Source organism: the organism of the source record quoted next, unplaced genomic scaffold, assembly GCF_019419815.1.
Source record: "Pyrus x bretschneideri cultivar Hongxiangsu unplaced genomic scaffold, Pyrus_bretschneideri_v1 Contig14, whole genome shotgun sequence".
NCBI lineage: Eukaryota > Viridiplantae > Streptophyta > Magnoliopsida > Rosales > Rosaceae > Pyrus > Pyrus x bretschneideri.
This window is the reverse complement of record NW_025999435.1, coordinates 2,621,478-2,671,974: the sequence shown is the minus strand read 5'-3', so window position 1 is coordinate 2,671,974 and position 50,497 is coordinate 2,621,478. Positions and strand designations below refer to the sequence as shown.

The 50,497-nt window shown below is 36.1% G+C and overlaps 2 protein-coding genes and 2 pseudogenes across 2 annotated transcripts; 1 reads left to right on the top strand and 3 right to left on the bottom strand.

Moving 5' to 3' along the window:
* Positions 1-849: 849 nt before the first annotated feature.
* Positions 850-3,097, bottom strand: LOC103942355 (annotated as a pseudogene).
* A 12,962-nt stretch (positions 3,098-16,059) lies between these two features.
* On the top strand, positions 16,060-19,805 carry LOC103942353 (pirin-like protein). The gene is made up of 6 exons (XM_009352543.3): positions 16,060-16,333; positions 16,497-16,546; positions 16,640-16,707; positions 16,824-16,886; positions 17,105-17,208; positions 18,905-19,805. Exons 1-6 carry the CDS (start codon positions 16,116-16,118, stop codon positions 19,377-19,379), a joined length of 978 nt encoding a protein of 325 aa, XP_009350818.2. The 5' UTR covers positions 16,060-16,115; the 3' UTR covers positions 19,380-19,805.
* A 6,227-nt stretch (positions 19,806-26,032) lies between these two features.
* LOC103942354 (UDP-glycosyltransferase 92A1) lies at positions 26,033-27,732 on the bottom strand. Its single transcript, XM_018646273.2, has one exon. It carries the CDS (start codon positions 27,639-27,641, stop codon positions 26,118-26,120), a length of 1,524 nt encoding a protein of 507 aa, XP_018501789.2. The 5' UTR covers positions 27,642-27,732; the 3' UTR covers positions 26,033-26,117.
* A 4,039-nt stretch (positions 27,733-31,771) lies between these two features.
* Positions 31,772-38,934, bottom strand: LOC108866901 (annotated as a pseudogene).
* Between the last annotated feature and the right edge of the window lie 11,563 nt (positions 38,935-50,497).

The window sequence follows — 50,497 nt, the reverse complement described above, 5'->3', positions numbered from 1 at the left end:
ATTCTCAATGCGCCACTTGTCGTAAAATCCGAAAAGAGAATTATTGGGGATGGATTTCCGATAAGATTTTTAATCGTTCTCGTTGTGTCATGTGTCACTATCCAAAGTATTATTAAATAATACAAAATAATTTTATTAGTAATTTCAGATAAGATTTTTAATCATTCTCAATGCGCCACTTGTCGTAAAATCCGAAAAAAGAATTATTGGGGATGGATTTCCGATAAGATTTTTAATCGTACTCGTTGCGCCACGTGTTATTATCCGAAAATACAATTATTGGTGATGGATTTCTGATAAGATTATTAACCAATCACGTCACGCCACGTATCATAATCTGTTTACAATCTTTGAGGATAGATTTTCATAAGATTTTTAACGAATTACGGCATGCCACATGGCATTATCTACAACCTAATCCTTTTTTAATCCTCCATATAATCCATCATCCATCCTCACAAATCTCACACCAATTTTCTCAAGATCTCTATCATTATTAATAGTTTCTGCTTCATTCTTCACAAAAATCTCTATCATTATTCAGAGTTTCTGCTTCTTTCTTATAATGTCTTCTTCTTCTTCAAGGATGATGTGGGAACTCGATCAGGAAGAGGAAGAATTGTTTAACCAATCATTTGAATAAATATTCAATAAATTGGAAACAACATAAAGTACTATATTCAATAAATAATAAATTACAACCCAAAGTGATTGGAAAATTATGGGCTCCGATTACAAAAACTACTCTATTCATCATCACTTAACCAATTTGTGGTGCTAGGATGATATTCTCTTGTGGTGCAAGGACATTTTAGGGGTATTTCGACTAAGAGGCTTTCACATTTTATGTATAGTTCTTTTTCAAGTTTTCATAGATAACAAAAGCAAAATAACTTTTTAGAGTGGCAAACATTGATTAACGTCTTTTGAATCAAAACCTATCCATTTGCTAACAATAGGAATTTCGCAATTGACTTGAAATTACCGGTAACCTAATCACCTCTAAGTAACTTTTGACTAATCTTGTTTCTTTGATAAAAGAGCAGCCACAAAATCCTCCATGGCCTTGACAGAAGACCCCTTGTCCTTTCCTTGATCACCATCATTACCTCTAATTGATTTTCTTAATTTCTCCTTAATCTCACCGGCATTTTTCCTCATCTCCCCTCCCTTCCCACTCTCATCCATCACCAAATCAATCACCTCCTTCACCACCTTCCATCCAATATTACTCTGCACACCCCTTGTCAGTTCCACACTCACACCCATCTCCTCGACCAACATCTTCGAATTATAAGCTTGCTCCACCGCCAACGGCCACCCCACAATCGGCACGCCCTGGCTCAAGCTCTCCATCACTGAATTCCACCCGCAATGGCTCACAAAAAACCCTGTGGATTTGTGTGACAAAATCTCCAACTGGGGTGCCCAGTTGTGCACTAGCAACCCCTGTTTTCGTTTACTCATTCTTTCCTCAAACCCGTTAGGCAGCCACTGTGCTTTGAACTCTCCCTCCAGATCAAAGCCCACCGGAGGCCTTATCACCCAAACAAAAGGCTTTCTGCTTTCTTCCAACCCAACAGCCAATTCCATCATTTGGGTTGCACTGATTGTGTTCTGAGAACCAAATGAGATGTAAATTACAGAATTCGAACCTTGCGAGTCAAGCCACTTGAGGCATTTCTCGGCGGAAAAAGCACAGTTCTTTTCCAGCGCGCTGCCTCGAGACCTTTAAGTCCAATGTGGATGAAGTTTTGAGTGCCTCAGTAGGAATTAGAGGACCAATGCACCAAACAGGAAGCTTCAAGTTATCCCTCAAGATATCCAATCCCAACGGCTCAATTTGCTCCACAGTATTACACAGCCATCCAAAAGATTTTGTAGAACCCGAAATCTGGGGCTGGAAAAATTTTGACCAAGAATCTGTACCGTCTGCAGCTCTTATAAACGGATGCAGCTGAGAGATGTGGAACCTGCAGCGTTCCGGCAAGCCGGGGACGGTGAAGTATTCGTTGCTTGTGGAGCGGTGAGGGAGGTTGAGCCAGACTGATGTGTAGGCTATAGTGCCGTAAGCCCCCGCCCGTGGTGAAAGTCACATTGACAGTGCCTAGGCTGTTTGAAAGATCAGTAGCCCATCCGAAGAACACGTCAGAGATCAAACATAGCGGCGGGCAGCCTTCTTTTTCGATGATGTAGGAGATAAGGCAGCGAGAAGGAGGTTCGAGGGCGAGTGAGGCGGCGGAAAGGTTGATCATTTTGGCGAATGGGAGGTTCTCGGTGGTTTCTGTGTTGGGGGGAAGGTCGTGGTCTGAGCTGCAAAAGGGAAGATCGGCCAAATGGATGTTGTTGTGATTGGATGAGGCGGAGGAAATGGTGGATTGGAGGGATTTGATGATGAGAGGGGCGGTGGCGATGGTGACTGAAGTTTGTGGACTGTTGGGTTTGCTTTGCAAGTGCTAGGAATGGGATGATATGGCCTTGAGCCATGAACGGCAGCATCACTATATGCTCATTCTCAAATCCCTTTTTTTTTTTTTTTTCTGAGGGTTTTCTGAATTATCTGTAAGGAGGAGGAGGAGGAGGAGGAGGAGGAGGAGGAGAAGAATATATTGCTATTTTTATGAGGATGGGTGCGAGAATATATTGCTATTTTTATGAGGATGGGTGCGAGAGAGTTCAAGGAATAGAACTAAGGAAATACGAGTTTAGAATTCGTCTTTGGCTACTTGACCATCTCAGTTAGCAAAATGATTGAATGTGAGACAATGTATTAAAAAAAATGGTACTAACCTCCTAAATAATCTACCATTTTCTACACTAAGTTAATTTAAATAACAAAACAAATGCTATAAATATATGAAATAAAACTAAAAAATTGATTTTTTTTTTTTTAATGATTACGATAGTTTTATTTCATAAACTCAAAGAGAGTACATGTCATGGTCAAGATCACCCTTCATGACCTTGATCATACGTGAACACCGTTACAAGTACAACGGACATACACGAACGTACACCCACTAAATTCAGAAGCAAACTCAACAATATTGGCAACGATGAAACCGAGACTACAGATATTTTCAGTACTATTTTCCATTTTTAGTAGTCTGAATTATCAGATAATTTAATTTTCATCAATTAAATTGTTTCTTCAATCATTCTTGTTCATTTTTCGTATTATTTATTGTGTAAGGGAAACTCAAAAATCATCATTCTGTGTTAGGGAATTAAGAGAAATGATAGAAAGATTAATTTTTAAACAATATTTACAAATTAAAAAATGTGTTGCCAATAAAAAATTAACATGTTTATCAATAGGGAATTGTTATTAGCACTCCAAAAATCTCATTCTACACTCCAAACTTTCTATATTGGGAAAGAAAAATACACTTGTGAGAAGTGTAGAATGAGATTTTTGAAGTGCTAATAACACTTCCATTATCAATATTTAAATAATAATTTAATCACCAACTTCTATGTCATATTAATTAGTTTACAAATTTATACAAAAATTTAACTTGCTTAGCATTACTCGAATTAAAACGTAAATTTGGTTATGCAAGCAATAGCAATAGGACTTGGATTGTCTGCCCTCCCCATCTCATACACTTCCCATCCCCTCCTATTTCTGTGGTCATGGTTAAGCCACGTTAACATTTTATATTCCCATTGCATTTTGTCTTATTATTTCTATAAAAAAAAAATCAATGTAAAATGTTGACGTGACTTAATTGTGACCACATAATATAGGAGGGGATGAGAAGGGTATGGGATGGAGAGGGCAAACAATCTAGGTCCATAGCAATACAGACTTGGATTTGATTGGTTTCTAGTTTGCGACGTGGAGGAAATGCCGCCATAGATGCCAACTCCGTATCAAATGAGGATTCTTTCCAGATCCTTTTGTGAGGATTTCGGAGATCCTCAAATCATGTTTCAGAAATCATTTTAAATATTTTTATTTAAAACTAAATATGAATAGTGTTTGATGAAAACTGACAGCAAAATGTACAATGAACAAACACGATTTGAGAATTCCTAAAATCTTCACACAAAAAAAATCAGGAGAGGGTCATCATTCCTCTGTATCCTGACATATATTTGGTTTCTTCCTCTTGCTTTTTTCCTTATGCTATGTAGTTCAGTTCTGCATCAATGTGATGCATGCTTTTCCATTTCTAAGGTTGCGTTGCGTACGTTGCAGATATTGTCGAATTATAAGTAGTAACTTTTAAAAATCACCACTTCATCATCTACTTTTAACGTCACTTGGAATTAGTTCTTTAATGACATGTTTACCAATTAAGATAAGAGTAGAAAGAAACAGAATTGCATGCTTTCTAAAGCATTTTAACGTTTATTAACATGTGCACGCCTTCTAAGAGCAAGTCCAGCAGGGGTGATTACCTGATGGGCCGGGGACCATTTAATTGCAATTGCCTCCCTCCCTTCCCCTAGCTCATGCGGGCAATTGGGCTCGAGGGAGGCCTGAGTAAGAGGGGAGGCAAGAATCAACAGCCCGATTGCTTGAGGGTGCTGATGTAAGGCTAACATCAGTCATGTTAAAAAACTAATAAAAAATGTAAAACATTAGTAAAAAATCTGAAAAAAAAAATTAAAAATTAACAAATTTGATTTAATTTGACTATAAATTTCTTATTATTATCTTCCACTTTACACCACAATTTTATATTTTCTCAAATGCTTTGGATTGTAGTTTCTTATTTAATAAGACGTGGCGCAACGAGACCGATTAAAAATCATATCTGAAATTACAAATAAAATTATTTTTTATTATTTTATAAAATAAAAAATACTAATATTTTATTACCTATTGTCATGGCTATTTAGTTTATGGATGGAGATGCAAAAGATAATTATTGTTCATTAAAGACAGTTATTGTTCACTAGAGGGGATTTAATAGTAAGTTGCTCTAGGAGACCTTTGATATGCTGAGGTTGCTCTAAAGCATTTTAACATTTACTAACACTTGAGGAATTAAAAAATGAGAACTTTAACGAAAATGTTCCGGTATTATTTACTTTAACTAGAAACTATATTTTTACACAAAAAGTCAATCTCAGTACTATTTATTTTACTATTTATTTTATTCTTATCGTTAAAACTCAAAATTTTCAAGTCATTTTCATTATTTAAAAAAAAAAAAAAATTGGTGAGGCCCGCCTAATGTTCAGAATCGAATTCCAAAATTACATGAAATTGGATTATTTAGATGGAAGTGGTATTTGAATTCTAGATAGCTATGTACCTTTACAATAATCCTAAAGCATCCTTCCACCTTCTTTTCTCCATCCTCCGCACGACTTTACTAGCAAACACCAACAAGGCACCACCCACCTTCATGAAAGCATGAAGACACCAAAATCACTTCGACTCATCCACCGACTCGATCTCGTCGGTTGGCGATGAGCAAATTAAATATTAATAAAATAAAAGAGAGAAATTTATAGGGCTCTTTGTGTGACAGAGAGAGAGAGAGAGAAAAGTAAAGGCGCCTGGGGGTGATGGGTGAGGCTGTGGCTATGTGTAAGCGGTGGGGGAAAGCTAGATAAGGGGCCAGGAAAGCAGTGGTCACGGAGTGGATTTTGTATTTTTATTTTTTTGTCAAATGTTAAGTTTGTTCGATTAGGAAGTCGACGGAGTGTGAACTATCATCGTAGTACAAAATCAATACTTCTCTTTATCATTGTAATAAAGAGCCACTTGCGAGTAAATTAGTACAACTGATTTTATTCTCTTTACAAATAAAAAATAAAAAGAACTTGAAGCCTTCTCACAAATTTTTGAAAGTTAAAAAGAACAAAAAATTTACTAAGGATAAAAAAAAAAAAGCACATAAAATATAATACTTAGAATATGAGCATTCTAACAATAACATTCATTTTCATTCCGATTCATATGAGTTAGTAAGCAATTTATATAGATTGATACTATTATACTCCGGTTCCAAACAGTTTTAGTAAACATTTTCAACAGAAATATAATTCTAACTCTATTTCCTTCCAATTTCTTCTCGATTTAATTCATATCAATTTGATTACGAATTAGTAAACGAGCCATAAATGTTTTGAATCTAGTAAGTTTTCCCCTCAAAAAGCTAGGGTGGTGCTATCCAACACCCATTTTTACCTCCATACTCCCTCTCAATTTCTTGCCACTAGATCAAATAACTTGAAGTAGATAAAATAGATAAAATTTAGTAAGAATGTGACAAAGGTAAAAAGTGGTGTATGAATAGCCAATGGAGGATCCAGGATTTGAACCTTGGGAGTCTCAATGTTAAATGTCCAAATTTTAGTCACTGAGGCATTTCGTTGAACATTTGGTGTGTTGTCATCAGTTAAACCATGTTGTGCACATGTCAGTCAAATCATGATGCGCACATGTCAACAGATATCAACATATGCCGAAGCAATCTGATGAGTGATATCAAGAGAATTTGTCGAGTCTTGTTAATGAAACCTATCAAGATATGTCTAAAAGGTATTATATCAAACAGTTGGTCGATACAAAATGGAACAGTACCAAATATTCGAATGGTCTTCAAAAGAACTTCACATGTATATTTCCCAAACTCCAAGTAATTCAAAGACTAGCTCTGTTCCAATGTGCATCCCCACCTATGAATAGCATCACCTTAAAACTAATATCTCTACCTCTACCGAAGAAAGAAATGAACTTTCAAACTGTTAGTTGACAAAACGAGTGACGCTCCATGTAAAATAATGAGTCCATTGGAAGCTGGGGGTGTTGAATGATATCCGCCATGTCCGGAACGAGGTTTTGTCCAAGCACCCCGAGTTGCATCATTTGAAATGTAATCGGCTGAGCCTCGAATTGAGGATTGTCCGTCAACAAATTGAGTAGATTTAACCCAACATAAAGTACAATGGGCCATGGGATTTCAATAAAGGTGATTGTTTAGACGAGTGTACAAACCCATATGGTAACACATTTTTTATTTTTTCCAAGCCACACCGTCTGATTGTTTAGAATTGATGGGTATTACCATGAATGTCGGACCATCGGATTGAGTTGGTTTGAATGAGTGTGATATCACATAAGCTTCAGAGCGAACCTCACGGTCCAGAGTGAATTAACGGCAATGGACTATCGGAACAATCATTTTGATACGTCTAAGATTGTGCCAAGGGATGAGCATAAAAACCAACAGGATCCTCTTCGGATCCTTTTGGTGAGGATCATGGAGATCCGTGAATCGTGTCTGTTCATTGTACATCGTGTGCGGTCAGTTTTTATCAGACACTGTTTCTGTTTAATTTTAAATAAAAATATTTAAAATGATTTCTGACCGCACGATGTACGATGAACGGACACGATTCACGGATCCCTAGGATCCTCACAAAGAGGATCCGGATTCTTTTATCACCAGCTAGAAAATAGGTGCTTATTAAAGAGGTAGCATTGTCATTGCCAAACTATGTCATGTTTTGCTTTAAGCTGCTATTAAATTTATACAAAGAGTTGAACAATTGCTCTCGTAATTTTGGTAGATAAATACAAAAAACTCAGTAAAAATTACACTGGGCATTTTGGAAAAATAAAAAGGGCAATTAGTTGGAATAGGCACATTTTGACATATTGTTGCACTTTTGATCACTCTTTAAAAGGGCAAATAGTCTGAATGACCAATTTTTGACATTTGGTAGTAGAAATGATCAATGTTTATTATCATCATTTTATCAGCATTGCATGGTTGTTAGGTCATCGTTGCGTCATCAATATATGATCAATATTTCTTCGTTACATTGATCATTCCTAAAATCAAATGTCAAAAACAGATCATTGCTACTAATTACCTGTTAAAATTTCTATTTATGTGAGGTTGGCAAGACTTAAGAGTGAGAGTTTGAGGAATGAGCATATACATAAATGGAATGGAATTGAATGGCAGAATCGTATGAATTATATGCTCTCAAATCCCATTTTAATTTGGTTTTCCTTTCGGGATTTTTGTTGTTTGGATGTATCATTGATAATTTAATTTTGAACATTGACAATATACATCTTGTGTTATTTTAATTTGGTAACGTTTTACAATAAATTAATTAATTTTTTTAATACAGATGATATTATAATATTACTACGTTAGTAATATAGAGTTTGAGTTTAAAACGTAATGAACTAAAAAAAAAAATAACTTAATTAATATGACAATCCACTACTTAAGTTTGAAAGAAAATGACACATATTAGCGTTGCAAATGCAATGGGAACACATTTTTAGAAGATATTTTCCCATTAAATACGTTAAAACTTTCTTAAAAGAATAGGATGAAAATCATGAAGTGAGACATTTGCGGTGTGTATATTGGAAAGTTTTGAAGAAAATTGATGACCAAATGATTGTGCGTAACGAATGGATGAAATGAATCCCTTTGATTCTACATACTATATGAGATGAGAAAATTGTAGCAATAGTCTCTCAACTTTAATCTAATTGGACCAATTGTTCTTTAACTAAAAGTTTGTGACTTTTAATTTCTTAGCTTATCAAAATGTTCGCTATGGTCATTTTCATCAACGTCCCAAAACTTTAGTCAAAATGAGTCATGTTGGAAAAACAACTTACAATTGGTGACTATTGCTTTAATTGGGTAAAAGTTGAGGAACCATTTCTCCAATTAGGTTAAAATTGAATGAAGATTGCTACAATTTTTCTCGTTTGGTTTTCCGTATTTATTATTTTATTCACCCCCACATGACTCATTTTGACAAAAGTTCTAACGAAATATGGAAAACCAAACGAGAAAAATTGTGACTATTTTTTCAATTGAATTAAAGTTGAACCTTTTGCTACAATTTCTTCATTGAGATTGAGTAGATCAAGGTCAAACCAAATCCATACTCACAATCACATTCGCACACATCTCTCCCTCCCTCCCTCCCTCATGGTGACAAGGGGTTGACTAATATCTTTACCTCTACTGAATACTAAAGATCAATGAACAAAATTTAACAAAATATATAAAAAGCAAAAACAAACGTGTGAATAGTACTACCAAAAAATAATATCTCAATCTCTACAGAAGCAAGAAATTAACTTTTTACCTGTCAGTTGACAAACAATGAGTGACACTTCATGTAAAATACTAATTTACAACGGGCCATGGGGTTTCGATAAAGATGACTGTTTAGCTGAGCCAACAAACTCATATGGTGACACCTTTTTTAGGATTTGGATCCTCGCCATATCCCTTCCCTGAGGATCATAAGGATCAACGAACATGGACCGATGATAAAAAATTGTGCGGTCTTAATTAAATGTTTTTTATATTGTTAAAAGTAAAGCACCATCGTTTTGCGTGAAAAATATAAAAAAGGAAAAAATTGTGGCCGCACGATTTTTGATCAACGGTCTATGTTCGTTGATCCCTAGGATTCTTAAGGAGGGGATTCGACGAGGATCCAAATCCCCTTTTTTATTTTTTATTTTTTTCAAGCTATAGAGACTCATTATTTAGCATTGAAGGGTATTATGGGACCATGAATTTCGGACCACTGGGTCGAGCTAGTCGGAATGACTATGATATTGCATAAGCTCCGGAATGAATCTCACGGTCTAGAACGAGTTAACGGCAATGGAATGTCATAGCAAGTCATTTTGATATGTTCAAGATTGTGTCAATGGATGGGCATAGTAATTTTTATTGGCGACTAAAAAAGAGGTAGCATCGTCAATGCCAAACTATGTTATGTTTTACTTTAAGATGCTAGTAAATTTATCTAAAGAGTTAGAATGATTGCTTTCGCAATTTTGGTGAACTAAAAAAAAAATGACTAAATTTGAGTAAAAAAAACTACACTGGGCATCTTGAGAAAAAATAAGGGCAACTAGCTGGAATAGACACGTTTTGTCATATTGTTACATTTTTTTTATTACACTCTTTAAAAGGGCAAATAGCCTGAATGATCAATTTTTGACATTTGATTGCAGAAATGATCAGTATTTATAATGTCGTTGTTATATCATTGTTGTGTGGTTGTTATGTCATCATTGGGTCATCTGTGACAACCCGTCCCAATTTTCATTATAATTTTCTCCCCGAGTATGTAAGATGACGATTATGCCCTCGATGGCTTAGTGACATGGATGTACATATGCAGTTTTAAATAATCTTCCTCGCTATCATAATTAAATCATATTTGACGTCACGAACGCGTCAATGCGAGTTAGGGTTGAATCGGGTTCCTAATGAAAATGTTACGACGATGAAAGAACGAGTTAGGGTAGAAATATATTGTTGGGTTGACTATATTTTATTCACCAATCAATTAGTTCCTGTCATGTCTAGGCCGATCGGATTTTAGGTTGAATTGTTATTTTCCTTGGGCTAATTGGACCTTAAACTCTCTCTCTCTTTCCCTTTCTCATGGCAGCCCAATCAGGGCCTTACTTCTTTTCTTTCTGGCCAATCCGTGACCACACACACACATGTACACACACACACACGTATCCCTTACCCTCTCATTCTTTCTCGATTCTTTTTCCCGTTCGTACAACCGTGAGACCACCACACTCAAACCATACCAAAACATTAAGGATCGAGTCCTTGGACACTACCATCATCTTCCTCACAACCTCACGAACTCATCCATACCTTTGGTTCATCGAATGGTTGTCGAAAACATAAGAAACCAAAAGCTTTGACATGGTGGGTTTTTAGGATGTCGTGATTGTGGGTGATTTATACGATTTTAAGGCTCAGGATAGACTCTAAACAACTCCATTAACATCTTGGAGTGAAATTGGAGTGGTTTGGACATCGGAACACACATGTTCGAAGTTGTAGAGTTGACTGGAGGTATCAAAGGAAATTCCGATCATTTTCCGTTGGTTTTAGGACCTCTAATAGGTATGGATGTGTTCTACTCTTCAAGACCTTCAAATCCATATAAATTTCATGGATTTTGGTTGAGAATTGAAGAACATATTGCACTTTAAAAAAATTTCCAGAAACCGGCGGACTTCTATGAGTCATCGGAGAAAAAGGAGCACATTCCGTTAACTTTAATGGAATATTCTAACGGCGTTAGGTAATTTAACGAAATATTCCCTACCGGTGTTTGGGTTTCCGTCAGCGTGTCAGGCACTTGCCTGCGCGTGTGGTCGTGCCTTGGCTGGTGCGTGGCGACGCGTCTGACCTGACGTCCAAAATTTTTCTAAAAATATGGGGATGTTCGTGTTGTCGAGTAGATCACTTTGGTATATTCAAACACCCCATTTGAGCAACATATAAGAAGTTATTCCTAGGGTTTGTGTATGTGCTTTAAAATTTACGTAAAATTAGTTATTTCGCATATAGGTGAGTGGGCATTTACTTTCTATATATATCGTGGTTTCCATAACATTTTTAAAATGATTTATGCTTTAAATGCCATGTCAAAAATGAGTTATATTTTAAGTATTGCATTATTATAAATCGTGAATTATATCGTTTGATGCTGCAGAGGCCCATGTAAGCTTCATGTGAGTATATTGTGATGGTATTGGTTACATTGCACATTGTTATGCATAGATGCATTTAGAACACATCATTGCTGCACCCCTGGTGTTAGTGCTCCCGCCCGAGGCTAGGGTACAGTCCGTCAAGTGATGTTCACCTCCTGCATCACACGCTCACCTTGGATCCAAGTTTGGTGTCAGCCTTGTCATATAAACCACAATACGTGGTTCTGACTTGTAGGTGACTCGCAATTATTCGCACAACCTTCATGTGATCGTAGCACTTGAGACTACATATTACACCCAGCCCTGTTGTACGTACATGTCATATTAGGTGACTCTGGCTGACATATTATTTTATGTTGATTTCACATGGCTTACATCTTTTAGTGCGGAAACGTTATGACATGGCATACATCAGTTTTTATTGGCCTTGTGCATTGGTATTTGTATGTATATACTTAGTATTATTTTCTGGAGACTATACGAGTTTTACAGTGAGGGGTTATTATGTTCAGAAAAGATAAATGTGTTTTCAAACATTTTGTTTTTGCCCACTTCACCTTCTGTTTTGCGCCCCTGCAGGTCCTAGGTATTGTATATCTTGGTGGCTCACGAGGACTTCTCGGCGGTTCTGGCAATCTACTAAATAACTGTAGGGATCTTCTCCCCATTTGTATAATTAGTACTTTGTTTGTCTGATTGCACTATTGATACCTATACTTTGAATACTTGTGTTTGGTTATGTTCACTTTCACACACTTATTTCTAGTCTAATCAAGTTTAAGTTTCGTTCTTTTTATTATTACCCATGTTTTCGCATAATTATCACTTTTGCTGCGCACTTGGCTACGTCATCTTTATGTGACGGCCAACACGTCTAAATTCCTATCGGGACGTGTCATCATCAATCTCTGATCAATATGTCGTCATTACTAAAAACTGATCAGTAAAACCACTTTTAAATAAAATGTTTTTAGGTTCTAAAAGCACTTCAAGTGTTTTTTTCAAAATTCACTTGCATTTTTACTAAAAATTGGTTTCGAAAATATTTTCATAAAAAACGCTTCCAACCGTTTAGGTAAATTACACTTTACCACCTCAGGTTTGAGTTCGATTTCAATTCCTTACAACATCTTTAAAACATTTCACTTTCATACCTCAAGTACTGTTTTATTTCAATATAATATCTCCGTTACATTTTTTATCTATTGATCCGTTAAGTGTTGATTTGGCTGCTAAATGTATGTCACGTGGCCAAATTTTTTATTTTTTTTTTATAAAAAAAAAAAACCTTAATCTTCTAAATTAAAAAATAAAAAAAAAGGTTAGAAAATTCAAATCCCATCCCCATACTTGAACCTTGACAGAAAAGAAGAAGCAACAGAAAACCTGGAACCCGATGAAGAAGAACCAGACAACCCGGAACCCGATCCCATTACCCCCCCCCCCCCCTCCCCGGGGGCCCCCGCGAACCCAGATCCCACCCCCGGCGGCGAAGTACTCTCCTCGTCTTCTTCTTCTGGGTTGCAAGTTGGGTGGGTGAGGAAAACAAGCTTCTGTTTCGCTCTCTTTGTCCCTCTCTTGCAGCGCTCTCTGGCCACTCTCTCACATCGCTAGCTCTCTCGTTTGAATCCCAGGTTGTTGTTCTTCTTCTTTACTCTCTTCCGCCCCTTTCCTTCCATTCTTCTTGCAATTTTTCTTATTCTTCTTTCTCTATTCCATCTTCATCCTCCTATTTTTCATGCAACTTTATTTCAATTGATTGATTCTAATTATTTTCTTATCTCCAATTTTGCAATTGATGATATAATTTTGTCTTTCATTTAAACTTTTAGGGTTTGTCAATTCCCAAGCTCTCCTACCCCCCTCAAACTATCAAATCTGTTCTCAACTCAAGTCCTTTTCTTTTTCCCCAGTTTTTCTCTCCAACCCTAGCTGTAAATCTCTCAAGGCAGTAGGAAGCCAACCTCATCGCTTTCTAAAAATGAGGAAGAAATCACTGAAATTTCGACCAAGCTCGAAGACTTGTCCTCGGGGCTTGGGGTTTTTTTTTCGTCTCCTCTTCTTCTGAGTTGCAGGTTGGGTAGGGGGGGTTTGGGGGGATCCGGGTCTTTTTGTTCAAGTTCTGGGGGTGGGGTGATGGGATCTGGATTTTCTAACTTTTTTTTTTTTTTTTTTTTTAATTTAGAAGATTAAGGTTTTTTTAGAAAAAAAAAAGTTTAATTTTTTTTTGCCACTGTACATTTGGCAGTCACGTAATATAAATGTGGTAGCCACGTCAGCACTTAACAAATCAATGGATGAAAAATGTAACAGAAGTATTAATAAAATAATACTTGAGGTATGAAAGTGAAATATTTTAAAGATGTTGTAAGGAACTGAAATTGATTCCAATCATGAAGTGGTAAAATGTAATTTACCCAAAACACTTTCAAACGTCCTAACATTGCTATTTTTGAGAGGTTGGTAATAGTGAGAGTTTAAGGAATGAGCATATATATGAATGGAATCGAATGGAATTGAGTGGCATATTCATATTATATGCTCCCATTTATTATGAAACCATGTTAATTTGTTTTCCTTCTGGGATTTATTTAGTTTAGATGTATCATTGGTACTTTAATTATGAATGTTGATTATAAACATCTTGTATTATTTTAATTTGGCAATGTTTGACACTAAATTATTTATTTTGTAGTACAGACGATATTACTACGGTAATCCAAACTATAGAAAATGACATCGTTTGAATACAGAACACAATGAGTTAAAAAAATGACACATAATAGCAGATGTGAGGGAGTGACGAGTGCGAAACGCATGCATCATCACACAAACACATCCATAAACCATTGTACAGAAAGGGACCCGGTCCATAAACCATTGGACAGAAAGGGATCCGGTCCCTAAATTATTGGACAGAAATCGATTCTCTCTGGATTTCTTTTCACATAATCCACCTAGATCAAGATCTGGACTGTTGAAATATTATCAAATGACTACAAATAAGAGATCTCTTTAAAAGTGATAATAACTGTAACCGTAGATCAAATTTCAACCGTTCGAATTCCGAATTAAGTGGATTAGGTGGAAAAGGGATCCAGCCCCATTGGACAATGGGATAGCAAATGCAATGGGAACACATAACAGAATTTATTGATAGTAGTGATACGTTCCCATTAAATACGTTAAAACTTTCTTAAAAGGTATGATGAAAATCAAGAATTCATACAGATTTGCGGTGAGGTCATTGGAAGGTTTTGAAGAAAATTGATGACCAAACGATTGTGCGGTGATGACGACCTGGATGAATGCCTTTGAATTCTACAAATTATATAAGATCAAAAAACTATATCAGAGGTCTTTTAATTATAATTTAATTCGAACAATAAATCTTCAATTAAAAATCTGTAACCATTTATGCCTCAATTCATTAAAATTAGCAATTATGATCATTTTCGTCAATTCCACTAAAACTTTTGGCTAAATGAATGATATTGGAATGATCATTGTTACAATTGGATTAGAATTAAATGACCTATTGCTCAAATTAGATTAAAGTCGAGCAGCTATTGCTACAAAGTTTTTGCATTTGGTTTTTCATATTTGCTTTTTTGTTCAGCCTCACGTACGTGGCACGTAATTTATTTTGATGAAAGTTTTAATGAAGTTGACTAAAAGAAATATAACTATACTTTTTCACGAATTAAGAGATAAATGATTACAAATCTTTAGTTTCGAGAATACTACTCAGTTAAAGTTCAGAGATGTTAAAGTCCAAAGATATTTTACTGCAATTTCATCATCGAGATTCACTAGGTCAAGGTCAAACCAAAACCATAATCATATTCACACACCCCCACCCTCCAAACCTCATGGTGACAAGGGCTTGACATCACCAATCATCAGCGGTCCAAGGAGGCTGAGTGGGTCCCACTCTATGTTTCCCCACACCTCCTCCAATTTCCGAATGTACGCTAGACCCAGTCTGTCACCCACGGCCAACCCAAAACTAGAACCCCATTCTTATCCACAGAAAAGTTAAAAAAAGTCCCAGAAACTCAATATCCTAATATACGCAGTCGGCGTTCAAAAAAAAAATATATATATATATACGCAGTCTTATATAGCTACATATTGTTATTAATTTACGTGTTAAAATAAAATATATTTTTATATCTTATATAGTTCCATACTGTTATTAATTCAACTATTAAAGTAAAATTGATTGCATAGTTAATATTCTTATAAACTTTAAAACTTAAGAATTATTTATAACAACCTCTTTTGGTAACAAGGAAAAATCATTACGATAACAAAGAAACGTAACATATGAAATATCTCATATAAAATGTGCGCGTAGCACAAGCAGCATAACCAACACGGTCGACAACATTTAATTCATTTTCATCATCTAGTTACAAATTCTGACCTGTCGTGCTGGTGTTTCCTAATAAAATTGTCCATTTTTTAATATTTGACTTTTTGCATTCGAAATCGGCGGTTTGTCCGGCCTCCCACGATCCTCAATGCCGTTATATATTAAATCAATCATATCACGGAAGTTATAAAGACACGCATCCAGCATCCAGCTCTCAACTTCTCTGTATAAAAGGCATTGCTCATGAAAGCTATTTGCGCAGCACCAAACACCACCTCATTATTCCGCAGAGCAACCAACCGCTTCAAAATCCCAGTCCCTTCCTTCATCCGAAACACCATGTCTGATTCCGATCACCAATCCCTTCCTCCTTTTTCCTCCCCAAGAATGGTCGTCAAGAAGGTCCTCGCCAAGAGCCAGCACGAAGGCGATGGCGCTGTTGTCAAGAGAGCCATTGGAAGGTAACCATCTCAAATTCTACCCGTTGTTCAAATTTTTTGCATCCTTTTTTGCTTTTGAATCTTTTACTGTTACACTTTTTTTGGGATTTCATTACATGAGTTCTTGTGTTCTTGAGTTTTTGAAAACTGGGTTCTTATTTGTTCGTGGATTTTGATTTTTCAGCCGCGAGTTGAGGAACCTGGATCCTTTTCTGATGCTGGATCATTTTTCAGGTACTGTTTTTTCATTATTTTAATTCCTTTTTTTTTTTTTATGGATGATATGAATTCTGTGCTGACATTGTTGTTTGCCTTGTGATGTTGCAGTGTCCCCTCCTGCTGGATTTCCTGACCACCCACACAGAGGTTTCGAGACTGTCACATATATGATACAGGTCCAATCTTCTTTCCTTTAATTTTTTTTTTTTTAATTTTTAAATGTTTTTGGATTCTGGATTTCAGATTGCAGTAAGAAATTGAAGTTACAAGTTTTGGTTTGTTTGGATTTCAGGGAGCAATCACTCACCAAGACTTTGCAGGGCACAGGGGTACAATCGGACCTGGGGATGTGCAGGTATCTATCGATTTGTTAATAATATTAGAGTCGTCAAATTTGTTCACATATATATTCACCAAATTATGTGTCAATATCGTTATTGCTGTTACCCGATCAAAATAAATTGTCAAGTGTGGAGGTGTTATTTGATGAATAAATTGGACAACGGTAGCAGAAATGTTTGTGATTGGACATGTATTAAGCATTTTGTTGGATGTGTGATTTTTTGGGGGCAGTGGATGACGGCAGGCAGGGGAATAGTTCATTCAGAAATGCCTGAAGGAGAAGGACCCAGCACTGGTTTGCAGCTTTGGATCAATTTAGCCCGGAAGGACAAAATGTACGTATTTTTTCTCATTCCACTGCATAATTTGGGATAGGGTTACTTACACGCCTCTTTTATCTCCCACACGTTCTTGATAATTTATATTTATTGATATTTTTCAATCTATTCAATCACGATTGGAAATTAAAACATGTGTGTGAGAAGTAAAAATAGGTTTGTGGATAGCACCGCCTCATAATTTATTTTTGTGCATCAATCAATTGTCAATACTTAGTATTTATATCTATGCACTTTGTTGTGAGTTGAATCCTCACCGATCTTTACCCCATAACAACTAACAATTTAACACGATAGTATGTCAAAAAAATAAAATAATTTTCAATACTTACATTTTAATCCCTTTTTGCTGACCCATAATAGTTTATATAATCATCCAACTACTAGCACTTTTTTAAAATAATTGAAAACGCTTTTAATGAAATTAAATGTTTTGTAGAAGAAACACCAGATATTTTCTTATTGCAGAAAATACTTAAAATGCTTTTCGAGTTTCACTTAAATTTGTTCTAAGGATTGATTTTAAAAATATTTTTCACAAAAAACGATTTTAATTAATTTAAAAAAACACTTTTATTATAGATTAAAAACACAAAAAGTTGATTGACTCAACGTGAATGTTGTAATTTTATTTTATTTTATTTTATTTTTTTGTGTGTAAACGAGATCTATTTGGATTTTTTGTAGTCTGACAAATTATTCATAGAATATTGGTGTCGAAAGTTCCTAAAATTGTTTTGTAAATTATTTCACACCGGCATGAGTTGACCATTACTTTAAAGTTATCGTGCCGAGTATGTGTGGCTGACTCACCAAAGCCTTTTTTAAATTATCTTTTTGCAAAATCGGTTGACCCTAGAATGCTTAATTATTGAAGAAGATTCTCTTCAGATCTATTTTACGAGGATCTTAAGGATTTCTACATTTTAAACGTTTATCGTGTATTATATGATTAATTTTTATTAGATGTTATTTGTATTTAATTTTAAATAAAAAAATTAAATGATTTCTGACCGCACGATGTAAAATAAATGACCAATATGTGAGTATCTTTAAAATCTCCACAATTTAAATGATCCAAATCCCTCGAATACATACATGTGGTCTCGTTGGAACCCCACTAACGATTAAATAAAAAAAAACTAAATATTTAGCAAAGGAATTAGGATTTTTTTAATTTCATGCCATGGGGAACTGGTACGAGAATTTAATTTTTTACACATTTCTATTTTTTAACTGTTATTTTTGTTTTAATCTTTTACACATTCTTGTTTATATTATATTTTTAATTTTATAGATTTGTGATATATCTATTTGCATGTCATTCTAACAAAAGTTAGGCCAATTTATACCACCTATTAATAGAACACTCTTTGTCAACAAAAATAAGTTTAGTTTTTTTTTTCTTCTTCTCTCGTTCACATGTCATCAAACCGTATCTCCAATTTAAAAATTAAAAATTAAAAAAAAACCCACATTCTCTCTCTCTCTTTCTCTCTCTAACATTTCTTCGCACTTCTCTCTTCCATATTATAGTTTTTTTTTTTTTGAAATTTTTATATTTACGCATGCATAATATATGAGCTCCATCCAGTAATTATAATTATTTTGATTTACTGCGAGTAATTACAAAATTATTTTTCAAAAATTTTATAGTTCTCTATATTCACTATGAAAATATTATTGCTTGCAGGATTGAGCCAAGATATCAAGAACTCCTAAGCAAGGACATAACTAGGGCAGAGAAAGACGGGGTCGACGTCCGAGTTGTCGCCGGAGAAGCATTGGGAGTCAGCTCCCCAGTTTACACTAGAACACCAGCAATGTTTCTAGATTTCGTCTTAAAACCAAGAGCTCAACTTCATCACTGCATACCGGAAGCTTGGACTTCATTTGTGTACGTAATCGAAGGAGAAGGGATGTTTGGATCAACTCATTCGTCAGCTCATCACATCTTGGTTTTGGGTCCAGGAGACGGTCTAAGCGTGTGCAACAAGTCATCGGAGTCGTTGCGATTTCTATTGGCGGCGGGGCAACCCTTAAATGAACCAGTGGTTTCACATGGCCCTTTTGTGATGAACACACAGGAGGAAATCTACCAAACTATTCAGGACTATCACTATGGCAGGAATGGCTTTGAAATGGCCAAGAATTGGACATCTCAATGAGTGGGAAATGACTGATTTTTGCACTCGTCTTTCTCCTCCTGTACTCCTCTTTTCTTCTTTTCGTCAGTTGAATTGGATAAATCGACAGAGAAAAGTAAAAAGAGAAGTGTAGAAGGAGAAACGAGTGTGAAAAACAAAACAAAAATAGAAGAATAAGATAAAGGATTTGTCTTTATCATCAGTCAATTCTCTCCATATGTATTCCATCCATATTAGCAAATCTAGTAGGAAGTGAAAAGAAAATAAAAGATTCTACAGAAATTGGGCAAAAGCTTCTAGAAGAATCTTGAGTTTATATTGGTTTACCCACTTCATGTATGATGCGTCAACTTGTCTTTTCATTTACTTTTCTTTCTGTAAGATTTTTCTTTTCCTTTTTCTCTTTTGTAATGAGTTTTTATGGTAATTATGTTTTGAATTTGATTATTGTGGTCGGTAGTGCTATCCACACACCTCTTTTAATTTCTCACAGATCTTCTATTAATTTATGTCGTTTAATTTTCTTCAATTCATATTCCACCTGACGGCTAGAACTGAAAAGTGTGTGTGCAAGGTAAAAAGAAATGCATGGATAACACTGCCTTGTATTTTTTCTATTGGGGTTTGATGGTGGTGGGAAACAGTTGTGTGGTAGGGTTGGCTCTTACCTTGTGAGTTGGGTTCTCAATCATATCTCTAACACCCCAAATTGAACCTCCACCAACGTGATTGCTAGAATAACCACTCTCACCCACAATTGAGTTGAATATTTTGTGGCAAAGGTTGATTTTGTTCTAGAACTAATATCTTTGGGGTGATGCCACCATTGGGATATCAACTTAGTGGCATAGTTGGGAGTTGAGGTTAGGCAAGCACCCAACTCCCATCCCATTACTCTATCTAAGGTGTGAATTTGCGGCCATTGATTCCTCAAATAGATAGAAAATTCTTCTTTTGCACAATTTAGTCTACCATTAGTGTTCGTAAATAGTAACATAAAAATAAAGTAACAAACATTGTTTGCATGCTTAAAGATAAGGAGTTTCACCTGATTTTTGAACTAGTCGTATCAGAATCAAAGAGCTCTAATGCCAACAACAGTTGCCTTCCAACTCAACTTGTACCTCTAGTCGATGAAGTCAATCACATATATTGAATTGACTAAGAACTTGTTTGGAACACGTAGAGGTGAAGTTTGAGTTTTATAGGATCATCTCCAATCGAAAGGATTAAATATAGCCCTATTTAGATTTATAGTCTTGAAAAAAATTGTTTTAAATAAACAATGTCAAGTCATACTCATATATCATCTCCAACCGAAGGGGCTAAACATAGTCCCCTCAATAATTTATTAGTTTTAAGTTTATATTTCATAATTATTGGTTAATTTAATTAAACTACCGTTAGTTATTTTCAAATTTAATCATTGAATTTAAATCAATTATTACACCTGAAGAACTGAGCCCAAAAAAAGGGTAAGAGGGGAACTATATTTGGCAGCCTGGTGTCCTTTCAACCAAATAATGGCCTTGTGAACTTCATATAATTATAATTCAACCATTGGTTGATGATGGGACTTTAAAAAAATAAAACCCTTTTTTTCACTTTTGGTCCTTTAGTCATCTCCATTGGAGATGACCTAAGCCACCGGATTAGCCCGGTGGTTAAAGTGGTGGGTAGATTAACGGGCAAGAGTGCTAAATTCACGATTCGAAATCCTCCAATGTAGCCAAACAAAAGAAACAAGGTTCGAGTTTCCTTTTCTTCAGATGACCACACATTCACATACAACTGCTGGAAAACATATAACTTGAACACCAAATATTCAGGTACCTAGAGACAAACTCACAAAAGAAAGTCTGCTCAATTTTTTTTTCTTTGATAAATGCACACGTCGCGATTCAAAAAAACATCGTTCGATGTTTTTCTCCACCGCACTGTAAAATCACATAAAATTCATCGAGTTGCTGAACATAATATGCGTACCAGAACAAATAACATCACACAAAAGAAATGGGGTGCCTGTCTTCATTTTATAGAAGTTACATGGTTTCCATCCAGTGTACAATTCAACTTGTTTACATGAATTACAAAGATAGGAATTTACTTGTATAATATCGACTTGTTTGGAAACCTTTGAGAAGGTACCGAATACAGAGGATGAAGAGGCTCGAGTCTTGCGCTTCTGAACAGAAATCTCCTTACTGAGTAGAAGTCCATGGAGTTCATCACCATTAACAGACTCAGTCCTTGTTTCAATTGAATCAACAAAGGATTCATACTCATCCGGTAGACCAGCAAGAATATAAGCCACAAGATCAGAATCGGAAATCAGTTCTCCGGCAGCAGCAAGTTTATCAGAGATATCCTTAATAGTGTTGAGATAATCAGTCACGGAAGCATCACCTTTCTGGAATAGTCTGGATTTTGGATCGGAGACGGTGAACATGAGTGCGCGAAGCTCCTGCGAAACGTCGTTCAAGAGACTGCCACAGAGAACGAGAGTCTTCCATTCCAATAGTCAGAGGAAGAAGATCTTCAGCCAGAGTGGAGTTGATCCAGATCGTCAAGATTTGATCACGTTCACACCACAATTCGTATGCAGAATTAGGAATTTGAGATCCAGTCGAATCACGAACAAACTGAGGAGGACAAGGATCATGGCTTCAAAACAGGAAGGAACAAGCTGCGCCAGGTGATGTAGTTTTGCCGATTTGAGTTTCGTCGGAACCATTCCAGCAATATTTTGGACTGTAATTGTCGCAATCGATGGAGGTACATTGGTAGAAATCTCACCAAGAGGAGTAGGACCAAAAGATGTAGTAGGAGAGGGAGAATCAGAAGTATTCAGAGTAGGCGCCGTAATTGTTGCAGACGAATTGCATGAGAGAGAAGAAAAAGAAATAAGGTAAGATCTGTTTGGGAGGTGAGAAAATTCAAGAAATCAAGAAATGAAGGGAAGCGAGGTGAGAAAATTCAAGAAATCAAGAAACGAAGGGAAGCGGAGGATCGACGTCGGTGGACTCCGGCGATGATACCATGTAGAAGTTATGTATCTGTGCAGTTGATATTAAGAGAGAGAGAGAGAGAGAGAGAGAGAGAGAGATAAAGGGATTGACTCAGATTGTAAGAAGAATGCCAACTCCGGATCGCGGTCCGTGGAGGAAATGCCTTCACAATGCCCACTATGTATCCTGTGAAATTCTTGTAGTGACTGACATTGCCACATTTTGAAGTTGAAGTTCGGAGAATGGTAAAAGTCAATGCACCAGAGCCGATACACTTCATTGTCTCATTAGGTTTGATGTATAAGCAGAAGAGGAAGGTTGCAACGTTGAAACAATATCATGCATGCTTTTGCATTTCTAAGGCTGCGTTGCGTACGTTGAGACTGAGAGGAAGTCCCTCTCTCTGAGAAATACTAAGGGGACTCTCAAAAGTGGGACTCTACATGTACTCTCTGTCACTTCATAACTTTGGCACAATTCTCGTACTAACATTATAAAACATTGTGCAAAAAACATAAGGTGGCGGAGAGTCATACTTTGAGAGAGTCTCTTTAGCATTTCTCTCTCTCTGAAAACATTGTAGAATTAGAGGTGATAACTTTTCCGAATAAATACTACATCTTCTACCTTCAACGTCACAATTTGAAAATAGTTCTCTAAATATCTTCAATCTAGTAAGTTTTTCCCTCAAAAAAATTAATATATCTACCTCTGCAAATGCAAAAGATGAACTTTCTACACCGTCATATTGTTTAGCATTGAAGGGTATATGGGATCATGAATTTTGGACCATCGGATCAAGCTGATCGGAATGACGGCGATATCACAGAAGCTCTGGAATGAACCTCACGGAAAATGGCAGCAACGAACTACCACAGCAAGTCATTTCGATAAGTCCCAGATCATGTTAACGGACAGGCATGGTAGTTTTTGTGGTCGGCTAGAGAAGAGGTGCTTATTAAAGAGGTAGCATCGTCACTACCAAACAATTTTGCTGCTAATAAATTTATATAAAGAGTTAGAACATTTGCTCCCGCAATTCTTGTGGATAAACTAAAAAAAACCTCACTAAAAACTACACTGGGCATATTCATTCAAAACCAAAAATAGACACAGTTAATGCCAAAATTTGGAGGTTAACAAAGGTCACTATGGTTTGGTGGGCTCAGGGTAAAAGCAATAGAAATCTAACAAGGATTAAGTGGGTCACCCTAAAAACCTAGGTTACGTCCGCTGAGGTGCCATATATATTGAATAAAGGTTACAAAAAAAAGTTTAGAAATAGTCTTTTTTTCCTCTTTCATGTCCGACCATTTATAAAAAGTACTCATCCCTCTTAAATAAGCCCTTGGTGAACCCCAAAAGCCCTGGGCTCAAGTGTTTAATCGCCTCAGCATATTCACTCACGTATACCAAACGAGGCCCAAAGATTGCCAGCTTTACAGTTGCATGGAGTGGACATGAATCAAGTAATGCCCTCTTTTATTAAATTAAAGAGAGTGAGTGAAGGGAAGAGGGAGAGAGTGCCCAGTTGGTTTGGGATAACACCTTTTTGAGAAAACTATTCATGTTAATTAGCTGCAAAACAAAATAGTTCAGCATTTTATGTATTGGAAAGAAATTCTCTCTGGATCCCTTTCCACCTAATCTACCTAGTTTGGGATCCGGACCGTTGAAATTTGATCAAATGGTTGCAGTTATTATCATATTTAGGGTTTCTCTGTTGTTGTTTGTTTTTGTTGCCTCAGGGCCTAAGTTTGTGTGGATCTCTCATTGTATCTTTAGTTGTAATTCTCCTATTGCTTGGGCCTTTTTTACTCTTTTATTGTATCTGTCGTTGCTTTTTAAGGGTTTTGTATTTTGTTTGGGCTTAGTCCATCTGTCACATTTGTAATTCGCCCTTTATCTTAATTAAGTTTCTTTTCTTACCCAAAAAAAAAAAAAGGATCCACTTTAATTCATATAGCTTCAATTGTCACAAGTTTTTTTTTTCTTTTTTTTTTTTTTTTTTTGTGAATCTCCCATTGTATCTTGAGTTGTAATTCTCCTGTTGTTTGGGCCTTGTACTCTTTTATTGTATTTGTCTTTGCTTTTTAAGGGTTTTGTATTTTGTTTGGACTCAGTCCATCTGTCACATTTGTAATTCTCCCTTTATCTTAATTAAGTTTGTTTTCTTACCAAAAATAATATAAAAAAAAAAGAAAAGAAAAAAGAATCCACTTTAATTCATATAGCTTCAATTGTCACAGGTGTTTTTTCTTTTCTTTTCTTTTCTTTTTTTTGTGTTAAAAGTACTTTTTATTACAAAAAAAAAAAAAAAATTACAGAACAGACAAGACCCAAAGCTAACATATTAACATAAAAAAAAGGCCAAAACATAACAACACACTACAAGAGGTAAGATACAATTAGGCCCAAAAAGCAAATCACGAACCACAGCCAAGTAACACTTCACCAAATGTCACATCCAACTCCAATTTGCTTCATAGCCATAAAGTAAGGATAGTCGGCAACCAAACGAGAGAAGCCAACTATCAAGATAAGTCTGTGGAGATCCACGAACGACACTGCGGATAAAGGTAGATAACAAAGAGAAAGTGGTGATGTTCGAAACACTCGAGCCAATGAAATAACCAGAGCTATACACACAATCTCAGTAGGTTGTATGGCTGAAAATCGGAATATGGATGAACTAAAAGGATAGATACTGTCTAGAAAAGAAAAACAAGACATATCAGTATAACAACTAAGGTGAAAAAACAGTAAAAGTAAGGAAAAAAGACAAGAAGGAAAGAAAGGGAAGGACGGCAACTGATCCCGACCGAAGTTAGGATTTGCGCCACTGGTTTTGCTCAATTTGAGGCCTCACATGAAGAGGTGACAAAAAATCTCAAAAACAGAGAGTCTCTCACTAGAGAGAGAAAAGTATTCCAATCAATTTTCACAAGTTCAGACATGTAGCTTACACACGCGAGCAAACTGAGCGCAATTGTTCCAAGTTTCAACCCTGCTCTCTTTAGCTATGTGCAGGCTTTTCGTTGGACTTTGGATGCCATCCACACAGGCTAAGTGGGTCGTTTCTCGTTTATTGCATCCACATATTTTTACAGAATCATCAAACTTGAGATATTACACTAATAACAAAAGGAAAATGTTAAAAAAATTAAATTTTTGGATTATGTTTTTGTAGATTTCATAATATGACAGATGGTTGAACTCTTTTTTTTTTAATTTTTTTTTTCAATTCTCTCCAGCATTGCTATCATGGGAAGTAACTTTGATGAGAATTTATTGATAAACAAGAAAGAGTTCAACCATTAATTGCCACATCATGTTTTTTACAAAAGATAATCTAAAAAGTTAGTCTAGCTAGTATCACACATAAAGAAAAGAAGATGTTATTAACAAACAACGACAACAACAAAACTTTATCCTATTAAATAGTGCCAACCGCATGAATCCTAGAATGTTCGTTTTTTCACCAAGTCTTCCATTAGCTTTTTTTATTTTATTTTTATGAGTCCTAGATGCTATTAACGCTTTAAAAATATCATTGGCATTTTATGTACAGTTCTTGTCCATATTTTCCCAGATATAACAAAAGCATGGTAACTTTTCAAAGTGACAAACATTGACTTAACATGTTTCGAAACAAAACCTATCCCCTTGCCAACAATAGTAAAGTCACAATGTTATTATTTCAATTTCAATACAAAAACTAGTTAATAAATTACTAGTAACATAATCACCACTAATTAATTTTTGACAAATCTTGTCTCTTTGATAAAAGAGCAGCCACGAAATCCTCCATTGCCTTGACAGAAGACCCCTTCTCCTTTCCTTGATCACCATCATCATCTCTAATTGATCTTCTTATCTTCACCTTAATCTCACCAGCATTTTTCCTCATCTCCCCTCCCTTCCCACTCTCCTCCATCACCAAATCAATCACCTCCTTCACCTCCTTCCATCCAATATTACTCTGCACGCCCCTTGTCAGCTCCACGCTCACACCCATTTCCTCCACCAACATCTTCGAATTATAGGCCTGCTCCGCCGCCAACGGCCATCCCACAATCGGCACGCCCTGGCTCAAGCTCTCCATCACCGAATTCCACCCACAATGGCTCACAAAAAGCCCTATGGATTTGTGTGACAAAATCTCCAACTGGGGTGCCCAGTTGTGCACTAGCAACCCCTGTTTTCGTTTACTCATTCTCTCCTCAAATCCATGAGGCAGCCACTCTGCTCTGAACTCTCCCTTCAGATCATACCCCACCGGAGGCCTTATCACCCAAACGAAAGGCTTTCCGCTTTCTTCCAACCCAACAGCCAATTCCATCATTTGGGTTGCACTGATTGTGTTCTGAGAACCAAATGAGATGTAAATTACAGAATTCGGACCTTGCGAGTCAAGCCACTCGAGGCATTTCTCCCCAGAAAAGCCCATTTCTTTTCCGGCGCGCTGCCTCGAGACCTTGAAGTCCAATGTGGATGAGTTTTTTAGTGCATCAGTAGGAATTAGAGGACCAATGCACCAAACAGGAAGCTTCAAGTAATCCCTCAAGATATCCAATCCCAACGGCTCAATTTCCTCCACAGTATTACACAGCCAACCAAAAGATTTTGTAGAACCCGAAATCTGGGGCTGGAAAAATCTTGACCAAGAATCTGTACCGTCTGCAGCTCTTAGAAACGGATGCAGCTGAGAGATGTGGAACCTGCAGCGCCCCGGGAAGCCGGGGAGGGTGAAGTATTCGTTGCTTGCGGAGCGGTGAGGCAGGTTGAGCCATATTGATGTGTAGGCTGCAGAGCCGTAAGCCCCGCCTGTGGTGAAACTCACATTGACAGTGCCTAAGCTGTTTGCAAGATCAGTAGCCCATCCGAAGAAGACATCGGAGATCAAACAGAGCGGCGGGCGGCCTTCTTTTTCGATGATATCGGAGATAAGGCGGCGGGATGGAGGTTCGAGGGCGACTGAGGCGGCGAAAAGGTTGATGATTTTGGCAAGGGGGAGGTTCTCGGTGGTTTCTGTGTTGGGGGGCAGGTCGTGGTCTGAGCTGCAGAAGGGAAGTTCGGCCAAGTGGATGTTGTTGTGATTCGATGAGGCGGTGGAAATGGTGGATTGGAGGGATTTGATGTTGAGAGGGGTGGTGGCGATGGTGATTGTGAAGTTTGTTGACTCCTGGATTTGCTTTGCAAGTGCTAGGAATGGTATGATATGGCCTTGCGCCATGAACGGCAGCATCACAATATGCTCTCTCTCAAACCCCATTTTTTTTTTCCTGAGGATTTTGTGAGTTATCTGTAATGGTGAGGAGGAGGAGGAAGAAGAAGAAGAATGTATGCTATTTTTCAGAGGTCGGTAAGGGTGAGATGATTAGCAATGAGCATATATATGTAGAACCGAATGAATTATATGCTCTCAACAAAAATCCCATTTTAATTTGGATGTATCATTAGAAATATTTTTCAATATGATCGGAACACAGATGTTACATTACGTGTGGTAAGATATGTGTGTTAAAAGGTTAATAACTTAAAAAATAATATTATCCACCACTTATATAAAAATACGTGGTGTACTACTTGTATTCCGATCACAATAAAAAAGTTCTCGTATCATTGATAATTTAACTATTTATGTTGATAATATACATTTTTGTTATATTTTAATCTAATGATGTTTTACGTTAGAATAATACTAGAAATATCGTCTATTTTAAGTAAATTTGGAATTTATATGACATGGTTGTTAATTTGATTATTACACTAATGTTGATTTATGTGTTTATTTTTTAGTGATGACAAATCACATGATTTACATATTTAGTCTAAAAGTTAATCTATCTAATATTACTGTTTACACTAAATTAATTATATTTTAGTACGAGTGATATTACTATCTTAGAAGAGGAATTTGATTCCGAAACTTGATGTTGAACAACTAAAATAATCTACTTCTTGATGCACTAAATTAATTTGAATAACAAAACAAATGCCAAAAATATCATGAATAAAAAATAAAAACATTATACTTCTTCCATCATGGAACAGATATTCTTATTACATTATTAGTTATTTTCTGTTTTTAGTATTCTTGATTATTAGGTAATTTAATACTTTTATCAAGTAAAATGTTAAGGAGGCTCGTCCGAAAAATGACTCTCTAGGAACTATTTGTTAACTCATATTTCGATACAATATGTTATAATGTTGACATGAAAAGTAACGTTAAACTGTGAGGTGATAGATAATTTATTAAGGCGTATTTACCAATCGGGGTTGGAATGTGGAGAAACGGAATTGCACTCCTCGCAAAGAATTCTAGCGTTTACCAGCAAGTAGGGAATCAAAAATTATGTAAGGCCACTCAATATCAAGAGTTCAATTCCTTAATATCCCATAATTGGATTACCTCTACGGGGGTAGTAATTGGACTCTGAGTAGAAGGTTACATCAGGAATCAAAATTTTCTACCCAAAATACCCATTTGCACTCCCTCCTCTCAGTGTGTTACTCTCACAGCAAATACACCCCACCGTTGCGATCTAGAACGATGCCTCAACGACAACCGTGATTTGGAACAACGAACGCCAAAATTGTCATTTCACAAATTCAATTGAGAGGAAAATGTGATTTGCAGTTGGCCAAAACTTCTCATATTCTCTTGAAACTGAATGGAAGGAACGATCTCCTTATCACTTTAGCTCTATGAAAACTGATTTTGTGGTTTTTTATTTTATTTTTTTTTCTGTTGATGTGATGGGTTATGGTGTCCTCCTGAGATTGGATGGGGGTTTTGGATAAATACCCCAGCTGCGGGGTGGGGGTTCTGAATACTATGGACTGAGGGTTTTGTAATTAGAGATAGAAAATGGAGGAAGCGGAGGAGAAAGAAGAAAGAGAAAATTCAGGTGTGAAGATTTGGGGAAGATGATTATGGGTTTAAGGATTTTATTTCCTCTCCTATTTATTTTTAACGTTTTTGTTATTTATCCTATTATATAAATTTAATTAAGAGTTTAATTAAATTAATTAGTATGAAGATAATTTATTTATGTAATTGCAATATAGTAATCAACTTAGTTTTCATTCCGATTGAAGTGAATTAGTAAACAACTTATATAGACTCAACATCATTCCTACTCCGATTCTAGACAGTTTTAGTAAATAACCTTAACAGAAATCTGATTATGATTCCACCTCATTTCAATTCTTTCTCATTCAAATTCCTCCTCAATTCAATTCATCTCGATTTGATTACGGATTAGTAAACGTGTCGTAAGAGTCTTACTTTAAAAAAGTTTTCTTACTATTCTCTTTATCAATTAGATCAACAGTTGAAAAAAAAGATATTTTTCGTTAATTCATTCATTTACCTTATTTTCGAAGGGGCCTTTGAGAATTTTAAGAAATCACTATGCGTTAGCGGGGAATTAAAACAAAAGCTGGGCTATGCAAGCAAAAGCAATAGAGACTTGGACTTGATTGGCTTCTAGTTTGTGCAAAGAGATGGACCGACGTGGAGGAAATGGCATCACAAATATCCTGACATATTCTGATAGTGACCGACATTGCCATCTTAGAAGTTGGAAGCCAATGCAGTAGTATGCAGCCGACCCACCAGATACATTTATTTCCCTAAATAGGTTTGCTGTATAAACAAATGATCAAGGTTATGAGTCACGTTGAAACTAATTATATATTATGGTTTGTAGTTCAGTTCTGCATCAATGTGATGCATGCTCTTCCATTTCTAAGGTTCGTTGCGTACGTCGCAGATAATTGTAGAATTATAAGTGATAACATTCGAGAATGAATATTTCATCTTCTATCTTCAACGTTGTAATTTGAAATTAATTTTTTAATGGCATGTTTACAAAATGGGATAAGAATGGAGTGAAACAAAATTATAGTTTAGAAATTTACGAGTGTATAAGCATTATAAATACTCAACTTAGGATGTCATAAAGTGAAAGGAAAACTAATGAAAATAGCTTAAGAGATTTTATTTTAATAAAAAAACGATTTTATAAGTTTTGTTTAATGATTAGTACAAAATCATATTAAAGAAGTCCAACTAAAAATGGCTCAACTATAATAAATTATCATTTGTTGATTTTACTCCTAAATTTTTTAGGTTGAGTTCCAGATTTTCGTCGTTAATGGAGTTCATCGTCGTTTTGCTGACCTTCTTCTTTTTCTTTGAAACAAAAATATAGATCTCATGCTATTTAATTTATATTTTGTATTATTTCGTTGAAATGTGATCGTCGTTATTATTCATAGCGTATTCGAGGTACTGTTTTTCAATTTTCATCGTCAATGGAGTTCATCGTTTGTTTATCCAGAAAATAAATTTGAGATCTGCATGTTATTCAATAATAACGACGGGTCACTATTTCTGGACTGTAAAAATAAACTATTTCTAAATTTTAAGTAACACTGTTTCTGAAATCTAAGTCACTGTTTCTGGATCCAAATGAAATAGACACACTGTTTCTTACATGTAAGTTAGAAAATAAATAGTGAAATTCACTGTATTTTGGATTCAAAGCAAAATCAGCACCAAGTTTCTTAAATATAATAAACTAATGCATGAAAGAAAAGAAACAGTCAAAGGTTAAAACACAGACTGTTCTTGGAATTTAAGTTACTGTTTTGGATTTTTGTTCTTTTCTTTCCAGATACAGCATTTGTTTGTGCACAGACAAAACAAACACTGTATCTGTTTTTTTTTTTTTTTTTCCAGAAACAGTGTTATGTTTTGGGTTATCCAAAAACAATTTTATGTTTTGGTTCTTTTTTTTTTTCCAGACATTTTTTCGCTGGTTTCTGCCATTAAACTTCTTTGAACTTGTTTCGGTGGCTTTGGTCCGATGAATGCTTCATTTTTCAACTTTGATTTGGTTGTTTTTGAAATAAGGGAATTCGATTTGATAGGAAGACAGGGAGTTGTTATGGCGGTTTCGTGTTGGGTTGAGGTTGGTGAAGAATAAAAAAAATATCAAATCATTTAGGGGTATTTACGAAATGTAGATTGTAGTGGGTTGGACTTGTAAGTTTGATCGGTAGATAATAGTTTTGGATGATTTTTTATTAAACTTTGAGTCATTTTGGTTAAATAACATTTTGGAATAGTTTTTGGTTAAATATTTGTTAACCCAAACCCTTTTCATTAAAGCTTTCTAAAGTGAAAGGTCGATTTTTAGGTTGAATAAAGTTCCACTTTAATTCGTATAGATTCAATTTTCACAAGTTTAGATATGTAGCTTACACATGCGAGCATAATGCGAGGGCATTTGTTCCAAGTTTCAACCTTACCCTCTTAGCCATGTGCAGGCTTTTGTTTGTACTTTTTGTATTTTTGGCAAAGGGAAATTCGTTACTAACAAAGAAATATTACAGTAAAGAAAGCCGAAATACCAAAGTAAACACAAGACATTAGGTTGGACCCTCCATATAAACAAAGGAGTAGGATTCTCTCCCTCCTATTCTCATCGTCCTTCCCTCCCTTCCTCTCACACTTTGCTTTTTGTCTTACTATTTTTACAAAAAAATTATTGAGGTGACTTAACCGTAACCATCAAGTTTGAGGGAAAGAAAGGAAGAGAATCCTTCTCTATAAACAAAAGTAAGAGCCCAATATAGACATTGGAGCCCACAACAGAAAAAACCAAAACACCCAAAAACCCTAACAACTTCAGCAACCTTCCTGCTACCGCCGCCGCAAGAAACCCCGAGCATCAAAGAAGAGATCGCAGCCTTTATAGTAGATCTGGAGAGGATGGTGTTCTAGCATCCAACATGGGCCAGCAACCGGCGTCATCCTCAATCGATCAAAGGATGGGTCAAACGTTACCCTTGAACTAAACCCACCATCGCAGATGTGAAATCCACAAATGTGGTAAGGTTGGAGGCATAAAAGCAATAGTCCCAAAAGTAAAAACAACCAATAAAATCATTAAATAGAAGGCAACACAAAAATTTAAGACCTGATGTTTGGTTCAGGGAAAAGGAAGATGGTAGGGAAGAAAATGATTGAAACGGACGGATATGCAGGTTGGTGGTGGAAATATGGAAGGTCTGGGTTGAGGGAAAGGGGGTGCAAGATGGGGACTAGGATGAGAAAGGAACACATAAAGTAAAAAGAAAATGCCCCGGCCGTCGACTTTCAAAACCTATCCCTTTGCAAACCATAAAGGGGGTGGAGGAGACGAATTCCACCCGTCATGGCTCACAAAAAACCCTGTGGATTTGTGTGACAAAATCTCCAACTGGGGTGCCCAGTTGTGCACTAGCAAACCCTGTTTTCGTTTACTCATTCTTTCCTCAAACCCGTCAGGCAGCCACTCTGCCTTGAACTCTCCCTTCAAATCAAACCCCACCGGAGGCCTTATCACCCAAACATAAGGCTTTCCGCTTTCTTCCAACCCAACAGCCAATTCCATCATTTGGGTTGCACTGATAGTGTTCTGAGAACCAAATGAGATGTATATTACAGAATTCGAACCTTGCAAGTCAAGCCACTCGAGGCATTTCTCGGCGGAAAAGTACAGTTCTTTTCCGGCGCGCTGCCTCGAGACCTTGAAGTCCAATGTGGATGAGTTTTTTAGTGCCTCAGTTGGAATTAGAGGACCAATGCACCAAACAGGAAGCTTCAAGTTATCCCTCAAGATATCCAATCCCAACGTCTAAATTTCCTCCACAGTATTACACAGCCAACCAAAAGATTTTGTGGAACCCAAAATCTAGGGCTGGAAAATTTTTGACCAAGAATCTGTACCGTCTGCAGCTCTTATAAACGAATGCAGTTGAGAGATGTGGAAATTGCAGCGTTCCGGGAAGCCGGGGACGGTGAAGTATTCGTTGCCTAGTCACCCTTATGGTTTGTGCCCTCCAAGTTCTAGGTAGCCGTTCATCTTTAGCGGCTCACGAGTACTACAGTGCGATTCTGACGGTTTCATAAATAAAAGTAGGGATCTTCTCCGTATTTGTATAATTAGTATTGAGTTAGTTCGATTGCACTTCCATTTTATCTATGCACTGATATGCGTGTATCTTATATTTGATCACTTTCACATACTTAGTTTCTCTAGTTAAATAAGTTTAGTTTTGGTTTTTAATTATTCACACTTCTTTTATTAGTATCACTTCTGTTGCGCATTTGGTTACGTCACTCTTACGTGAAGATCAACACGTCTCGACTCTGGTCGGAATGTGTCATATCTAACATTACTGTTTATACTAAATTAATTATATTTTAATAGTGTGATATTACTATCTTAGAAGAGGAATTTGAATCTGAGACTTCTACTGCTTGCTGCACTAAATTAATTTGAAGAACAAAACAAATGCCAAAAATATCATGAATAAAAAATAAAAACCTTATACTTGTTCCATCATGGAACAGATATTCTTATTACATTATTAGTTATATTCTATTTTTAGTATTCTTGATTATCGGCTAATTTAATACTTTTATCAAGAAAAATTTTAAAGAGCCTCATCCGAAAAATGACTTTCTATGAACTATTTGTTGACTCATATTTTGATACAATATGTTATAATATTAATATGAAAATTAAGAGTTAAATTGTGAGGTAATAGATAATCTATTAAGAGTCTTACTTTAAAAGAATTTTCTTACTATTCTCTTTTATCAATTAGATCAACAGTTGAAAAAAATATATATTTTTCTTTAATTCATTCATTTACCTTATTTTCGAAGTGGGCTTTGAGAATTTTAACAAGCGTTAGTGGGGAATTAAAACAAAAGTTGGGTTATGCATGCAAAAGCAATAGAGACTTGGATTTGATTGGCTTCTAGTTTGTGCAAAAGACCGATCGACGTGGACGAAATGGCATCACAAATATCATGACATATTCTGATAGTGACCGACATTGCCAAGTTAGAAGTTGGAAGCCAATGCAGTATGCACCCGACCGACCAGATACATTTATTTCCCTAAATAGGTTTTCTTTATAAACAAAAGACCAAGGTTGTGAGTCACGTTGAAACTAATTATATATTATGGTTTGTAGTTCAGTTCTGCATCAATGTGATGCATGCTCTTCCATTTCTAAGGTTGCGTTGCGAACGTCGCAGATAATTGTAGAATTATAAGTGGTAACTTTCGAGAATGAACATTTCATCTTCTATCTTCAATGTCGCAATTTGAAATTAGTTTTCTAATGACATGTTTATCAAACGGGATAAGAATGGAGTGAAACAAAATTATAGTTTAGAAATTTACGAGTGTATAAGCATTATAACTACTCAACTTAGGGTGCCATAAAATGAAAGGAAAATTAATAAAAAATGCTTGAAAATTTTTATTTTAATAAAAAACCATTTTATAAGTTTTGTTTAATGATTAGTACAAGGCTATATTAAAGTAGTCCAACTAAAAATGGCTCGACTATAATAAATTATTATTTGTTGATTTTACTCCTAATTTTTTTTCCAGGTTTTCGTCGTTAAAGGAGTTCATCGTTGTTTTACTGACCTTCTTCTTTTTCTTTGAAACAAAAATATAGATCCTCATGCTATTTAATTTATATTTTGTATTATTTCGTTGAAATGTGATCATCGTTATTATTCATAGTGTATTCGAGGTACTGTTGTTCAATTTTTCATCGTCAGTGGAGTTCATTGTTTATTTCTCCAGAAAATAAATTTGAGATCTGCATGCTATTCAAAAATAACGACCGGTCACTGTTTCTGGACTGTAAAAATAATCTGTTTGTGGATTTTAAGTAACACTGTTTCTGGATCCAAATGAAACACACACTGTTTCTTAAATGTAAGTTAGAAAAAAAATAGTGAAATTCACTGTATTTGGTTTCAAAGCAAAATAAGCATCATGTTTCTTAAATATAATCAATTGATGCCTGAAACAAAAGAAACAGTCAAAGGTTAAAACATAGACTGTTTCTAAAACTAAGTCACTGTTTCTGGAATTTAAGTCACTGTTTCTGGATTTTGGTTATTTTCTTTCTAGATACAACGTTTGTTTGTGCACATACAAAAAAACATTGTATCTGATTTTTTTTTCCTGAAACAATGTTATGTTTTGGGTTCTAGAAACAGTTTTATGCTTTGTTTGTTTGTTTGTTTTTTTTTTTTTTTGTTCCAAACGCTTTTTCGCTGGTTTCTGCCATTAAACTTCTTTGAACTTGTTTCGGCGGCTTTGTTCCGATAAATGCTTCATTTTTCAACTTTGATTTGGTTGTTTTTGAAATAGGGGAATTCGATTTGATAGGAAGACAGGGAGTTGTTATGGCGGTTTCGTGTTGGGTTGAGGTTGGTGAAGAGTTAAGAAAATATCAAATCATTTATGGGTATTTACAGAAGTGTAGATTTGTAGTGGGTTGGGTTTGTGAGTTTGACCCGTGGACAATAGTTTTGGACGGTTTTTAATTAAACTTTGAGCCCTTTTGATTCAGTAACATTCTGGGATGGTTTTTTGTTAAATAACTTTGAGCCCTTTTCATTAAAGCTTCCTAAAGTGAAAGGTAGATTTTTAGGTTGAATAAAGTTCCACTTTAATTCATATAGATTCAATTTTCACAAGTTTAGATATGTAGCTTACACGCGAGCATAATGTGAGGGCATTTGTTCCAAGTTTCAACCCTACCCTCTTAGCCATGTGCAGGCTTTTCTTTGTACTTTTTTTATTTTTGTTAAAGGTAAATTCATTACTAACAAAGAAATATTACAGTAAAGAAAACCCAAATACAAAAGTAAACACAAGAAATTAGGTTGGACCCATCATATAAACAAAGGAGTAAGATTTTCTCTTTTTCTATTCTCATTCCTTTCTCTTCTCTCCTCTCATATTTTGCTTTTGTCTTATTGTTTTTATAAAAAAATCAATATAAAATATTGACATAGTTTAACCGTAACCATTCAAGTATGTGAGGAGGGAAGAGGAGAGAATCATTCTCGATAAACAAAAGTAAGAGCCCAATATAGACATTGGAGCCCACAACAGAAAAAACCAAAACACACAAAAACTGCCATTTGGCTTATTAGTCGAAATTCCCCCTAAAACTACCATTGAGTCTTAGTTTACCCCCTTAAACTGACATTTTCAACTCTATTGTCTCACTTTATCCACTTTCGTTAATAGACTATTAAATTTAAGGGTATTTTGGACATTTTAGTTTTTACACATTTATTTACCTCTAGCTCTCACACTAAAACAAGTCTCAATTTTATTTTTGACAACTCTAATTCAAACACATCAATTTTGGGCATTTTTGAAAATAAATTATTCAATCAATGGAAAAAATCCGAGCAACAAAAATATTGTATCAACCAAAATAAGTGTTACATTTGTTCGTAGAGTCATTTCACTTGCAAGATATCCATGTATTGGCTTGAAACTTTGCAATTGAAAAATATTCATTACAACAAAATCATTAGATCATTAAGCTATCCTATCCAAAATACTTCCCAAACCAAAAAAATCATTTAAAGCAAATGTGCACGGTTTGAAACAAAAAATTTCACATTGTTGAGCATTGATTCCACTAGGCATAAGCTTGTTCAAACTGTGCACATTTGCTTTAAATGATTTTTTTGGTTTGAGAAGTATTTTGGATAGGTCAGCTTAATGGTATAATGATTTTGTTGTAATGAATATTTTTCAGTTGCAAAGTTTCGAGCTAATACATGGATTCCTTACAAATGAAATGACTCTACAAACAAATGTAAACTTTATTTTGGTTAATACAATGATTTTATTGCTCGAAAATTTTTCTAAAGAATAATTTATTTTTTAAAAATGCTCAAAATCTATACGTTTGAATTAGAGTTGTCAAAAATAAAATTGAGGCTTGTTTAGTGTGGGGGCTAAAGGTAAATAAAAGCCAAAAAACTGAAATGTCTAAAATACCCATAAATTTAACAATCAATTCACAGAATGAGTAAAGTGAGACAAAATAATTGAAAATGTCATTTTCAAGAGGTAAAGTGACATAAGACTAGTTTCAACGGGTAAATTGAGACTTAATAGTAATTTTAGGGGCATGTCGACTAATAGGCTTTCACATTTTATGTATAGTTCTTTTCCAAGTTTTCATAGATAAAAAAAAAAGCAAAATAACTTTTTAGAGTGGCATACATTGATTAACGTCTTTTGAATCAAAACCTATCCATTTGCAAACAATAGGAATTTCTCAATTGACTTGAAATTACCAGTAACCTAATCACCTCTAATTAACTTTTGACTAAGTTAATTAGAGCTGCAGAAGGGAAGCTCGGCCAAGTGGATGTTGTTGTGATTGGATGAGGCGGAGGAAATGGAGGATTGGAGGGATTTGATGTTGAGAGGGGTGGTGGCGATGGTGACTGTGATGTTTGTGGACTGTTGGATTTGCTTTGCAAGTGCTAGGAATGGGATGATATGGCCTTGAGCCATTAACGGCAGCATCACCATATGCTCTTTCTCAAATCCCATTTTTTTTTCTGAGGGTTTTCTGAATTATCTGTAAGGAGGAGGAGGAGGAGGCGGAGGAGGAAGAAGAAGAATATATCGCTATTTTTCAAGGAATAAGATTCTTTACCCTCCTAATCTCTCTACCTTTCCATCCCTTCCTATTTAAACGATCACGATTAAGGCACGTCAATATTTTATACTGATTTTTTTATAGAGATAAGAAGACAAAAAAAACAATGTGTGAGAGGAGGGGAGTGGATGAGAATAGGAGGGTAGATAATCCTCCATTTTTCAGAGGTTGGGTGAGAGAGGGTTCAAGAAATAGATTCATGTTGTGTGAAATACGAGTTTAGAATTCGTCCTTAACTACTTAACCACCTCGTGGTGGTTAAGGGAAAATGATTGAATATGAGACCCAATGAGTTAAAAAATGGGAACTTTAACGAAAAGGTCCTGGTACTGTTCACTTTTTACGAAAAACCATATTTTTATACTAAAAAGTCAATCTTAGTACTATTCATTTTACCATTTATTTTGTCCTTATCGTTAAAACTCAAAGTTTTCAAACCCTTTTCATTAGTTTTCTTTTAAAAAAAATGATACTAACCTCCTAAATAATCTACCATTTGCTACATTAAGTTAATTTAAATAATAAAACAAATGCTATTAATATATGAAATAAAACTAAAAATTTGATTTTTTTTTTAATTAATACGATAGTTTTACTTCATAAACTCAAAGAAAGAACGGTATGGTTTGGCATTGAGGTGCTTAAAAAAACAGTTGCTTATTTTCAAGGTTTTTATGTTGAAGTTGTTTGGTAAACTAAAAAAAAAAAGGGATTATTTTAGAAGCTGGTGTGATTGACAGCTGAAGTCATCAAAAAAGTTGAAGCAGCTAAATGCTGCTTCGGAAAACTAGCTTTTTTTTTCAAAGCACGCGAAGCTACAATGCATCTTTAATGAAACTTTCTAAAGTCCAATAACAACCTCGAACCAAAAACAAACGACTTTGACTATCTCCATCCTTCACCGATCTCCATCGTCCCTCAAACCAGAAACGGTTCCATTTGCCATCTTCTCTAATTACCAAACCAGAAACGGCTTCTCCGATCTCCATCATCCCTCGAACCTAACCCTTTCTTTGCTTCAAATTGATTTCTCTCTCTCCTACGAGACCCGATGGATCTGTCTCCATCATCTGACACATGAACCCATAACTTCAATCGACTCAATCTTGTTCCCCTACACAAGAAATGGAAACACAGAAACCCACCAGACTACCACAGCCAAAACCGATAATCGCAAAAAAAAAAAAAGCATAAAACTTTCATTTTTCCTTTGCTACTTTAAGAATCTGCTGACAAAAAGAACAACAAAAATTCAATTTCTCCTTCTTCAAAGTTTACAATTTTGAATTTGTTGCAAATCAGAAAAAAGAAAACGAGGAGGAGGTGGAAGAGATAACCTTGAGTCGCTGCTTGCGGAAGGAAGAGAGGTTGGACTGGAGACAGCAAGAAGCTTGTCGTTGTCATCAGTCAATCCCTCTGAAACCCTTTCATTGCCTCTATAAAACTGCGAGATCGTTTTGCTGAGGACGTTGTCGATCTGCTACAGCGGCTGCTGATGTATGAATGACGAGATCGATTTGTGTGATAGCCAAAATGATGAGATTGACGAAAGCCTACAAAGGATTAGAGAGGCGAAGCGAAGCAGTCTTGCTCTGATGGCATTTGCCATGTCGGCTAGATGAAGAAGAATGAGGAAATTAAAATAAAAAAGATGAAGATGGAGCAGAGAAAAAATAAATAAATAAAGACAGAAAATTGGGGAGTGAAGGAGAGTCGGGAGACTTTTACATAGATTATTAACAAATGACGATGGATAAAAGAAAGACAGGAGAGACTTCTAGAGAGACTATTAATAAATAAAAGACATAGATTATTAATAAATGAAGATGGGCTGGTTTATTATTTTACATTTAACAGTATACTCATTTTATACTCTTTTTGGTCATTTCAGACAATCACAGCTGTTTTAAATAAAAGTTTACCAAACACTATCATACTGTTTTTTTTTTTTTTCCTCCAAAAGCACTTTTACAAAAAAGTTTACCAAACACTCTGCTGCTTTATTTCACAGCTGCTTATTTTCACAGCACAACAGAATCATTTTTTTTAAAGCACAGCAATACCAAACCATCCCTACTTATCATGGTCAAGGTCATCCTTAATGACATTAGGTGGTTCCTCAAATCATACTATAGGATCAATATAGGATAAACTTAACGCGGCTAAGCGATGAGCCACATCATTACAAGTACGAGTGACATACACGAATGTACACCCACTAAATTTAGAAGCAAACTCAACAATATCGGCAACGATGAAACTGAGACTAGACATATATTTTAAGTACTATTTTCCGTTTTTAGTAGTCTGAATTATCAGATAATTTAATAATTATCAATTGAATTGTTTCTTCAATCATTCTCGTTCAATTTTCGTACTATTTCTTGCGTAAGGGAAACTCAAAATCATCATTCTATGTTGGGGAATTAAGAGAAATGATAGGAACATTAATTTTAAACAAAATTTACAAATTAAAATATGTGCTACTAATAAAAAATTAACACGTTTATCAATGTTTAAACAATAATTCAATCACCAACTTTCATATTATATTAATTAATATACAAATTTTATACAAAAATTTAACTTGCCTAGCATTACTCGAATTAAAACCAAAATTTGGTTATGCAAGCAATAGCAATACAGACTTGGATTTGATTGGTTTCTAGTTTGTGACATGGAGGAAATGCCGCCACAGATGCCAACTCCGTATCGATTCAGGATCCTCTCCAGATCCTCTTTGTGAGGATTGCGGGAATCCTCTAATCATGTTCGTTCATCGTACATTGTACATCGTACGGTTTTTATCAGGTATTGTTCATGTTAATTTTAAATAAAAATATTTAAAATAATTTTTGATCTCACGATATATGATAAACGAACACGATTTGAAAATCTCTAGAATGCTCACAAAGAGAATCAGGAGAGAGGATCCTCATTCCTCTGTATCCTGACACATATTTTGTTTCTTCCTTGTGCTTTTTTCCTTATGGTATGTAATTCAGTTCTGCATCAATGTGATGCATGCTTTTCCATTTCCAAGGTTGCGTTGCGAAAGTTGTTAGATGACTGGAATTATAAGTAGTGACTTTCGAAAATGAATACTTAGTCATCTACTTTTGACATCGCAGTTCAAAATTAGTTCTTTAATGACATGTTTATTAAATGGGATAAGAGTAGAGAGAAACAGAATTGCACGTCTTCAAAAGCATTTTAACGTTTATAACATTTGAAGTACCAGGAGATTGATGGGGCCCGCCTAATGTTTGGAATCGAATTCCAAAATTTCATGAAATTGGATTATTTAGATGGAAGTGATATTTGAATTCTAGATAACAAAACTGTATACGAAATCAAACGTTTTTTTTTAAGAAAATATCTATGTACCCTTACAATAATCCTGAAGCATCCTTCCGCAGTGCGACTTCACTAGCAAACACCAACAAGGCACCACCCACCTTCATGAAAACATCAAGACACCAAAATCACTCCGACTCATCCACCGACTCGATCTCGTCGGTTGGCGACGACCAAATTAAATATTAATAAAATAAAAGAGACAGGAATTTATGGGGCTCTGTGTGTGTGAGAGTGAGAGAGAAATAATGGCGCATGGTGGTGATAGGTGAGGCTATGGCTATGGGGTAAGCGCAGCGGTGGTGGAAAGATAGATAATAGGCCAGGAAAGCGGTGGTCACGGAGTGGATTTTTTTTTTTTTTTTTTTTGGGTCAAATGTTACATTTGTTCGATTAGAGAGTCGACAGAGTTTGAACTATCATTGTAGTACAAAATTAATACCGCTCTTTATTATTATAATAAAGAGCCATTTACGGAGTAGATTAGTACCACTGATTTTATTCTCTTTACAAAAGAAAAAAAATAAAATAACAAGAATTTGAAGCCTTCTCACAAATTTTTGAAAGTTATAAGAATAAAAAAAATTTACCAAGGATAAAAAAAATTAGCACATGAAATATAATACTTAGAAAATGAGCATTCTAACAATGACATTAATTTGGATTCCGATTCATATGAGTTAGTAAGCAATTTATATGGATTGATACTATTATACTCTGGTTCCAGACAGTTTTAATAAACATCTTCAACAGAAATCTAATTCTAACTCTATTTCCTTCCAATTTCTACTCAATTCAATTCATCTCAATCTAGTTACGGATTAGTAAACGAGCCACAAATGTTTTGAAGCTAGTAAGTTTTTCCCTCAAAAAGCTAGGGTGGTGCTATCCAACACCCATTTTTACCTCCGTACTCCCTTTCAATTTATTGCCACTAGATCAAATAACTTGAAGTGGATAAAATTTAGTAAGAATGTGTCAAAGGTAAAAACCCAATTTATTGCCACTAGATCAAATAACTCAATTTATTGAATCTAGTAAAAACTCAATTTATTGCCACTAGATCAAATAACTCCAAGCACCCGGAGTTGCATCACTTGAAATGTAATTGGCGGAGCCTTGAATTGAGGATTGTCCATCAACAACTCGAGTAGATTTAGACCAACCTAATGTACAAAGGGCCATGGGATTTCGATAAAGGTCATTGTTTAGACGAGAGTACGGTAACACATCTTTTATTTTTTATTTTTTTCCAAGCCACACCGTCTGATTGTTTAGCATTGAAGGGTATTATGCGACCACGAATTTTGAACCATCGGATCGAGCTGGTTTGAATGGGTGTGATAGCACATATGCTTCGGAGCAAACCTCATGGTCCAGAGCGAGTTAACGACAACAGACTGTCGGAACAATTAAGTTGATACGTCCAATATTGTGTCAATGGATGAGCATAGTAGGTTTTTATCACCCAACAGGATCCTCACCAAATCCTTTTGGTGAGGATCATGGAGATCCATGAATCGTGTCTGTTCATCGTACATCATATGCGTCAGTTTTTGTCAAATATTGTTTATGTTTAATTTTAAGTAAAAATATTTAAAATGATTTATGACCGCACGATGTACGATAAACGGACACGATTCACGGATTCCTAGGATCCTCACAAGGAGGATCCAAATTCTTTTATCACCAGCTAGAAAATAGGTGCTTATTAAAGAGGTAGCATCGTCATTGCCAAACTATGTCATGTTTTGGTTTAAGCTGCTATTAAATTTATACAAAGAGTTGAACGATTGTTCTCGTAATTCTGATGAATAAACACAAAAAACTCAGTAAAAACTACACTAGGCATCTTGAAAAAAAAAAAAAAGGGCAATTAGCTGGAATAGGCACGTTTTGACATATTGTTGCACTTTTGATCACACTCTTTAAAAGGGCAAATTGTCTGAATAACCAGTTTTTGACATTTGGTTGTAGAAATGATCATTGTTTATTATCATCATTGCATGGTTGTTAGGTCATCATTGCGTCATCAATATATGATCAATATTTCTTCGTTACATTGATCATTCCTAAAATCAAATATCAAAAACAGATCATTGCTGCTAATTACTCGTTAAAATTTCTATTTATGTGAGGTTGGCAAGACTTAAGAGTGAGAGTTTAAGGAATGAGCATATACATGAATGGAATGGAATTGAATGGCAAAATCGTATGAATTATATCCTCTCAAATCCCATTTTAATTTGGTTTTCCTTTGGGATTTTTGTTGTTTGGATGTATCATTGATAATTTAATTTTGAACGTTGATAATAGACATCTTGTGTAATATCCCACATCGTCCAGGGGAGTGATCCTTAAATGTATATTCCCATCCCTACCTAGCACGAGGCCTTTTGGGAGCTCACTGGCTTCGGGTTCCGTAGGAATTTCGAAGTTAAGCGAGAAGAGGCTAGAGCAATCCCATGATGGGTGACCCACTGGGAAGTTGCTCGTGAGTTCCCAAAAACAAAACCGTGAGGGAATGGTAAGCCCAAAGCCGACAATATCGTGCTACGGTGGTGGAGCGGGCCCGGGAAGTGATCCGCCCCGGGCCGGGATGTGACAATTTGGTATCAGAGCCTAACCCTGGTCGCGTGTGTGCCGACGAGGACGTCGGACCCCTAAGGGGGGTGGATTGTGACATCCCACACCGCCCAAGGGAGTGATCCTTATATGTATATTCCCATCCCTACTTAGCACGAGGCCTTTTGGGAGCTCACTGGCTTCGGGTTCCGTAGGAACTTCGAAGTTAAACGAGTAGCGCGCGAGAGCATTCCCAAGATGGGTGACCCATCGGGAAGTTCTCGTGTGAGCTCCCAGAAACAAAACCGTGAGGGAATGGTAAGCCCAAAGCAGACAATATCATGCTACGGTGGTGGAGCGGGCCCGGGAAGTGGTCCCACCCGGGCTGGGATGTGACATTGGTATCAGAGCCTAACCCTGGTCGCGTGTGTGCCGACGAGGACGTCGGGCCCCTAAGGGAGGTGGATTGTGACATCCCACACCGCCCAAGGGAGTGATCCTTATATGTATATTCTCATCCCTACTTAGCACGAGGCCTTTTGGGAGCTCATTGGCTTCGGGTTCCGTAGGAACTCCGAAGTTAAGCAAGTAGCGCGCAAGAGCATTCCCAGGATGGGTGACCCATCGGGAAGTTCTCGTGTGAGTTCCCAAAAATAAAACCGTGAGGGAATGGTAAGCCCAAAGCGGACAATATCGTGCTACGGTGGTGGAGCGGGCCCGAGAAGTGGTCTCACCCGGGCCGGGATGTGACATTTTGGTATCAGAGCCTAACACTGGCTGCATGTGTGCCGACGAGGACGTCGGGCCCCAAAGGGGGGTGGATTGTGACATCCCACATCGCCCAGGGGAGTGATCCTTAAATGTATATTCCTATCTCTACCTAGCACGAGGCCTTTTGGGAGCTCACTGGCTTTGGGTTCCGTAGGAACTCCGAAGTTAAGCGGGAAGGGGGCTAGAGCAATCCCATGATGGGTGACCCACTGGGAAGTTGCTCGTTAGTTCCCAAAAACAAAACCGTGAGGGAATGGTAAGCCCAAAGCAGACAATATCGTGCTACGGTGGTGGAGTGGGCTCGGGAAGTAATCCGCCCCGGGCCGGGATGTGACAATTTGGTATCAGAGCCTAACCCTGGTCGCGTGTGTGCCGACGAGGACGTCGGGCCCCTAAGGGGGGTGGATTGTGACATCCCACACCGCCCAAGGGAGTGATCCTTATATGTATATTCCCATCCCTACTTAGCACGAGGCCTTTTGGGAGCTCATTGGCTTCGGGTTCCGTAGGAACTCCGAAGTTAAGCGAGTAGCGCGCGAGAGCATTCCCAGGATGGGTGACCCATCGGGAAGTTCTCGTGTGAGTTCCCAGAAACAAAACCGTGAGGGAATGGTAAGCCCAAAGTGGACAATATCGTGCTACGGTGGTGGAGCGGGCCCGGGAAGTGGTCCTACCCGGGCCGGGATGTGACATCTTGTGTTATTTTAATTTGGCAATCTTTTACGGTAAATTAATTATTTTTTTTAATGCAGATGATATTATAATATTACTACGTCAATAAGATAGAGTTTGAGTTTAAAACGTAATGAACTAAAAAAAAAAACTTAATTAATATGACAATCCACTACTTAAGTTTGCAAAATGCAAGGGGAACACATTTTAAGAATTCAATGAAAATTGTGATATGTTCCCATTAAATACGTTAAAACTTTCTTAAAAGAATAGGATGAAAATCATGAAGTGATATACATTTGGGGTGAGTATATTGGAAAGTTTTGAAGAAAATTGATGACCAAATGATTGTGCGTAACGAATGGATGAAATGAATCCCTTGTAACATCCCATATCGTTTAATGAAGTGGATCTCGTAAGCCTTATATGTATATTTCTATCTCTACCTAGCACGAGGCATTTTGGAAGCTCACTGGCTTTGGAGTTCATCGGAACTCCGAAGTTAAGCGAGTAGCCCGCGAGAGCAATCTCATGATGGGTGACCCATTTGGAAGCTCTCGTGTGAGTTCCAGAAATAAAACCGTGAGGCTGTGGTAGGGGCCCAAAGCGGACAATATCATGCTACGGTGGAGTCGAGCCCGGGATGTGGCGAGGGTCTCGGGCAGGGATGTGGTATTGATTCTACATACTATATAAGATGAGAAAATTGTAGCAATAGTCTTTCAACTTTAATCTAATTGGAGTAATTGTTCTTTAACTAAAAGTCTGTGACTTTTAATCTCTTAACTTATCAAAATGTTCGCTATGGTCATTTTCATTAACTCCCTCCAAACTTTCGTCAAAATGAGTCATGTTGGAAAAACAATTTACAATTGGTTAAAGTTAAGAGACTATTGCTCTAATTGGGTAGAAGTTGATGAATCATTTATCCAATTAGGTTAAAATTGAAAGAAGATTGCTGCAATTTTTCTTGTTTGGTTTTCCATATTTGCTCTTTTATTCACTCTCACGTGACTCATTTTGACGAAAGTTCTAACGAAGAGCAAATATGGAAAACCAAACAAGAAAAATTACAGCAATCTTCGTTCAATTTTAGTTGAGGGACTATTATTTCAATTGAATTAAAGTTGAAGCCTTTGCTACAATTTCTTCGTTGAGATTGAGTAGGTCAAGGTCAAACCAAATTCACATTCACACACCATCTCTCCCTCCCTCCCTCATGGTGACAAAGGGTTGACTATTATCTTTACCTAATACTGAAGATCAATGAACAAAATATATAAAAAGTAAAACCAAACGTGTGAATAGTACCACTAAAAAATAATATCTCAACCTCTACAGAAGCAAGAAATGAACTTTTTACCTGCCAGTTGACAGACAATGAGTGACGCTTCATGTAAAATACTAATGTACAATGGGCCATGGGGTTTCGATAAAGGTGACTGTTTAGTTGAGCCTACAAACTCATATGGTAGCACCTTTTTTATTTTTGATTTTTTTCAAGCTACAGAGACTCATTGTTTATCATTGAAGGGTATTATGGGACCATGAATTTCGGACCACCGGGTCGAGCTGGTCGGAATGACCGTGATATTGCATAAGCTCCGGAATGATTCTCACAGTCTAGAACGAGTTAGCGGCAACGGAATGTTAGAGCAAGTCATTTTGATATTTTCAAGATTGTGTCAATGGATGGGCATAGTAATTTTTATTGGCGACTAGAAAAGAAGTAGCATCGTCGATGCCAAACTATGTTATGTTTTACTTTAAGATGCTAGTAGATTTATCTAAAGAGTTAGAATGATTGCCCTCGCAATTCTGGTGAACCAAAAAAAAAAAAAAAAAAAAACTCATATTGTTACATTTTTCTAATCACACTCTTTAAAAAGGGCAAATAGCCTGAATGGTCAGTTTTTTACATTTGATTGTGAAAATGATTAGTATTTATTATGTCGTTATTATATCGTTGGTGTGTGGTTGTTATGTATTGGGTCATCAATGTCTAATCAATATATCGTCATTACTAAAAACTGATCATTTTTGCACCAATGTAAAAAACTGATCGTTCCTGCTAATTGCCCATTAAGGGCTCATTTAAATGTGCTTTTAAAATAACTAAAATCACTTTTAGAGAAAATATTTTTGGGTTCTAAAAGCATTTAAAGTGCTTCATGCAAGAAAAGAGGTAGCATTGTCGATGCCAAACTATGTTATGTTTTACTTTAAGATGCTAGTAAATTTATCTAAAGAGTTAGAATGATTGCCCTCGCAATTCTGGTGAACCAAAAAAAAAAAAAAAAAAACTCATATTGTTACATTTTTCTAATCACACTCTTTAAAAAGGGCAAATAGCCTGAATGGTCAGTTTTTTACATTTGTTTGCAAAAATGATTAGTATTTATTATGTCGTTATTATATCGTTGGTGTGTGGTTGTTATGTATTGGGTCATCAATGTCTAATCAATATGTCGTCATTATTAAAAACTGATCATTTTTGCTCCAATGTAAAAAACTGATTGTTCCTGCTAATTGCCCATTAAGGGCTCATTTAAATGTGCTTTTAAAATAACTAAAATCATTTTTAAAGAAAATGTTTTTGGGTTCTAAAAGCATTTAAAGTGCTTCATGCAAGAAGCACTTCAAGTGTTTTTCCAAAATTCACTTAAATTTTTACTAAAAATTGATTTCGAAAATATTTTCATAAAAAACGCTTCTAGCCCATTTAAAAAACATTTCCCAACGTCCTAACATTGCTATTTTTGAGAGGTTGGTAATAGTGAGAGTTTAAGGAATGAGCATATATATGAATGGAATCGAATGGAATTGAGTGGCATATTCATATTATATGCTCCCATTTATTATGAAACCATGTTAATTTGTTTTCCTTTTGGATTTATTTAGTTTAGATGTATCATTGGTACTTAATTTTGAATGTTGATTATAAACATCCTGTATTATTTTAATTTGGTAATGTTTGATACTATATTAATTATTTTGTAGTACATACGATATTACTATGTTAATCCAAATTATAGAAGATGACATCGTTTGAACACGGAACACAATGAATTGAAAAAAATGACACGTAATAGCTGATGTGAGGGAGTGACAAGTGCGAACGCATGCATCACACAAACACATCCATAAACCATTGGACATAAAGGGATCCGGCCCATAAACGATTGGACAGAAATGGATCCTCTTCAGATTCTTTCCTCCTAATCCACCTAATTCAAGATCCGGACTGTTAAAATATGATTCAACGGCTACAAACAGGATGCCTCTTTAAAAATGATAATAATTGTAACCGTTTGATTAAATCCAACGACTCAAATCTTGGACTAAATAGACAATGGGATAGCAAATGCAATGGGAACACATTAAAGAATTGATTGAAAGTTGTGATATGTTCCCATTAAATACGTTAAAACTTTCTTAAAAGGTAGGATGAAAATCAAGAATTGATTGAGATTTGCGGTGAGTTCGTTGTGCGGTGATGACGACTGGATGAATCCCTTTGAATTCTACATATTATATAAGAAAATTATATCGATGGTCTTTTAATTATAATTTAATTCGAACAATAGATCTTCAACTAAAAATTTGTAACTATTGGTCTCTTAATTCATTAAAATGAGCAGTTATGATCATTTTCTTCAATTCTATCAGAACGTTTGGCTAAATGAATGAAGTTGGAAGGACCATTGCTACAATTGGTTTAGAATTAATGGACCATTGCTCCAAGAAGGTTAAAGTCAATCGACTATTGCTACGAAGTTGTCGCATTTGATTTTTCATATTTGCTTCTTTGCTCAGTCTCACGTGCGTCTCACGTGCGTGACACGTGACATATTTTGACAAAAATTTTAACGAAGCTGACTAAAAGGAATATAGTTAGGTGTTTTAATAAGTTAAGTGATAAATGATCATAAATTTTTAATTTTGAGACCACGAGTTAACAAAACACCCCCCACCCTCCAAACCCATAATCACATTCACATACCCCCCACCCTACAAACCTCATGGTGACAAGGGCGTGACATCACCAATCATCAGTGGTCCAAGGAGGCTGAGTGGTCCCACTCTATGTTTCCCCACACCTCCTCCAATTTCCTAATATACGCCAGACGCAGTCAGTCACCCACGGCCGGCTATGGATCCTCTCCTGAGTTCAAGGAGAGGATCATCCTGATCAAGTAGTATGGGTCGTTATACTTTTATCTAACAGTTATAATTAATAAAATTATAAAGGAACCATCTATTTGTAGCCGTTGGATAAAAATCCAACGGCTCACACTGCTTGGTCAAGAAGATCCTCTCCTTAGGCTCAGGAGAGGATCCAAATCCCCCACGGCCAACCCAAAACTAGAACCTCATTCTTATTCACAGAAAAGTTTAAAAAACGTCTTAGAAACTCAATTTCCTAATGTTCTTATATAGCTACATACTGTTACTAATTTACGTGTTAAAATAAAATACATTTCTATATCTTATATAGTTTCATACTGTTATTAATTCAACTATTAAAGTAAAATTGATTGCATAGTTAATATTCTTATTTACTTAAAAATTTAGGCCAAAATTATTTATGACAACCTCTTTTGATGACAAAGAAAAATCATTACGATAACAAAAAAAACGTAACACATAAAATATCTCATATAAAATGTGCACGTAACACAATCAATGTGACATCCCACATCACCCAGGGGAGTGATCCTTAAATGTATATTCTCATCCCTACCTAGCACGAGGCCTTTGGGAGCTCATTGGCTTCGGGTTTCATCGGAACTCCGAAAATAAGCGAGTAGCGTGTGAGAGTACTCCCAGGATGGGTGACCCGTTGGGAAGTTCTCGTTTAAGTTCCCAAAAACAAAACCATGAGAGAATTGTAAGCCCAAAGCGGACAATATCGTGCTACGGTGGTGGAGTGGGCCCGGGAAGTGATCCACCCCGGACGGGGATGTGACAATATTGGTATCAAAGCCTAACCCTAGTCGTGTGTGTGCCGACGAGGACGTCAGGCCCCTAAGGGGGTTAGATTGTGACATCCCACATCGCCCAAGGGAGTGATTCTTAAATGTATATTCCCATCCCTACCTAGCACGAGGCCTTTTGGGAGTTCACTGGCTTCGGGTTCCATGGGAACTTCGAAGTTAAGCGAAAAGGGGGCTAGAGCACTCCTAT

Bases quoted from the DNA above. Each gene is read 5' to 3' on its own strand.
- LOC103942354 (XM_018646273.2), bottom strand. From the start codon at position 27,641: ATGGGGTTTGAGAGAGAGCATATTGTGATGCTGCCGTTCATGGCGCAA.
- LOC103942353 (XM_009352543.3), top strand. From the start codon at position 16,116: ATGAAAGCTATTTGCGCAGCACCAAACACCACCTCATTATTCCGCAGA. The intron at 16,547-16,639 runs GTACTGTTTTTT...GTGATGTTGCAG, and splicing joins GATGCTGGATCATTTTTCAG to TGTCCCCTCCTGCTGGATTT. The intron at 17,209-18,904 runs GTACGTATTTTT...TATTGCTTGCAG, and splicing joins TTAGCCCGGAAGGACAAAAT to GATTGAGCCAAGATATCAAG.